This window comes from Mustelus asterias, chromosome 14 (assembly GCF_964213995.1).
Source record: "Mustelus asterias chromosome 14, sMusAst1.hap1.1, whole genome shotgun sequence".
Lineage (NCBI taxonomy): Eukaryota > Metazoa > Chordata > Chondrichthyes > Carcharhiniformes > Triakidae > Mustelus > Mustelus asterias.
Window position 1 is genome coordinate 15867418 of NC_135814.1, and position 71769 is coordinate 15939186.

At 44.0% G+C, this 71769-nt stretch overlaps 3 protein-coding genes across 5 annotated transcripts; 1 reads left to right on the plus strand and 2 right to left on the minus strand.

Moving 5' to 3' along the window:
- The first annotated feature begins 21008 nt into the window (after positions 1-21008).
- On the plus strand, positions 21009-28185 carry tmem177 (transmembrane protein 177). Of its 2 annotated transcripts, none has more exons than XM_078227906.1 (2): positions 21009-21067; positions 25030-28185. In XM_078227906.1, the coding sequence occupies exon 2, from the start codon at positions 25059-25061 to the stop codon at positions 25992-25994; it is 936 nt and encodes a 311-aa protein (XP_078084032.1). In that variant the 5' UTR covers positions 21009-21067; positions 25030-25058; the 3' UTR covers positions 25995-28185. The 2 variants fall into 2 exon arrangements, with proteins under 2 accessions (XP_078084032.1, XP_078084033.1); XM_078227907.1 differs by lacking the exon at positions 21009-21067 and adding an exon at positions 22152-22352 and having other exon boundaries at positions 25030-28172.
- An 8471-nt stretch (positions 28186-36656) lies between these two features.
- LOC144504003 (fibrinogen-like protein 1-like protein) lies at positions 36657-40680 on the minus strand. Its single transcript, XM_078229150.1, has 3 exons — positions 40501-40680; positions 40232-40425; positions 36657-37732 (listed from the first exon to the last, which is right to left on the minus strand). The coding sequence occupies exons 2-3, from the start codon at positions 40413-40415 to the stop codon at positions 37059-37061; spliced, it is 858 nt and encodes a 285-aa protein (XP_078085276.1). The 5' UTR covers positions 40416-40425; positions 40501-40680; the 3' UTR covers positions 36657-37058.
- Positions 40681-55853: 15173 nt separating this feature from the next.
- LOC144503510 (fibrinogen-like protein 1-like protein) lies at positions 55854-66606 on the minus strand. 2 transcript variants are annotated; one of them, XM_078227909.1, is made up of 3 exons: positions 66585-66606; positions 57644-57825; positions 55854-56712 (listed from the first exon to the last, which is right to left on the minus strand). In XM_078227909.1, exons 2-3 carry the CDS (start codon positions 57813-57815, stop codon positions 56072-56074), a joined length of 813 nt encoding a protein of 270 aa, XP_078084035.1. In that variant the 5' UTR covers positions 57816-57825; positions 66585-66606; the 3' UTR covers positions 55854-56071. The 2 variants fall into 2 exon arrangements, with proteins under 2 accessions (XP_078084035.1, XP_078084034.1); XM_078227908.1 differs by lacking the exon at positions 66585-66606 and adding an exon at positions 57906-57935.
- Between the last annotated feature and the right edge of the window lie 5163 nt (positions 66607-71769).

Consider the following 71769-nt stretch of genomic DNA (forward strand, 5'->3'; position numbering starts at 1 on the left):
CAATTTTCTTTGTTCTTTGTTCTTTGACCAGTAACAGGCTCATCATTGAGACTTCTCAAGGTGGAATAGCCTGTTATTACTCATTGGCAATTTGCATGCATAAGTAGTAATCCCTTTGGAAAGTTACCAAAGGATGGCAAGTGCCGATGCAGCCATAGCAAGTTGCTAGTGCCTTCAGGGAAGGAGAGGGGGTTAAGACAATAGGTGGAGGAAAGGGGAAAATCAATGAGTGCAGTGGCTCCCAACCTTTTCAGTAACACGGCAACTTCAACGGGACAAACAATACCATGGAATGCCCACTTCTTTTCAGCTGAATCTAGTAGTGAATGTAGCAGTCGGGTAGGGGTGAATCGACAGTGGCCAATCGCGCATAAGGGGCGGGGCACAGGGTGCGCCACAATTCAGCAATCCGCTACAAATGAAGTGTTTCCTCATTGGGCGTTCCTTTCATCCTGTGTGCTCAGTTTAAATCAGCATTCAGACTGAACTTAAATTTAATTCAAAGCCATTATTTTCAGCGCAGCAATAATTCCAGTTAAAACGCTAATAGGTATTCGACATGAAGATGTAACAATCAATGCCAATCAGAAAACAAGAAAAAATCATACTGATGGCATTGTAATATAACTGGTGCCCACACGATACGAAACCCCTTCTTACGTTTACCAAGTTAAATGTCAAATCTAAACACCAAAGTTGGTTTATTGTAATGCATTGTACATGCTTGTAATTGCGAGACGTGAATTCAATTTCACAGATCTTAACAAGACAAATATAGAACATAGAACAGTACAGCACAGAACAGGCCCTTCGGCCCACGATGTTGTGCCGAGCTTTATCTGAAACCAAGATCAAGCTATCCCACTCCCTATCATCCTGGTGTGCTCCATGTGCCTATCCAATAACCGCTTAAATGTTCCTAAAGTGTCTGACTCCACTATCACTGCAGGCAGTCCATTCCACACCCCAACCACTCTCTGCGTAAAGAACCTACCTCTGATATCCTTCCTGTATCTCCCACCACGAACCCTATAGTTATGCGCCCTTGTAATAGCTCCATCCACCCGAGGAAATAGTCTTTGAACATTCACTCTATCTATCCCCTTCATCATTTTATAAACCTCTATTAAGTCTCCCCTCAGCCTCCTCCGCTCCAGAGAGAACAGCCCTAGCTCCCTCAACCTTTCCTCATAAGACCTACCCTCCAAACCAGGCAGCATCCTGGTAAATCTCCTCTGCACTCTTTCCAGCGCTTCCACATCCTTCTTATAGTGAGGTGACCAGAACTGCACACAATATTCCAAATGTGGTCTCACCAAGGTCCTGTACAGTTGCAGCATAACCCCACGGCTCTTAAACTCCAACCCCCTGTTAATAAAAGCTAACACACTATAGGCCTTCTTCACAGCTCTATCCACTTGAGTGGCAACCTTTAGAGATCTGTGGATATGGACCCCAAGATCTCTCTGTTCCTCCACAGTCTTCAGAACCCTACCTTAGACCCTGTAATCCACATTTAGATTAGTCCTACCAAAATGAATCACCTCACATTTATCAGGGTTAAACTCCATTTGCCATTTTTCAGCCCAGCTTTGCATCCTATCTATGTCTCTTTGCAGCCTACAACAGCCCTCCACCTCATCCACTACTCCACCAATCTTGGTGTCATCAGCAAATTTACTGATCCACCCTTCAGCCCCCTCCTCTAAGTCATTCATAAAAATCACAAAGAGCAGAGGACCAAGCACTGATCCCTGTGGCACTCCGCTAGCAACCTGCCTCCAATCCGAAAATTTTCCATCCACCACCACCCTCTGTCTTCGATCAGACAGCCAGTTACCTATCCAATCGGCCAACTTTCCCTCTATCCCACACCTCCTTACTTTCATCATAAGCCGACCATGGGGGACCTTATCAAACGCCTTACTAAAATCCATGTATATGACATCAACTGCCCTACCTTCATCAACACACTTAGTTACCTCCTCAAAAAATTCTATCAAATTTGTGAGGCACGACTTACCCTTCACGAATCCGTGCTGACTATCCCGGATTAATCCGCATCTTTCTAAATGGTCGTAAATCCCATCTCTAAGGACCTTTTCCATCAATTTACCAACCACCGAAGTACGACTAACCGGTCTATAATTACCAGGGTCATTTCTATTCCCTTTCTTAAACAGAGGAACAACATTCGCCATTCTCCAGTCCTCTGGCACCATCCCCGTGAACAGCGAGGACCCAAAGATCAATGCCAAAGGCTCTGCAATCTCATCCCTTGCCTCCCAAAGAATCCTAGGATACATTTCATCAGGCCCAGGGGACTTATCGACCTTCAGTTTATTCAAAACTGCCAGGACATCCTCCCTCCGAACATCTATTTCCTCCAGCCTATTAGCCTGTAACACCTTCTCTTCCTCAAAAATATGGCCCCTCTCCTTGGTGAACACTGAAGAAAAGTATTCATTCATCACCTCGCCTATCTCTACTGACTCCATACACAAGTTCCCACTACTGTCCTTGACCGGCCCTAACCTCACCCTGGTCATTCTTTTATTCCTCACATAAGAGTAAAAAGCCTTGGGGTTTTCCTTGATCCGACCCGCCAAGGACTTCTCGTGTCCCCTCCTAGCTTTCCTAAGCCCCTTTTTCAGCTCATTCCTTGCTAACTTGTAATCCTCAATCGAGCCATCTGAGCCTTGTTTCCTCAGCCCTACATAAGCTTCCCTCTTTCTTTTCACAAGACATTCCACCTCTTTCATTTATCTGCTCTCCTTTAACGACACATGGTTTGCATTGACATAATTTTGTGCTACACTCTGTTCCGTCGCCCTGCTGAGGGCCAAATGATAGCAATATATTTAATATTAGGTAATGACTCCATACTTTACAAAGATTGCTTTGAGCACTTGAATGGGGGATAGCATCGACATAAAGTTTTACTGTCGTTATTAAATTGAAACATTTCTTTTTGTCATTTTATGATGCCTAAATGCAACATTATACCACACACGATCTTAATCGTGAACTGGGTTCTCCATTGCTTCATGGAGATAGACTGAGACTGCAGTGTTCAGCAGCATAGAATCATAGAAACCCTACAGTGCAGAAAGAGGCCATTTGGCCCATCGAGTCTGCACCGACCACAGTCCCACCCAGGCCCTACCCCCATATCCCTACATATTTTACCCGCTAATCCCTCTAATCTACGCATTTCAGGGGCAATTTTAGCATGGCCAATCAACCTAACCCGCACATCTTGGGACTGTGGGAGGAAACCAGAGCACTCGGAGGAAACCCACGCAGACACGAGGAGAACGTGCAAACTCCACACAGACAATGACCCAAGCCGGGAATCGAGCCCAGGTCCATGGAGCTGTGAAGCAGCAGTGCTAACCACTGTGCTACCGTGCCACCCAAATGCGGTAGATATTTGAAATAAAGTGCTCCACACTTAAAATTAACCTTTTCCATGAGATAACTTGCATCAAGCAGTACAGGACATTAAAACGTATATTGTATTTGATATTATGCAGTGGAGAAATGAGGCTTTGAGAAGGTGCAAACTTATCTTATTGTATAGTTTTTCCTGGTCATATCCTGTTGTAAAAATAACAGACAAAGACTCCCAAGCAGCAGGAGACCAGCTGTAACATCCTGCTGGGTATTTTCTCCTTTGAGGCTTTGGCCGCCTCGCCCGGCATCACTTTCTGATGCCAGCCAGTGATCCAATACGCGGAAAGGCCCAGCTTTTGGCCCTCTCCTAACCCCCCCCCCCCCTCCCCTACTGCGGGGTCGACCACAGAGCAAGCGCACCTCCGAGCTCCACAGGAGCAACCTCAGCCAATCCCATCAACCCACACACCCGCCAGGGCCTGTTACCCCATCCCCCCTCTCCCTCCCCTCCCCCTTCCACCCCAGGTAGAGCCAAAACTAGTGCCTGAAGAAAACCCCAGAGCCTCACAATGCAAATTACAATTTTCAGGTACTCCTTTGGAGAGAGGTTTCTGTGTATGGTGAGAAATAACCAGCATAACTGCGTCCCCGGTTGAAGGGGTCCTACAGTGACGATTGGGGCTTGTCGGGTGGCTTGATGCAAGGGCGCATGCGCGAAAGTGCCGGTGGCAGCTTCGCTCTTGCACCCCTCTCAAGGCACACCAGTGTGCCATGGTACAACGGTTGGGAACCACAACCAATTTAAGATTGTCAATGGGGCTTGCAGTGCGGTGCATTTGTGTGTAGTGTAAGCTACATATATCAGTACACAGGGCCCTGTTATTTGCAAATGGAAAGAACATGTAAATATATTGTGCCTGTTTCAGCTAAACAAAATAAGTGACAACCATTTGCTGGTTTAATCTCCAGGGCAGTGCCTTGACCAATCAGAGTCAAGCTACCTGGTCTAAGTTTCAAACAATTCTTTGCAGTTAACTGTCAGTCACCATCAACTGGTGCATTATCCATGGCAATACCTCTACAAACCAGAGTCCACTTACCAACCAATCAGCTCTCTCTGCTCATACAGTGTATTTCTTTTTATTCATTCATGGGCTGTGTGTTTCTCTGACAAGGCTGGCATTTATTGCCCCTCCCTAATTGCCCCTGAACTGAATGGCTTGCTTGGCCATTTCAGAGGGCATTTAAGAGTCAACCACATTACTGTGGATCTAGAGTCATGTTTAAGCCAGACTGGGTAAGGAAGGCAGATTCCTTCCCTAAAAGACATTACAGAACCAGATGGATGTTTACGACAATCGACAATAGTTTCATGGTCATCATTAAGCCTTTCATTCCAGATTTTTATGGAATTCAAATTTCATCATCTGCCATGGTGGAATTTGAACCCTGGCCTCCAGAGCATTACCCTGGGTCTCTGGGTTGCTAATCCAGTGACAAATTGTTGTTCTATTTATATTTGGTATTCTTGCGAATTATCCTGATAAGTCCAAGATGAAAAACTTTGACAAAAAAGTCTCTTTCTTTCAGTAATACTCATGTTCTGTACTACCAAATGATTATTTATTTATACACAACATTTAAAGTTTGTCTTAACTCTATATTTGGACTGCAAATTATACTATGGTCGAGTAAGTGAATGGGTATCCTGGTATGGAACTGAGCCATGAACCAGACAGTATTGGCCTGTGTTATTAGCCGATCCCAGTCACAGTGGTGGTGGGGGCCCACAGCTTAGCTTAGTATCAATGAGTTAGGAAACAATTGGAACCATCCAAAGTCACTAAGCCCCAGTTGCTACCTCTGACTGTTGCTAGAAAGCTTGTTTGCATGGATGCTGCTGTGACAGGGGGTGCTAAGGTGTCAACTTTAATGTCTTGCACTATATAATAGTACACTGCTGCCTCACAGTGCCAGGGACCCGGGTTCAATTCCAGTCTCAGGTGACAGTCTGCATGGAGTTTGCACATTCTCCCGTGTCTGCGTGGGTTTCCTCTGGGTGGACTGGTTTCCTCCCACAGTCCAAAGATGTGCAGGTTAGGTGGATTGGCCGTGCCATATTGCTCCTTAGTGTCGGGGGGATTGGCAGGGTAAATACGTGGGGTTATGGGGATAGGGCCTGGGTGGGATTGTTGTCAGTGCAGGCTCGATGGGTCAAATGGCCTCCTTCTGTAGGATTCTATGATTCTATGATAATAGCCCAATGGCACTTGTCAAATTGATTCATAGAATGACAGGATAATTCTATGGTGAGAGATTGAGCAGAATGAGTCAACATCTTCTAAAGTTTAGAAGAATGAGAGGTGATCTCATTGAACTATGTAAAATTCTGAAGGAATCTGACAGGCTAGGTACCGAGAGGTTGTTTTTTTCACTGGCGAGGCTAAAATAAGGATGCATAGGGTCAGACTTTCAGAGTCGGGAAGACTCCATGGGCCCATAAAAATGGCAGGGTTTCATGAATTGGAGTTTGTTCACTATCAAGTGTATATGAGTGAGAGCTGTATTAGATTGTTATAAATTTATTTTTTTCATCCCCGTATGGCTCCTGACGTGTGTCCATGGTGCATATTGATGACTGACTATGGAGGCAGCATGTGGGACATTAGTTTCCATGGAGCTTGCATGAGGGTAAGAGGGGCCGTGATAGCAAGAGAAGTGATGCATCTTTGGAGGACTAACAAGTCAAGGGAATAGACAATGGATGGTAAGACGCTAGAAAATACAGAGGACCAGAGGGATCTTGGTGTACAAAGATCCCTGAAGGCAGCAGGATAGGCAGATAAGGTGGTTAAGAAGGCATATCGGATACTTGCCCTTCATTAGCCAAGGAATAGAATAAAAAAGCAAAGAGGAAATGGATAAAATGCTTGTTAGGCTACAGCTGCAGTACTGTGTGCAGTTCTGGTCACCACACTATAGGAAGGATAACATTGCACAAGAAATGGTGCAGAGGAGATTCACCAGCATGTTGACTAGACTGGAGCGATTAGCTATGAAGAGAGGCTGATTAGGCTGGGGTTGTTTTCCTTAAAGCAGAGAGGGTTGGGGGAGGTCCTCGCTGAAGTGTACAAAATTATGAAGAACATAAATAGGGTGGATGGGAAGAAACCTTTCCCCTGAGGGGTCAATAATCAGGGAGCAGAGACTTAAGGTAAGGAGCCGGAGATTTAGAGGGGATTTGTTGAAAAGCTTCACCCTGACGGTGGTGGGAATCTGGGACTCCCTATCTGAAAGGGTGGGAGAGGCAGAAACCCTCACAACATTTAAGAAGCATTTAGATGAGCACTTCAAATGTCATAACGTACAAGGCTACGGACCAAGTGCTGAAAAATGAAATGATAGCCAGCACTGACACAATGGGCCAAAGGGCCTCTTTCAGTGCTGTAAAACTCTATGACTCTATGGGGTGAATTTTCCCGTTCCATCCGCCATGGGAATCGTAGCGGGCGAGGAGCGGACCATAGAAAGGTCCGTTGACCTTGGGCAGGATTTTCCAGCTTCGGGGCGAGTGAGGCCAGAAAATCTCGCCCTATGACTAGGTGAGGACCAGAGGAACTACCAGCATCTAAAGCAACTGGAATGATGTCCCAGAGAACCGAAGTGGGCTGTCTAACCAGCCCACCCCAGCACTCGCCTGTCCCTTTGGTTGCATAGGTTCTGCTTCCTGAGTTGGTGAGCCCAACTCTAATCACATCCAGTACCTGGAATCAAAATTGGGCCTAACAGGGCCCTTTAAACTGAGGCAGGCCTGCCAAGTCGGAAAATTCCTTGATTCGAGCTCTTCATCTCTGTAGTGAATGTTCTGCCTATAGTCTCGGGGTTTGAGGGAACACTGAGAGAATGAGGATATTTTTTCAATCAGAGCATTGTGAATCTTTGGAATTTTCTACTCCAAAGAGCTATGGATGTTCAGTCATTGAAAATACTCAAGGCTGAGTGTTTGATTTGATTTGATTTGATTTATTATTGTCACATGTATTAGTATACAGTGAAAAGTATTGTTTCTTGCGCGCTATACAGACAGAGCATACCGTTCATAGAGAAGGAAACAAGCGAGTACAGAATGTAGTGTTACAGTCATAGCTCGGGTGGAGAGAAAGATCAACTTAATGCGAGGTAGGTCCATTCAAAAGTCTGACAGCAGCAGTGAAGAAGCTGTTCTTGTGTCGGTTGGTCCGTGAACTCAGACTTTTGTATCTTTTTCCTGATGGAAGAAGATGGAAGAGAGAATGTCCGGGGTGCGTGAGGTCCTTAATGATGCTGGCTGCTTTGCCGAGGCAGCGGGAAGTGTAGACCGAGTCAATGGATGGGAGGCTGGTTTGCGTGATGGATTGACCTTTTGTAGTTCTTTGCAGTAGTGTGGTAGCATGGCCCCTTTAAGGGGGCGTTTCCTAAGGGCCACATGATCGGGCCAGATCCGATGGATTGTCAAGATGGGAAGCTGTGCCGACTGAGTGCAAGGGCACATATCCAGGTTAGGAAGTTGGAACCAGGGAGGAGTTGTGTACAGTCGCATAGTTATTCTGACAGACCCTATTTGTATATCTAATTACTTGTTGATTTAGCAGTGCCTTTGTGTTCTGAAGCCTCACCGAGTCACCCTCAATCTATTACATTGAGTTTGATAGATTTTTAGACACAAAGGGATTCAGGGCTTATGGGAATAGTTCAGGGGAAGGTACAGTTCCAGGTCAAAGATCAGCCATGATCTCAGTGAATGCCAAAGCAGGGTCAAAGGGCTCCTATTCCTTATGTTCTTACTTCCAAGATTCACAATTGGTGAATAGACACATGGGTGTGCCATCAAATAACTGGTGGCACTTAAGAAACTGTAACTCTACATGAATCAATGCTCTCAAAAGAGGTTGGTAGAAAGGAGGAGAACTACAGGAGGAGATCTTTATTTGCAAATAAAATCATTAAACTTATCATGAAAACGTGAATATTTTAATAATGAAGGACGTATCTAGGATACTGTCATTGACTGATAACCTTTGATTCAGTGAATTTGATTCATTATTGATTAGAATTTATGGCTATTTCACAGTTACAGTGACCTTCTCACTTTTCCAAGACAACATTAATCCCAATTACCAGCAAACATAGGTCAGCTGGATAATGGCTGCTCTGTAATGATAATATATCTTTTGCCTCAGTGTCCTTATATTCAGGACTAAAGGTATGAATTCCACACAATATTGTAATGTACAACATTGACAAAATGAGCCAGCTGAGTGTCTAAATCCATTACATGGGAGAGTATTGCGCCAAGAATCTCCTGGTTTCAATCCCTGAGTTAGCTGTTATCAGCCAGAGCTATGGTGGAACACTCTAATGTGTGTCCCAGCCTAAGAAACAGTGAGTGGGAGGAGGAGTTGGGGGAAGGGTTTGAATGAATCAGAGTTCCTACACATGATCGATATCCAATTCTCTTTCTGGGAAGCATTACCTCTGCCTGTTATTCTCCTCCCCCTGTCCCCATGGTGACATGGACAAAGGAGCTATTGGTACCTGTGAAACTTTAACCCATTATATGCCAGTGTCTTCTGCAGAAGACGAGGAAGAACAAAGAACAATACAGCACAGGAACAGGCCCTTCGGCCCTCCAAGCCTGCGCCGCTCATGTGCCCAACTAGACCATTCGCCTGTATCCCTCTATTCCCAGTCTGTTCATGTGGCTATCTAGATAAGTCTTAAATGATCCCAGCGTGTCCGCCTCAATCACCTTGCTTGGCAGTGCATTCCAGGCCCCCACCACCCTCTGTGTAAAATACATCCCCCTGACATCTGTGTTGAACCTTGCCCCCCTCACCTTGAACCCGTGACCCCTTGTGTTCGTCACCTCCGACCTGGGAAAAAGCTTCCCACTCTTCACCCTATCTATGCCCTTCATAATTTTATACACCTCTATTAGGTCGCCCCTCATCCTCCGTCTTTCCAGGGAGAACAACCCCAGTTTATCCAATCTCTCCTCATAGCTAAGACCCTCCATACCAGGCAACATCCTGGTAAACCTTTTCTGTGCTCTCTCCAAAGCCTCCACGTCCTTCTGGTAGTGTGGCAACCAGAACTGGATGCAGTATTCCAAATGTGGCCTAACCAATGTTCTATACAGCTGCAACATCATATGCCAACTTTTATATTCTATGCCCCGTCTCCAATAAAGGCAAGCATGCCATATGCCTTCTTCACCACCCTCTCCACCTGTGCTGCCACCTTTAAGGATCTGTGGACTTGTACACCCAGGTCCCTCTGTGTGTCTATACTCCTGATGGTTCTGCTATTTATTGAATAGCTCCCCCTTACATTAGATCTACCGAAATGCATCACTTCGCATTTATCTGGATTAAATTCCATCTGTCATTTCTCCGCCCAATGTTCCAGCCTATCTATATCCTGCTGTATTCTCTGACAATGTTCATCACTATCCGCAACTCCAGCAATCTTCGTGTCATCCGCAAACTTACTCTTCACATCAGCTACATCTTCCTCCAAATCATTTATATATATCACAAACAGCAGAAGTCCCAGTACAGAGCCCTGCGGAACACCACTAGTCACAGACCTCCAACCGGAAAAAGACCCCTCCACTGTTACCCCCTGTCTTCTATGGCTAAGCCAGTTCTCCACCCATCTAGCTAGCTCACCTTTTATCCCGTGAGATTTAACCTTTTGCACTAGCCTGCCATGAGGGACCTTGTCAAACGCTTTACTAAAATCCATATAGACGACATCCACGGCCCTTCCCTCGTCAATCGTTTTAGTCACCTCCTCAAAAAACTCAACCAAATTTGTGAGGCATGACCTCCCTCGTACAAAACCATGCTGTCTGTCACTAATGAGATTATTCAGTTCTAAATGTGCATATATCCTATCTCTAAGAATCTTCTCCAACAATTTCCCTACCACGGACGTCAAGCTCACCGGCCTATAATTACCCGGGTTATCGTTGCTACCCTTCTTAAATAACGGGACCACATTTGCTATCCTCCAATCCTCTGGGACCTCACCTGTGTCCAGTGAAGAGACAAAGATTTCTGTTAGAGGCCCAGCAATTTCATCTCTTGCCTCCCTGAGGAGTCTAGGATAGATACCATCTGGCCCTGGGATGTGGATTTACCCTCGAACAGCCTCTCCCAATCAACAGCCACCAAATCCTGCCTAATCCGGCTGTAGTTAGCCTTCCCCCAATTCAGCACCTTACCCATAGGACAACACTAATCTTTTTCCATTACTATCCTAAAGTTTACAGAATTGTGGTCACTATTTGCCACATGTTCCCCCACTGAAACTTTGATGACCTGACCGGGCTCATTCCCCAGTACTAGGTCCAGTATAGCCCCCTCTCTAGTTGGACTGTCAACATATTGTTCCAAAGAACCTTCCTGTACGCATTTTATAAATTCTTCCCCGTCCAGGCCCCCAGCCCTAAGCGATTTCCAGTCTATACAAGGGAAATTAAAGTCTCCCACGACAACAACCCTATTTTTTCTGCACCTGTCCAGAATCTCCTTACATATCAGTTCCTCAACTTCCTGTGGGCTGTTGCGAGGCCTGTAGTATACCCCCAGCATAGTGACTGCGCCCTTCCTGTTTCTGAGCTCCACCCACAGTGACTTGTTACCTGACTCTTCCAAATTGTCCACCCTCTGTACCGCTGTAATATGCTCCCTAACCAGCATTGCTACTCCCCCACCTCTCCTAGCCCCTTCTCTATCTCGCCTAAAACACTTATACCCCGGAATATTCAGCTGCCAGTCCTGTCCTTCTTTTAACCAAGTCTCCGCCACTGCAACCACATCCAAGTTCCGCACAAGCATTAAGGCTCTAAGCTCGCCTGTCTTGCCCGTGACGCTCCTTGCATTGAAGCAGATGCACTCCAGACCTCCAGGCCCACTGAGGTCATCCTCCCCCAGAATGCTCTTCCTCTTAGATAGCCTTGTCTTGGCCCCAACCTCGTCCCCAGCCTCTATGCTTATTGACCTATTGTTCTGATCCCCACCCCCCTGCCACATTAATTTAAACCACACTAGCAAAACTCCCAGCTAGGATATTCGTGCCCCTCCAGTTTAGGTGTAACCCGTCCTTCTTGTATAGGTGCCATCCTCTCTTGAAGACTTCCCAGTGATCCATGAATTTGAAACCCTCCCTCTGCACCAGTCCTTTAGCCACGCGCTCAACTGTACAATCCCCCCGTTCCTAGCCTCACTAGCACGTGGCAATGGGAGTAGTCCAGAGATCGCTACCCTAGAGGCCCTGCTTTTTAGCCTACTACCCAACTCCCTGAATTGCTCTCGCAGGACCTCCCTGCTCTTTCTGCCTATGTCATTTGCACCAATGTGGACAATGACATCTGTCTGGTTACCCGCCCCTTTTAGGATGCTTCCTACCCACTCAGAGACATCCAGGACCCCGGCACCAGGGAGGCAGACTACCATCCTGGAGTCTCGTTCGCGCCCACAGAACCACCTGTCTGTGCCTCTAACTATTGCATCCCCCACTACTATTGCTCTCCTAGTCCCCCACTTTCCCTTCTGAGCCACAGAGCCCGATTCCATGCCAGTGACCTGGTCACCGTGGCTTACCCCTGGAGGGTCATCCCCCCCCACAGTTAGTTTATTAATTGGTATCACAAGTAGGCTTACATTAACACTGCAATGAAGTAACTGTGAAAATCCCCTAGTCACCACACTCCGGCGCCTGTTCAGGCACACTGAGGGAAAATTTAGCACGGCCAATGCACCTAACCAGCACGTCTTTCAAACTGTGGGAGGAAACCCACGCAGACACGGGGAGAACATGCAGACTCCGCACACACAGTGACCCAAGCTGGAAATCGAACCCGGGTCCCTAGTGCTGTGAGGCAGCAGTGCTGACCACTGTGCCACCGTGCCGCCCATGTTAGAGAGACCAAAGAAATGCTAATAGTCACTGATACCTGAATATCATTGATGGCCATTTCATAGGAAAATACAAAATTCCAGCACATCAATCACTAAAGTCGCATAATTTGGGATAATTCCAGTATCATTTAGTGCCTTAAAATGTTGGATGAAAGAAATAGTGAGCTGACTTGCTCCTTTTTGTCGCTTAAAGAGTTATCAACTTTTGGAATAAGTTTAACAAAAACAGCAAGCACTTAAAGACAGAAATGAACAGTTGTCAGCCATAGCTATGTCATTTCTTTATCCTAGAACAGCTTAATTACTATGAACAGAAAAGACTGACTGTGAGGATGTCCACCCACCAAGGCAGAGAACTCTCTTCAGTTGGCAACATCTGATCTGATTTCTCTGCTGCTGCAACAGAAAAGGATCAGAAGAAGCTGTTGGAAGGGAAGTTTCAAAAATATTTTACCCTCTTTGTATCTGTTGGAAACCTAATAAAGCAGTATTGTAAAGAAAAGATTCTTGGACTTATCTAGAACCATTTTTTAAAATTCATTCGTGGGACATGGGCGTCGCTGGCTGCCAGCATTTGTTGCAGATCCCTAGTTGCCCGAAGGCAGTTGAGAGTCAACCACATTGCTGTGGCTCTGGAGTCACATGTAGGCCAGACCAGGTAAGGACGGCAGATTTCCTTCTCTAAAGAACATGAGTGAACCAGGTGGGTTTTTCTGACAATGGTTTCATGGTCATCGGTAGATTCTTAATTCCAGGCTTTTTTAAATTGAATTTAAGTTCCTCCATCTGCCGTGGTGGGATTTGAACATAGGTCCCCAGAACATTAGCTGAGTTTCTGGTTTAATAGTCCAGCAATAATGCCACTAAGTCATCGCCTACCCTAATTCTCACCCTTGTGCTTCTGAAAGTATTTTACAGCCACTTCTGAAACACATTCCCTCCTGTTTCTGTAAATAAATGGGGCAACCAACTTGTGTGCAAAGTCCCTCAAACAGCAAAGTTGAGTGGAAAATGTCAGTACTTGGAAAAGTACTGTAGGATCTTTTAAATCCATCACAGCAAGCAGGTGTGGCTTCACTTTGCATCTCATCAGAAAGGTGACACTTCTTATGTTACAACTTTCCCCCAGCAGTATAAGCCCAAGTTGAGTGACTAAGATCAAAGGGGGGCTTGAACATACAAATATTGATCCTGGAGGGGAGGGGGGAGGAGATAGATCAAACGAACACAGATTGATTTGATTTGATTTATTATTGGCACATGTATTAACATATATGAAAAGTATTGTTTCTTGCGCGCTATACAGACAAGGCATACCACTCATAGAGAAGGAAACAGTGCAGAATGTAGTGTTACAGTCATAGCTAGGGTGTAGAGAAAGATCAACTTAATGCAAGGTAGGTCCATTCAAAAGTCTGACAGCAGCAGGGAAGAAGCTGTTCTTGAGTCAGTTGGTACATAACCTCAGACTTTTGTATCTTTTTCCCGATGGAAGAAGGTGGAAGAGAGTATGCCCGGAGTGAGTGGGGGTCCTTAATTATGCTGGCTGCTTTTACAAGGCAGCGGGAAGTGTAGACATGGTCAATGGATGGGAGGCTGGTTTGCGTGAGGGACTGGGCTACATTCACGACCTTTTGTAGTTTCTTGCAGTCTTGGGCAGAGCAGGAGCCATACCAAGCTGTGATACAACCAGAAAGAATGCTTTCTATGGTGCATCTGTAAAAGTTGCTGAGAGTCCTAGCTGACATGCCAGGTTTCCTTAGAATATAAAAAGAAAACTCAACCTTTATTCCTGGAGTTGGGACAATTCTGGATTTCATGTAGACTTAGCAATGCTAAACTAATTCAAGGTCGGTTCACACCGGAACCCACCTCCTTCAATGAAGGACCAGGCATGTAGCCCATCTCAGGTTAAGATTACAGCAACACTGTAAGAATGACTAGCATTGATATCAGACAGGGCAATTCATCCTGCAAACACAAGAGGCACTGTGGCAGCATTGCAATCATTCCTAACTCTCTCACCCGCCTGCCAAGTTATGGAAATATTTCACATACTTGGACTTCCTTCCAGGAATTGAAATATGTAAAAAGCTACATTTATAGTTCTCATGGGAATTGCACACATCTAAGAAACTTCCAAACTCGCGAGTAAATTGTAAGCCTTGCCAAGACTGCAGCAATGGCATCCCACTGTAATGGCTCAGTTAAATTTGAAATGTCAGAATAAATGAGCGAGGACGTTTGGTTAAAGACAGAACGTGCTGGAAAAACTCAGCAGGTCTGGCAGCGCCTGTGGAGAGAGAAACGTTTCGAATCGAATGCGACTCTTCTTCGGAAACAAACTGTACCGAACCGATCCAAAGAAAAGACCTAATCAACTCAAAACGTTAACTCTGTTTGTCTCTCCACAGGTGCTGCCAGACCTGCTGGGTTTTTCTAGCACGTGCTGTTTTTATTTTATATTTCCAGCATCCACAGTATTTTGCTTTCATTGTAACAACCATTTGATGTCAGTCTCCAAAACCCGCTCCGTTGGCTGAAATTTGCATCTTGCATGCAATAATTAAGTGTGGCATGAACTGAGGAAAGCATTATCACAAAATTACAGAATGGTTACTGCATAAAAGGAGGCTATTCAGCCCATCATGTCTGCCCTGGCTGTCCGAAGGAAAGATTTACCTCATGTCACTTCCTGGACATCGTCCCATAGCCCTGCACCTTCTTCCTTTTCAGATAATCATCTAATTCTCTTTATTAATGCCTCATTTGAAACCCACCTTCAAGACACTCTCAAGACAATGTAGTCCAGATCTATGGAATCCCTACAGTGCAGAAGGGGGCCATTTGGCCCATTAAGTCTGCACCCAACTCTCTGACAGAGTATCTTACCCAGACCCTATTCCCGTAACCTCATGCATTTACCCTGCTGATCCCCCTAACCTAAACGTCTTTGGACACTATGGGGCAATTTAGCACGGCCAATCCACCTAATCAGCATGTCTTTGGAGTTTGGGAGGAAATCAGAGCACCTGGAGAAAACCCACGCAGTCTTTTTTCCCCAGTTTACATGATTCTCTATACTTTGGTCAAATCTCCTCTCAGCTGTCTCTTCTCCACAGAAAACAGTCCCACCCTTTTCAATCGATCAACGTCATTGAAGTTCCTCATGTCTGGAACCATTTTGGTAAATCATTTCTGCACTCTCTCTAATTCTTTCACATTTTTCTCAAAGCGTGACACTCAGAACAGAACACAATACTCCAGTTGAGGCTGAACCAGTGTTTTGTACAAGTTTAACAAAACCTCCTTGCTTTTGTACTCTATGCCCCTATTAATAAAGCCTAGAATGCTGTGAACTAACACTTTCTCAACCTGTTCTGCTACTTTCAGTGACTTATGCGCATATACATACATGTCCTCTGCTCCTGTGCCCCATTTAATTTAGCATTTGGCTGGCACGGTGGCACAGTGGTTAGCACTGCTGCCTTACAGCGCCAGGGATCCGGGTTTGATTCCTGGGTTGGGTCACTGTCTGTGTGGAATTTGCACATTCTCCCCGTGCCTGCGTGGGTTTCCTCTGAGTGCTCCAGTTTCCTTCCATAGTCCAAAGGCGTGTGGGTTAGGTTGATTGGCCATGCTAAATTGCCCTTTAGTGTCAGGGGGATTAGCAGAATAAATATATGGGGTTATAGGGATAGGGCCTGGGTGGGATTGTTGTCAGTGCAGGCTCGATGGGCCAAATGGCCTCCTTCTGCACTGTAGGGATTTTATAATTTTATGATTCTATGAATTACATAATGGACCTTGTCACTCATGATGTGATGCCTCTAGCAATGTCATGTTGTAAGACCACCTCATTTTTAAAAATTGCTGCTAATGAGTTAAATGGAGAGAGACAGCAGAATGCTGCAATACAGTGGGACCTGGGTATCTTTGTACATGAATCACAAATTGTTACCATGTAGTCTTCTCTGAAAATTTTAACATCATTTCTGCACTCAAATGTGCTCAGAAATGATCAGCAATCATTTGACATTGAATGATCTAATTTGGAATGAGTTGTGCATGCAATCAGCAACATTTTGCCATCTTTTCCGTCAAATGCGAAAGTGCTCAAAGTTAACAAACACAATGATGCTATCAATACGCTCAAAGGCAGCCAATACACCCAGATACCAGCATTGAAAAATACAAAGAAATGAATTATTTAAACAATATGTGAATTTATTCAGTTTATTCATTTCATCCAAAAAATGATTTCCGCGATACAGGACATGCTTGAGAGCACCATCAGATCCCCATCAGTTCTTAATTAATTTTAGTCTCAGAGCCTACAGTTTCCACCAACAGCTGCACCTCGCCTCCAAAATCTCAGGGTCTAGATTTCCTCCCCCACAACACCCCATCCCCCCACCTTGTCTCAGGGTCACGTTCTCCTCGTGTCTGCGTGGGGTTTCCTCCGGGTGCTCCAGTTTCCTCCCACAGTCTGAAAGACGTGCTGGTTAGGTGCATTGGCCATGCTAAATTCTCCCTCAGTGTACCCAAACAGGCGCCGGAGTGTGGCGACTAGGGGATTCTCACAGTAACTTCTTCGCAGTGTTAATGTAAGCCTACTTGTGACTAATAAATAAATTTTAACTTTACATATTTGAAAAAGAAACATTTAAAGGGTATGGATTGAGGGCAAGGAATGGGAGGAAGATGATCACTCTCTCAAACAGATCTTGCAGGCACAATGGACCAAATAGCTCCCTCTAGTGCGGGAAAAGTCTTTGTATTCCCAACGGGAAACGGTAACTCTGCTTCTCTCTCCACAGACGCTGCGAGACCTGTTGGGAATTTCCAGCAATTTTCTGTTTTCCTTTTCAATTTCCACTATCCATCAGTATTTTTCCTTTGGAAAAGAAAATGATCTTGACAACATTCAGCAAAAGGTACAAATGTGGGGGCAGGGGTTTGGCAGAGCAACCAACTCTTACGAAATCAAATGTGGGACACTTCAACTTTTGATGGGGGTGATGCTATATTGGTATTGAGAGGGGGATGGTGGTGGTTGGGTTTTGCTGGTGACCAAGACTTCCCCCTGGTGGCCAATGGCACTATGTGCAGGTTCATGAGAAAAACAGCAAGGCAGAGTCTCACACAAGAGCAAATATTGTGGAAGCTGGAAATACAAAATTAAAACAAAATGTGCTCGGAATACTCAACAATAAGGCTGGCAGCAATTGTGGTGAGAAATGGAGTTAAATGTTTCAGATCGATGGACCTGTCTTCTAAAAATACGAAACATTGGGTGGAATTCACTGTTTCTCGACATATATAGTGCTGCCCTGCTGAGTATTTCCTGCATATTTTGCTTTTATTTGTCTCCCACAGGCTGTCCTAGAAAGAAGGGACATAAGGAATCCCTTGAGGTGACACAGGCCAACGAGTCAAAACAAGGGACAATCCCTTCAAATACTGAACAGCTGGTTACCCTGAGGGGTGGGGAAGGGGATTTTTCTTATTGTTTCCCTGGGTGTGGGCATCACTGGCTAGGCCACCATTTATTGCCATCCCTGATTGCCCTTGAGAAGGTGATGGTGATCTGCCTTCTTAAACCACTGCAGTCCATGTGGGGTGCAGATACATCCACAGTGCTGTTCATAAGTTCATAAGACATAGGAGCAGAATTAGGCCATTCGGCCCATTGGGTCAGCTCAGCCATTCAATCATGGCTGATATGCTCCTCATCCCCATTTTCCTGCCTTCTCCTCATGACCCTTCAACCCATTACCAATTAAAAATCTGTCTCACTCCTAAAATTTACTCACTGATCCAGCATCCGCTGCACTTTGGGATAGCGAATTCCACAGATTCACAACCCTTTGGGAGAAGTAGTTTTTCCCCAACTCTGTTTTAAATTTGCTACGCCTTATCCTAAGACTGTGACCTCTCATTCTAGTATGCCCCATAAGAGGAAGGATCCGCTCCATGTCTACTTTATCCATGATGTGGAGATGCCAGCGTTGGACTGGGGTAAGCACAGTAAGAAGTCTCACAACACCAGGTTAAAGTCCAACAAGTTCATTTGGTGGCACAAGCTCTCGGAGCGTTGCTCCTTCTTCAGGTGAGTGAGGAGTTGTGTTCACAAACAGGACATACATATTCACAGACTCAATGTACAAGATAATGGTTGGAATGCAAGTCTTTACAGGTAATCAAGTCTTTACAGGTGCAGACAATGTGAGTGGAGAGAGGGTTAAGCACAGGTTAAAGAGGTGTGAATTGTCTCCAGCCAGGACAGTTAGTGAGATTTTGCAAGCCCAGGCAAGTCATGGGGGTGACATGAACCCAAGATCCCGGTTGAGGCCATCCTCATGTGTGCGGAACTTGGCTATCAGTTTCTGCTTGGCGATTCTGCGTTGTCGTGTGTCTTGAAGACCGCCTTGGAGAACGCTTCCCCGAAGATCAGAGGCTGAATGCCCTTGACTGCTGAAGTGGGGAACACAATCCCACCCAGGCCCTATCCCATAACCCCATGCATTTACCCTAGCTAGTCCCCCTGACATTAAGGGACAATTTAGCATGGCCAATCCACCTAACCTGCACATCTTTGGACTGTGGGAGGAAACCGGAGCACCCGGAGGAAACCCACGCAGACACGGGGAGAATGCGCAAACTACACACAGTGACCCAGGCCGGGAATCGAACCTGGGTCCCTGGCACTGTGAGGCAGCAGTGCTAACCACTGTGCCACCGTGCTGCTCACCAAATGTGCAATGGTAACCCCCAGAAGAATCTTCTGTGGGCTGCTTACCAAATGTGCATCTTGTAGATCAGGCTTGTCCAATCCACAGCCTGCGAAGACCCTCTCTGCGTCCTGCAAATCAATTGTGGAAAATACTGGTAAGTCAGGGTCAGTGAGTTTGTAGATTTCTACAGAGGATTGTTCCTCCAATCACAGCCTGTTTCTCTCCTGCATTTGCTGCTAATAGGCTCAACAGGACAAGCATGGTGAAGATGGTTCACACTGCTGCCACAATGCATTGGAGTTGGAGAGAGTGAATGTTTAAGGTGGTGGTTAAGGTACCACTCAAGCAGACAGCTTTGTCTTGGATAGTGTAATGTCTCTTGGTTGTTGTTAGAGCCACACAAATCCTGGAGAGTATTCCATCACACTCCTGACTTGAGCATTACAGAAGAAAAAAACAGTAAAACTAGGGAAATACTGATACTGATCCCATCTGGACGAGGAACTCCAGTTTGGACCAGTACCAGTCATTGCCAAATTTTACGGGTTTTTCCTTCAGCTTTGGGTAGTCCGGGAATGATTTTTTTCTTTGCAGAATTCTCAGGCTCTGGCCTACTCTGGTAGCCATGATGTGGAGATGCTGGCGTTGGACTGGGGTAAACACAGTAAGAGTTTTAACAACTCCAGGTTAAAGTCCAACAGGTTTATTTGGTAGCAAATGTCATTAGCTTTCAGAGCGCTGCTCCTTCGTCAGATGGAGTGGATATCTGCTCATAAACAAGGCATACAGAGACACAAACTCAAGTTACAGAATACTGATTAGAATGCGAATCTTTACAGCTAATCAAGTCTTAAAGACACAGACAATGTGAGTGGAGAGAGCATTAGGCACAGGTTAAAGAAATGTGTATTGTCTCCAGAGACAATACACATTTCTTTAACCTGTGCCTAATGCTCTCTCCACTCACATTCTCTATCTTTAAGACTTGATTAGCTGTAAAGATTCTCAGTCTAATCAGTATTCTGTAACTTGAGTTTGTGTCTCTGTATGCCTTGTTTATGGTAGTCATGATGTGTAGATGCCGGCGTTGGACTGGGGTAAACACAGTAAGAGTTTTAACAACACCAGGTTAAAGTCCAACAGGTTTATTTGGTAGCAAATGCCATTAGCTTTCGGAGTGTTGCTCCTTCGTCAGATGGAGTGGATATCTGCTCTCAAACAGGGCATACAGAGACACGTAGAGATTCACATTCTAATCAGTATTCTGTAACTTGACTTTGTGTCTCTGTGTGCTTTGTTTGAGAGCAGATATCCACTCCATCTGACGAAGGAGCAGCGCTCCGAAAGCTAATGGCATTTGCTACCAAATAAACCTGTTGGACTTTAACCTGGTGTTGTTAAAACTCTTACTACTCTGGTAGCCACAGTATTTATATGGCTAGTCCAGTTCAGTTTCTGGTCAAATGGTAACCCCCCTGGGTATTGACAGTGGGGGATTCAGTGATGTTGATTCCATTGAATGTCAAGGGGAGATGGTCAGATTCTCTCTTGTTTGGAGATGGTCATTGCCAGGCATTTGAGTGGTACCAATGCTACTTAATAAAATTAACTCTTAAAACATATTTTACCATGATTATTTATTAACACCTCCCATGAGGGGCACTCCAGCATACAACCATCAACAAATTCAGTCTTACTTTCCAAAGATGGTCATTCCTCAAAAAATGGCTCATCGACTTGACCTTACAAAGATGGCCGCTCATTGATCCGCCCCCAGCCGCGGACCTTACAAAGATGGCCGCTCAGATCCGCCTCCAGCCCCGGACCTTACAAAGATGGCGGCGTCAACGACCTTTATTCCTGTGAGTGGAGGGATCACGTGCTCTGCATCCTGCCGTATTCCGATTCACACGGCTGCCGTAAAGTGGCGTGCGTGCGCCGGTTGTCTGCGGTTTCCTGGAGCCGGAGGTAAAGATGGAGGAGGTTGGCGGTCGCGGGGGGGGAAAGTAGCGGGAGGGTGAGAGCGGGGGGAGCGATCGGTTTGTTCGGTAGGGAATGTGGCGCCTCAGGCCCGGTTGTTGCGGGGTGGGGGGAAGAGAGGATGGGGCTCAGGCTGCAGCTGCTGACTAGGCCCCGGGGCTGCTGCCCCATTCACAATAGTCTGTCACTGTGATCCCCCCACACAGTGGGGCGTTGGAGATGGGCTGGAGCTGCTGCAGTGCAGCTTCACCCAGAGGGACATTGCTGGGGTTTTAGTGACTCCATGAGGACAGGTTACACAGACTGGGATTGAGGTTATCACCAAGCCTCCTTCCATGGTATCCACGACCTCTGCCACCCAGAAAGACGAGGGCAGCACCATCCAGAAGTTTAAAGTTTATTTATTAGTGTCACAAGTAAGGCTTACATTGACACTGCAATGAAGTTACTGTGAAAAATCCCCCAGTCGCCACACTCCGATGCCTGTTCGGGTACGCTGAGCGAGAATTTAGCATGGCCAATGCACCTAACCAGCACGTCTTTGGACTGTGGGAGGAAACCGGAGCACCCAGAGGAAACCCACGCAGACACGGGGAGAGCGTTCAAACTCCACACAGACTGTGACCCAAGCTGGGAATCGAACCCAGGTCCCTGGCGCTGTGAGGCAGCAGTGCTAACCACTGGGCTGCACGTAGGACAAGTGCAGCAGATGTGTGAGAACACCACCAATTGCAAGTTTCCCTCCAAACTCTGATGAATCCATACACCATCCTAGGGTGATTTTAAGAGCTGCTTTGGCTCAAACCTGTACAGGGGTGAGATGTGGGTGTCAAAGCTGTAAGGGGTTTTGGGGGAAGGGAACATGTATCAGTTGTTGGTGCCGAGCTGCTGGGGGGGGGGGGAGATCTGGCTGCATGCTGTGCATGCACAACTTTCAACCGGTGCCCCAGATGGAGGTAACTTGGGACATGATGCAAATAAGGGCTGATCCTGTATTTAAAGAATGGTTAAGTCATCCTGCACTATTCTGACTTGAAACTATGTTGCTGTTCCTTTGCTGTCATTGGGTCAGAATCCTGGAACTGCCTTCTTAACAGGTGAAGGTGTACCTGCACCAGATGGATTGCAGTGGTTCAAATGGCTGCTCACCATCTTCTCAAGGGCAAATAGGGTTGGGCAATAAATGCTGACCTTGTCACTGAACCCAGGCCCCATGAGCCAGTAATGAAAAACATTGAAGGGTGATTTGATTGAGCTGTTTCAAATATTAAAGGTAAATATGGAGAAGCTATTTCCTCTGGTGAAGAAATTAAAAACAATGAGACATAGAGTCATACAGGTTTACAGCATGGAAACAGGCCCTTCGGCCCAACTTGTCCATGCTGCCCTTTTTTTTAAAAAACCCCAAAGCTAATCCCAATTGCCCGCATTTGGCCCATATCCCTCTATACTCATGTAACTATCTAAATGCTTTTTAAAAGATAAAATTATACCCGCCTCTACTACTATCTCTGGCAGCTTGTTCCAGACACTCACCACCCTCTGTGTGAAAAAATTGCCCCTCTGGACACTTGTGTATCTCTCCCCTCTCACCTTAAACCTATGCCCTCTAGTTTTAGACTCCCCTGCCTTTGGGAAAAGATATTGACTATCTACCTTGTCTATGCCCCTCATTATTTTATAGACCTCTATAAGGTCACCCCTCAGCCTCCTACGTTCCAGAGAAAAAAAGTCCCAGTCTATTCAGCCTCTCCTTATAACTCAATCCATCAAGTCCTGGTAGCATCCTAGTAAATCTTTTCTGCACTCTTTCTAATTTAATAATATCCTTTCTATAATAGGGTGACCAAAATTGCACACAGTATTCTAAGTGTGGCCTTACCAATGTCTTGTACAACTTCAACAAGACGTCCCAACTCCGATATTCAATGTTCTGACCGATGAAACCAAGCATGCCGAATGCCTTCTTCACCACTCTGTCCACCTGTGACTCCACTTTCAAGGAGTTATGAACATGTACCCCTAGATCCCTTTGTTCTGTAACTCTCCCCAACCCCCTACCATTAACTGAGTAAGTCCTGCCCTGGTTCAATCTACCAAAATGCATCACCTCGCATTTGTCTAAATTATTAAACTCCATCTGCCATTCGTCAGCCCACTGGCCCAATTGATCAAGATCTTAAATTTGATTGAGGCTATGAAATCCCATTTATTTGGAATATTGTGTGCAGTTCTGGTCACCTCACTATAAGAAGGATGTGGAAGCGCTGGAAAGAGTGCAGAGGAGATTTACCAGGATGCTGCCTGGTTTGGAGGGTAGGTCATATGAGGAAAGGTTGAGGGAGCTAGGGCTGTTCTCTCTGGAGCGGAGGAGGCTGAGGGGAGACTTAATAGAGGTGTATAAAATGATGAAGGGGATAGATAGAGTGAACGTTCAAAGACTATTTCCTCGGGTGGATGGAGCTATTACAAGGGGGCATAACTATAGGGTTCGTGGTGGGAGATACAGGACGGATATCAGAGGTAGGTTCTTTACGCAGAGAGTGGTTGGGGTGTGGAATGGACTGCCTGCAGTGATAGTGGAGTCAGACACTTTAGAAACATTTAAGCGGTTATTGGATAGGCACATGGAGCACACCAGGATGATAGGGAGTGGGATAGCTTGATCTTGGTTTCAGATAAAGCTCGGCACAACATCGTGGGCCGAAGGGCCTGTTCTGTGCTGTACTGTTCTATGTTCTATGTAAAAGTTTAAAAAGGGACACGATGGGCTTAATGGCCTACCTCTGTGCTGTAACACTCTGCATTCCTCTGAAGCACAAGTGGACAATGCCATTTTACAGTGGCTCCTTACAAAGTTTTAATTAGAGAAAGCAAAGCTTTTTATACTGGTGATAACAGTAACTTGTATTTATGTAGTGCCTTCAGTGTAATGATAGATCCCAAAATTTGTCATCAAACCACATAAAGAGATCACTAAATGACAAAAAGCTTTGTCAAAGAGTCATCCCCATCCCCTCATAATTTCCTGGCCCTTTACCCTAAACTACAACCCGTTGTGATTGACCTCCTCAACCAAGGGGAACAGCTGCTCCCTACTCACCCTGTCCATATCCCTCATAATCTTATACACCTCAATCATGTTCCCCCTCAGCCTCGCTGCTCTAAACAAAACAATCCAAGCCTATCTAGTCTCTCTTCTAGCTCAAATACTCCATCCCAGGCAACATCCTGGTCAACCTCTTCTGTGCCCCTTCTAGTGCAATCGCATCCTTCCGGAAGTGCACACAGTATTCTTGCCATAGCCCAACCAATGTACAGCTCCAACATTACCTCATTGCTCTTATATGCTATGCCACGACTGATAAAAGCAAGTGTCCCATGGGCCTTCTTAACTATCCCCTATTCACATGCTCTGCCGACTTCAGGGATCTGTGAATAAGTACCCCAAAATCCATCTGTTCTGAGCTTCCCAGTGTCCTCGCGTTCATTAAATACTCCCTCGTCTTGTTTCTTCCAAAGTGCATTACCTCGCATTTATCAGGGTTAAGAGGTTGGTTTTACGGAATATTTTGAGTGGCAGAGAATGTTAAGGTGGAAATTTCAGAACTGGAGCCATTGAAAGCATAGCCATCAGGGGTGGAGCGATTTAAATCGAGGATACTCAGGCTAGAATTATATAAGCAGTGGAGGTGGTTGTGGGATTGAAGGAGGTGGATGAGGGCATGGTGGGATTTGAAAACAAGGATGAGAATTTTAAAACTGAGACATTACTTAACCATGAGTCGCTGTAGGTAAGAAATGCATGTTTGTAGATGATAGGAAAGTGTTACTTTGGAATTACTTTGTTTCTCTCCCCTACTGGAGTGGCTTAAAAATTTGAAATTTTTATTTTAAAGCATTTGGTTTGTGCGCTAGCCAATGTCTAAATGTGGTATTATCTCTTACAGATAAACAAGTTCCTATATAGAGTTGGGTGATGGCAAATCAGTTTTTTAGGAAACTTACTATATTTGCCAGCAAGCATCGAATAAAGTTGCTGGCTGTTTCCTGTGGAGGGCTGTTTGTTGCCAATGCCTTCTGCCATGTTTTCCCTCAGCGGACATATGGAAAGCTGTACCAAGCTTGGTCGAGAGGGGTCCCCGCTCAACTTTCAGACAAGTTGCAAGACACTTTTCAGGAGGTGCTTAAAGATGCCGGAGTGGGCTCAACTCAGAATTACTCAGCGTTTGCTGCCTTCAGCTTTCAGCCAGTGAGTGCGGGCGTTCCTTGGTTGCCAGCTGGTGCCATCGTTGGCATCCCTGCCAATTTCAATAGCTCCGATGACGAAGGGAAGGGGATAACCAATCGAATTGTCATGATCAACGGCAGAGACGTCAAGTGGGACAGCGAGGTTGGAAAAGCCCTCCGAGAATCCCTCACCTTCTCATCTGATGCACAGAAGTTTGCCATTGCAAGAGAGATTATGTATTTGCAGAGTAACAGCCCTTTCATTCATTCACTGGTGGGATCAGCCTGTTTGGCAGGTACATATCTGACTGGAGTGGCAGCAAAACAAGCCCTTGGTCTTTACTCTGGCCCTTTATTATTACGTGGCTTTTATAATCTGGCTGCAGCAACAGTGGGACTTGTAGGTTATTTTCTTCTTTCTGATGCTGTTAGTCACTGGCTTGACTACAGATCAGACCACCAAACAGCTACAATATCAAAGAACTATGCAGAGGGAGGTATTGAGTTTTATGATAAAGTGCTTGCACGGAATAGAACGTTTCGTTCTTTACTGGGTAAAAAAGGAGTGGAAATGTATGCAACAAATGGAAACCTGTTCCCAAAGCATTGGTTCAGACTAAAACATGCTCCGTACACCTCCCGAAAAGAGATGATTGAAAATACCCTGAGAGATTGCTGGATGTAAATCCGTCAACTTAAACATTCACTTTCTCCATCACCTGTGTACACTGGCAGCAGTGTGTACAAGATGCACTGCAGCAACTCATCAAAGCTCCTTCAACAGCACCTTCCAAACCTGTGACCTCGACCTAGAAGGACAAGGGCAGCAGATGCTTGGGAATATAACCACCTGCTAGTTCCCCTTCAAGCCACACACCATCCTGACTTGGAACTTTGTCGCCGTTTCTTCACTGTCTCTGGGTCAAAACTTTGGGACTCCCTTCCTAAGAACATTTGTGGGTGTACCTGCATCAGATGGACTGCAGCGGTTCAAGAAGTTGGCTCAACACCACTTTCTGCAAAGCAATTGGGTATGGGCAACAGATGCTGACCTTGCCAGTGATGCCCACATCCCATAAAGGAAAAATGATCTGATAGTATTTAATTTTTAAAGTTTATTTATTTATTAGCCAGCTTACATTAACACTGCAATGAAGTTACTGTGAAAATCCCCAGTTGCCATGGTCCGGCGCCTATTCGGGTACACTGAGGGAGAATTTAGCATGGCCAGTTCACCTAACCAGCACATCTTTGGATTGTGGGAGGAAACCAGAGGAAAAACACAGACACGGGGAGAACGTGCAAACTCCACTTAGGCAGTGACTCAAGCCGGGAATCGAACCAAGCTCCCTGGCACTGTGAGGCTGCAGTGCTAACCACTGTGCCATCGTGCTCCTCATATTTGCATATTACCATGTGTCAGTGAATTCTCTTCAATTTCACTTTACCGTCGTCCCTGGTTTCTTGTGCTCATCTGAACCAGTTTTGCTTTCTCCTCCTCGTTTTCCTAACTTTCCTATAGGAGAGGTATCTCCCAACATCCCAAACATTAATTTTGTGTTCAGCAAGTCCTGTCCCTGCACTTTACAATATAAAGTGTGCCAGTACAGTGATTGGACTCGCTGGTGTTTTTGCAACTTGCCACCTACTGCATTCACTTCTAAGCGAAGTGGTGCATTAATCACTAATCTGATTTCATGATCTTAAAGCACATTGCACAGAAAGCAAGAAACTGGCAGGCTGGTATTCTGGAGTGTTTATTTTTTCTTTGCCTTTTGATGATCAAGAAGAAATTTGGGTTTTGTAATTTTTCCCAAGTTGCTAAACCCATGAGTGTGATGATTCTTGCAAGGTCTGTAGGAAGATGTCGTCTTAAATCAGTCAGTATTGTTTTCCATCATGTCGCCTTGCGGTGACTAGTCAGCGTACGTAGTTGTTAGAGGTGTTGCAGATTAGCTGTTCTAATGGAAATTACAGGTTAAGCACTGTGGGCTAAACAAGAGTGAAAACTCTTGAGAACTGAAAGAGCTGAATTTGAATGCCGGTCTTAGTTGATGCTCCATTCTTGTGCTTGCCGAGGAGAGTGAATTTCTACAGTCTGATTGCCGGAACAGGAAAAACTTATCCAAGAAACACCTCCGTCCATGTTGATGAAGTAACTCGGGTTCAGAGAGAGACACGATGTATGTGGCTGGACTACCTCTTTATCAGTGTCAGGAATGCAGCAAGATCATGAATTTGGGTAATTAATGGGGATGGGAACATTATGAAGCGTTAGCTTTCCCAGTTTTCCCTGACATTGAAGACGATTATGAAGTCTAAACAGTGCACATGGATCGGGAATGTAAATGCAGGAAGAGAAAATAAATCTGCTGCAGAGTTAGTTGCCCCCAAGCTTGAGTCTTTCAAAAAATATTGCAAATAATGTGTTCACATTAAATAAGGGCCCAGTGTATAAGTGCCAGGTGATTGTTAGGAAGCTGAATGGACTTTGATTTTTTTGCAGCTGTCACCAAGGCATGTTTCAATACCTCTGCAAGAAGTGCTTCCAACTTGATTTCCTCTACCTTGAGTTCCCATTGTGCTGATTGGTGAATGTTTCACCGGCATGTGCACATATCAGTTACTGAAAGTGCTGCACTCTAAATCATTAACATATTGGTAATGCAATATTTGCATCCTGCCTGAATAATCTGTATCTCCAAAATCTGAATGTTAAGAATTTTGTGATGTTTCTGCGGGACTGGCTCTCTCTCTCTCTTGTTGCACTCTTTATTCATTTGCTTAAATGAAGACAGACTAACTCCCATAACTTATGTGCTGACTGCAATGATTTGTATGAAATAAAGAATTGCTTCTTTTAGCATTCCGGGCTGTATTGGATCCCATGCCTCATTGCCGGTGCATTCAGCCACCAAAACTCGCCCTGTAGAAAATGGATTAGTTGTATTTGCAAGATGAGTAGGGCTTGAATTATAACAGCAGACTGTTTTGAAAAGGGACAAATTGCCAGTGTGTGTATTCATGAAACAATATCTAAAGCATTACAATATGTATTTTTAAAAATTCATTCATGGGATGTGAGTGTCGCTGGCTGGCCAGCATTTATTGCCCATCCCTAGTTGCCCTTGAACTGAGTGACTTGCTAAGCCATTTCAGAGGACAATTGAGAGTCAACCACGTTGCTATGGCTCTGGAGTCACGTGTAGGAAGTCTCACAACACGTCACATGTAGGCCAGATCAGGTAAGGATATTAGATTTCCTTCCCTAAAGGACATTAGTGAACCTGATGAGTTTTTGCATCAATCGGCAATGGTTTCCATGGTCATCAGTAGAATCTTAATTCCAGATTTCTTTTATTGAATTCAAATTCCACCATCTGCCGTGGCAGAATTCGAACCCGGATCCCCAGAACACTAGCTGAATCTCTTAAAGTTAAAAAAAAGTTTATTTGTTAGTCACAAGTTGGCTTACATTAACACTGCAATGAAGTTACTGTGAAAATCCCTGAGTCACCATACTCTGGAGCATGTTCGGGTACACTGAGGGAGAATTTAGCATGACCTAACCAGCACGTCTTTCGGACTGGGAGGAAACCGGGGCACCCGGAGGAAACCCACACCGACAGAGTGAGAACGTGCAAACTCCACACAGGCAGTGACCCAAGCCGGGAATCGAACCCAGGTCCCTGGTGCTGTGAGGCAGCAGTGCTAATCACTGCGCCACCTTCTGGATTAATAATAATGCTGCTAAGCCATTCCCACCCCTTAAATATATACAGTTCTGTTACTTAGTGCACTGAGCCAAGAATGCAGGCCCCAAAATTCCAAACAGTGCGCCGTGGCAAATCTTTGCCTGATATTGCCCTACAGACCTGAATCCTTCAGAATTTTTGTGAGTTAACTCATTCGCTTAACCATTGTAGATGCAGATCTTGTCTTAAAAATGGAGTGTTAACGGTAGAAATTAGAGCCCAGCATTAGGAAGTCTCATTGAAGGGAGCAGCAGTTGAGCAGGCAAGCTGAGTTCACATCCAAATCCAGATACTGGCTGGCTCATGTCATTTTATAACATCTCTCAAGACGTTCTTCCATTGGAGCAACTGACACAAACAAATAAAGGGTTCACAAATTTTCTTCAGTATGATGATGTGAATATCACTGCCAAGGCTGACATTTATTGACCATCTCAGGGATCCTGACAACTGGGTGGTTAGGCCACTTCAGAGGGAAATTTGTGTGGACATGGAGTCCATTAAAGGCCAGATTGAGTGAGAACTGGTAGGATCCCTTCCCCAAGATACATTAATGAAATTCTTGGGCTTTTATGACAATCCAATAACTTCATTGTTCCTGATATTAGCTTATATTTTGTTATGTTATATTTTAATATATTTAGTAACAGTTCAGATTCTCAAACTCCAGTGGTCGGATTTAAATGTGCGGTCTCTGGATTATTAGTTCAGGTTTCTGCCAATTGAGCAAAATTAGAAGAGAAGGCTGCAATGATCTGTTGTGTTCTGATACTATTTTTGATTTGATTTATTATTGTCACATATATTCACATACAGTGAAAAGTATTGTTTCTTGTGCACTATACAGACAAAGCATATCGTTCATTGAGAAGGAAACGAGAGAGTGCAGAATGTAGTGTTACAGTCACAGCTAGGGTGTAGAGAAAGATCAACTTAATGCAAGGTAGGTCCATTCAAAAGTCTGACGGCAGCAGAGAAGAAGCTGTTCTTGAGTCGGTTGGTTCATGACCTCAGACTTTTGTATCCGACGGAAGAAGGTGGAAGAGAGACTGTCCGGGGTGCATGGGGTTCTTAATTATGCTGGCGGCTTTGCCGAGGCAGCAGGAAGTGTAGACAGAGTCAATGGATGGGAGGTTGGTTTGCGTGATGGATTGGGCTATATTCATGACGTTTTGTAGTTTCTTGCGGTCTTGGGCAAAGCAGGAGCCATGCCAAGCTGTGATACAAGCAGGAAGAATGCTTTCTATGGTGCATTTGTAAAAGTTGGTGAGAGTCATAGCTAACACACCAAATTTCCTTAGTCTTTTGAGAAAGTAGAGGCGTTGGTGGGCTTTCTTAACTATAGTGTTGGCATGGGGGGACCAGGACAGGTTGTTGGTGATCCGGACACCTAAAAACTTGAAATTCTCGACCCTTTCCACTTCGTCCCCGTTGATGTAGATGCCAATTACCTAGGCCCAATGCTCTGGAATCCTGTCCGACAAATGTATGTCATTCCCGCTATTGAGGTGCCCCAAGTGTGGATTAGATTTCAAAATTTGAGCAGGGCTTCGCATGTTCACAGGCAGTCAGAACCAAGTCCAAACAGCCCATATTTAGCCCTCCAAAAAACTGTTCGCAAATGCAGTAATTAATCTTGGAACGTTCAGTAATCTTCAAGCTGAAAAGCTCCTCGTTCAGTTGGTCATGGCAACAACTATCCCTTGTATTTCTCACAACATAACCCCATTTGGGTGGAAAACCTATAAATTCATGGCTGCAATGTCACTGCCTTATTGTTAATATACATTAAATATGTGAGTGGAAACTGACAGCTGTATCGAAAAAAAGCTTGTAGAAATTCAGGGATGGATCAGGGGTTGGTGCTAAAGCAGAAAACTGCTTGAATGGCTTTGCCCCATTTTGCAATGTGAAAATTTGCGCTGATGTTTGGGGACGAAAGATATCCTGGTATCGGCGACAGTCCAGAGAAGGTTCACTCTGGTATGGATGGATTTTCTTTTGCAGAGAGGGTGAGTAGGTTGGGCTGTGCTCATTGGAGTTTAGAAGAATGAGAGGTGACATCATTGAGATGTACTGGATTCTCAGGGGCCTGGCAGGGTAGATGCTAAGAGGTTAGAGTCATAGACAGTCAGAGCCCTATAGCACGGAGACAGGCCCTTCGGCCCAAGTTGGTCCATGCCGACCAAAATGTCCATCCATGCTAACCCCATTTCCCTCACTTGGCGCATATCCTTCTAAACCTTTCCTATCCATGTATTTGTCCAAATGCCTTTTGAATGTCAATGTACCTGCCTCAACCACTTCCACTGGCAACTCATTCCATATGTGTACCACCCTCTTTAAAAAAGTTGCCCCCTCAGGTTCCCTCTTACTCTAAACTGATGCCCTCTCGTTCTCGATTACCCAACCCAGGGAAGAAGACTGAGTGCATTCACCCTATCAATGCCTCTCATGATCTTGTACGCATCTATAAGTTTCCTCCTCAGTCTCCTATGCTCTAAAGAAAAAAAGTCCCAGCCTGTCCAATACCTCCCTATAACACAGTCCCTTGAGTCCTGGCAACATCCTTGTAAATTTCTTCTGCACACTTCCCAGTTAAATAACATCCTTCTTATAGCAAGCAACAAAACTGAACACAATATTCCCAAGTACGGTCTCACCAACGTCCTGTACAACTGCAACATTATTGCAATGGAGAGGGATAGGGCCGTACGGCAGGGCAAGGTTTACAATTGGGGGAGAGGTAATTATGATGCGATTAGGCAAGAATTAGGGGGCATAAGTTGGGAACAGAAACTGTCAGGGAAAGGAACTAATGAAAAGTGGAACTTTTTCAAGGAACAAATACTGGATGTCCTTGATAGGTATGTCCCTGTCAGGCAGGGAGGAAATGGCCGAGTGAGGGAACCATGGTTCACGAAAGAGGTGGAATGTCTTGTGAAAAGGAAGAGGGAAGCTTATGTAGGGATGAGGAAACAAGGTTCAGATGGCTCAATTGAGGGTTACAAGTTAGCAAGGAATGAGCTGAAAAAGGGGCTTAGGAGGGGACACGAGAAGTCCTTGGCGGGTCGGATCAAGGAAAACCCCAAGGCTTTTTAGTCTTATGTGAGGAATAAAAGAATGACCAGGGTGAGGTTAGGGCCGGTCAAGGACAGTAGTGGGAACTTGTGTATGGAGTCAGTAGAGATAGGCGAGGTGATGAATGAATACTTTTCTTCAGTGTTCACCAAGGAGAGGGGCCATGTTTTTGAGGAAGAGAAGGTGTTACAGGCTAATAGGCTGGAGGAAATAGATGTTCGGAGGGAGGATGTCCTGGCAGTTTTGAATAAACTGAAGGTCGATATGTCCCCTGGGCCTGATGAAATGTATCCTAGGATTCTTTGGGAGGCAAGGGATGAGATTGCAGAGCCTTTGGCTTTGATCTTTGGGTCCTCGCTGTCCACGGGGATGGTGCCAGAGGACTGGAGAATGGTGAATGTTGTTCCTCTGTTTAAGAAAGGGAATAGAAATGACCCTGGTAATTATAGACCGGTTAGTCTTACTTTGGTGGTTGGTAAATTGATGGAAAAGGTCCTTAGAGATGGGATTTACGACCATTTAGAAAGATGCGGATTAATCCGGGATAGTCAGCATGGATTCGTGAAGGGCAAGTCGTGCCTCACAAATTTGATAGAATTTTTTGAGGAGGTAACTAAGTGTGTTGATGAAGGTAGGGCAGTTGATGTCATATACATGGATTTTAGTAAGGCGTTTGATAAGGTCCCCCATGGTTGGCTTATGATAAAAGTGAGGAGGTGTGGAATAGAGGGAAAGTTGGCCGATTGGATAGGTAACTGGCTGTCTGATCGAAGACGGAGGGTGGTGGTCGATGGAAAATTTTTGGATTGGAGGCAGGTTGCTAGCGGAGTGCCACAGGGATTGAAAGAGTGCAGAGAAGGTTCACAAGGATGTTGCCGGGACTTGAGAAGCTGAGTTACAGAGAGAGATTGAATAGGTTGGGACTTTATTCCCTGGAGCGTAGAAGATTGAGGGGAGATTTGATAGAGGTGTATAAGATTTTGATGGGTATAGATAGAGTGAATGCAAGCAGGCTTTTTCCGCTGAGGCTAGGGGAGAAAAAAACCAGAGGGCATGGGTTAAGGGTGAAAGGAGAAAAGTTTAAAGGGAATATTAGGGGGGGCTTCTTCACGCAGAGAGTGGTGGGAGTGTGGAATGAGCTGCCGGATAAAGTGGTAAATGCGGGGTCACTTTTAACATTTAAGAAAAACTTGGACGGGTTCATGGATGAGAGGGGTGTGGAGGGATATGGTCCAAGTGCAGGTCAGTGGGACTAGGCATAAAATGGTTCGGCACAGACAAGAAGGGCCAAAAGGCCTGTTTCTGAGCTGTAATTTTCTATGGTTCTATGGATCAGTGCTTGGTCCTCTGCTCTTTGTGATTTTTATTAATGACTTAGAGGAGGGGGCTGAAGGGTGGATCAGTAAATTTGCTGATGACACCAAGATTGGTGGAGTAGTGGATGAGGTGGAGGGCTGTTGTAGGCTGCAAAGGGACATAGATAGGATGCAAAGCTGGGCTGAAAAATGGCAAATGGAGTTTAACCCTGATAAATGTGAGGTGATTCATTTTGGTAGGACTAATTTAAATGTGGATTACAGGGTCAAAGGTAGGGTTCTGAAGACTGTGGAGGAACAGAGAGATCTTGGGGTCCATATCCACAGATCTCTGAAGGTTGCCACTCAAGTGGATAGAGCTGTGAAGAAGGCCTATAGTGTGTTAGCTTTTATTAACAGGGGGTTGGAGTTTAAGAGCCGTGGGGTTATGCTGCAACTGTACAGGACCTTGGTGAGACCACATTTGGAGTATTGTGTGCAGTTCTGGTCACCTCACTATAAGAAGGATGTGGAAGCGCTGGAAAGAGTGCAGAGGAGATTTACCAGGATGCTGCCTGGTTTGGAGGGTAGGTCTTATGAGGAAAGGTTGCGGGAGCTAGGGCTGTTCTCTCTGGAGCGGAGGAGGCTGAGGGGAGACTTAATAGAGGTTTATAAAATGATGAAGGGGATAGATAGAGTGAACGTTCAAAGACTATTTCCTCGGGTGGATGGAGCTATTACAAGGGGGCATAACTATAGGGTTCGTGGTGGGAGATACAGGAAGGATATCAGAGGTAGGTTCTTTATGCAGAGAATGGTTGGGCTGTGGAATGGACTGCCTGCAGTGATAGTGGAGTCAGACACTTTAGGAACATTTAAGCGGTTATTGGATAGGCACATGGAGCACACCAGGATGATAGGGAGTGGGATAGCTTGATCTTGGTTTCAGATAAAGCTCGGCACAACATCGTGGGCCGAAGGGCCTGTTCTGTGCTGTACTGTTCTATGTTCCCAACTTCTATATTCAATGCCCTGACTCATGAAGGCTAGCGTGCCAAAAGCTTTTTTCACAACCCTATCTACCTGTGATCTCACCTTTATGGAACCGTGCACCTGAACTCCAAGCTCCCTCTATTCTTAAGGCTCTACCATTCGCCATGAAACTCCTACCTTGATTTGACTTGCCAAAATGCAACACCTCGTACTGATCTATATTTTCTCCTTGTGGGAGAGTCTAGGACCAGAAGGCATAATCTGAAAGTGTCGCCTATTTCCTTTCTTCTGTTGGAGGGTAGTGAGTCTGGAATTCTTTATCGCTGAGAGCTGTAGAGGCTGGGTTGTTAAATATGTTCAAGGCTGAGACAGACAGATTTTTAATTAGTAAGGGAATCGAGGATTATGGGGATAAAGTGGAGTTGAGGCTGATCACATCTAATCAGTCATGATCTCATTGAAAGACAGAACCGACCTGATGGACTGAAAAGCCTACTTCTGCTCCTATGTCTTATGGTCTTATTGGTGTTGTGCATAAACTAATCTTTTTCCTTAACAATTTTATTTTTTTCTACCACCAAATAGCACTGTTGTACTTTTGGTTTACAATTTCCTACTTTGACAGCACCTCCCAAACCCGTAACCTCCATCACCCAGTAGAAGAACAGGGAGCAGTGACATGACAACACCGTTACCTACAAGTTCCTCTCCAAGCCACACACCAACCTGACTTGGAAGTTTATTTTGCTATTCCTTCATTATTGCTGGGTCAAAATCCTACAATCTCAGTCACACTAACTGCAGGAGTTCAAGAAGGTGACTCACTAACCCCTTTCTCAAGGACAAATAGAGGTGGGCAATAAATGCTATCTTTGCCAGCAATACTTGCATCCATGAATATATCAAAAGACAATTTGTGCTAATGGATTAGCATAGCTGCAGCATTTTGTTCAGTGATGCCATTTTTCAGACTGCTCCGTAATTTCCTCAGACTTTTGCCAATTCCCTTGCCGCAACTACACAAAATTAATTATCCTAACTTCATCACCTCCTCCTCAAGTCAATGACGATTGAAAATTTCCTGGATATGTGCCAGTTTTTCCTTTGCTACAGGCTCAGAAGAAATAGCGCAGGTAAGTAGCTAAAATCAATAAATATCACCATTATGTGCTGGATTTAGTATGCACTTTGTTGGGCGCTGAAGTGCCTACCTGTGCTATGATGATATTTGGGAAGAAAATTCATTTTGGGGCCTCAAATGGATGGTGGACTTACAGCAGGTTAGAATCATAGGCCCAAGGAGCATCAGGCCTCATCTGAATAATTATCGTGAGCTCCTTATTTTTTAAAATTCATTCTTGGGGCGTGGGCACCGCTGGCTGGCTAGCATTTATTGTTCATCCCTAGTTGTCGTTGAGATGGTGGTGGTGAGCTGACTTCTTGAATCGCTGCAGTCTAAATGCTTTGGGTTGACTCAGTGCCGTTAGGGAGAGAATTCCTGGATTTTAGCCCAGCGATGGCGAAGGAACAGCGATACGTAGCACAGTGGGTTAGCACTGCTGCTTCACAGCACCAGGGACCTGGTTTGATTCCCGGCTTGGGTCACTGTCTGTGTGGAGTTTCCCTACGTCTGTGTAGGTTTCCTCCGGGTGCTCCGGTTTCCTCCCACGTTCTGAAAGATGTGCTGGTTGGGTGCGTTGACCCGAACAGGTGCCGGACTGTGGCGACTAGGGGAATTTCACAATAAACTTCATTGCAGTGTTAATGTAAGCCTTACTTGTGACTAATAAATAAACTTTAACTTACTTTATATATTTCCAAGTCAGGGTGGTGCGTGACTTGGAGGGGAGCTTGCAGGTGTAGATGTTTCCATGTATCTGCTCTTGTCCTAGATGGATGTGATCGGGGGTTTGGAAAGAGTTGTCTAAGGATCTTTGGTGAATTGCTGCAGTGCACCTTGTAGATAGTACACACTGCTGCGAATGAGCGTCAGTGATGCAGGGAGTGGATGTTTGTGGATTTGGTGCCAATCAAGCTGGTGGTCCAGAGAAATCTGCTTTCCACTGCACTAATTTAGGGCAGCTGCTATACCAGTAGGGACACTTGTAGGCCGTGAAGTGAGGGGCAGTGAATGTTAGGGGCATGGGCTTGCTTTTTCCCAGTGGAACCAGAAGATGCACTCACTCTCTAACTCCCCAAAGGACAAAAAAGAACTGCATCTTTCACAGTCGTGGGATAACATTTTAATTTGGATAACATTTTGGATAATTTGAACATGGCTGCAAGACTGTCAGTAGTGGATCAATCCGTTAGTTATGCGGCACCCTTGATTTTATATCTTTTCATGGTGCGAGACAGGTGATTAAGAGGTCACTGTCAGTTTTTTTCCAATGAAAATTAAAATTGGCCCCGTTATGTTGTGTTTATACAAGAGAAGGATGCAGCCACCTTATTGGTTTATTTACTAAAATGAACTTCAGTAACCAAATAAAATACATGGGTGTTTCAGTGAATTTATTTCTAGATTACAGCAACAGTACCTACATTGAGAATCTTGGGTGTATTGCTCCAGTAACTGATTTTACAAAAGAGCAATTGCATTTTACAGTAAGACTGGTATTTCACCTATTCTTTCATACCTTCACTGCGGCAAAACATGTTGATAGGTTTGACCATGAGAACAACATGCCTACAGTTGTTGCAGAAAGGGGTCCAGTGAATGTTCTCTTTTTGGGTCAACATGGCAAAAGGGTGTCTGGTAGAGCAGGAGTCATACCACCACCCACCACCATACTTTGAAGCACAGTTATCTACATCACCATCTCTATCTTCATCTCTTGAGCTAAATGGCAAATTATCAACCATGTTTTCATTAATAGCCAATGCATCACCAGCACCACCCTTGTAGGCACCAAGATGCAGCCTATAGTGTGTCATGCCATTACCTAACCGGAAGATGTCATACTCTGCATAGCTCTGACCACGTTTCTCATCATCCATAATCACTCTTGCTTTATACCACTTCTGGGTGGTTAAGAAGTGGATGTATTCATTGCCAATATAGTGGTCACCCTGAATGTTCCCAAACCCGTACTTGTATGCAGACCACGTCTCATTCCATGTCATTTCGCTCTGTCTGGTGTTCCGATGCAGAACAGTCCATCCACTGCAGTCATAGCTCATGTTACAGTTGATCACAATTGGGGGCATTTTGGCTACTGGTTCTGGTTTGATCACGTAGAGGCCATTTTCATTGAAACCTTGTTCAAAGAGTTCATTACAATCTCTCGAGAATTTTGCTGTAACAACAAGTATTTTTGCTGCATGTTTCAATGTATATTTTTGCATGAATTGCAGTCTATGATTTACCCTGTGTCTTTAAATACATTCAATAATTTTAAGAAGATGGCACAAATGCATATAAATGCATATAAATATGCAACTCAAGATAAAATAATGTCTCCAAAGCATCTCTACCAAGTATGCTATTTTTTGAATTTTAATCTTTCCCATTATACTGTAAAATTAGAAAAATTGGTTGCCTTTCATTTTATTTAATAATTAGCAGATTTGCTGTGATGTTATTCAGGATAATTTGGAGATTATAGTATTTTCATATCATTAACACTAGTGGTTATTCTGCTACAAGACATAAATGTGTGTAAACTGACAATGCCATTTTAAAGTCACAAGGTCTTTTTGCTGTACATTGATACCACTGGGGGTCAGCGAGCTCTGATCATTCTGGGCCAGTTGAGATCAATCCCCTCTTAGAAGATGTGGATCCAAGCTCTGAACCACAAGCTAGGCTGAGAGACCAATATCAGAAAGTTTTTAAAGTATATTTATCAGTGTCACAAGTAGGCTTACATTAACACTGCAATGAAGTTACTGTGAAAATCCCCTAGTCACCACACTCCGGCACCTGTTTGGGTACACTGAGAGAGAATATAGCATAGCCAATGCAACTACCCAGCACGTCTTTTGGACTGTGGGAGGAAACCAGAGCACCTGGAGGAAACCCACGCAGATGCAGGGAGAACGTGCAAACTCCGCACAGTGAACCCAGGTCCGTGGCGCTGTGAGGCAGCAGTGCTAACTACTGTGCCACCGACTACTGTGTTGTCTTTTTGAAGCAACTTGAATAGGAAGATGGAAACTTAACTAAAAATGCACATAATAATCCCTTGGTTCTATTCCCACTGTTGTCCCTCAATCAACACTACTATCCATTTATCTGATTTCGTGGGTGGGGGAAGGGGAAGGAGGGGGGTGCCTGGCTGTGTACACAACAGCATCACAAAACCGGGTGACTATGCTTAGAGTGTAACTCCAGTGTTTCACAGATTGGGACCATCCTGAGGGCATGGAAATAATTACAGTCTAAGTCACATTGTCAGTTCAATTAGTCACTAACTACTGGGGAAGTATTTTTGCCTATTGTTTGAATCTCAACTTAAAAACCACGTATGGGTTTTCTTTCTCTTGTTTCAAATAATTTTATTTTAATAGGAGACAGAAACTTACATTGGCCGTGCTAAATTCTCCCTCAGTGTACTCAAACAGGTGCCGGAGTGTGGCAACTAGGGAATTTTCACAGTAACTTCATTGCAGTGGTAATGTAAGCTTACTTGTGATACTAATAAATAAACTTAAAAAAAGAAACTTGTTACAAATTGTCACTAACATTTATAGAATCATAGACTCCTACAGTGCAGAAGGAGGCCATTCGGCCCATCGAGTCTGCACCAACCAAAACCCACCCAGGCCCTCTCTTCCTAACCCCATACATTTACCCTAAAATTTAATTCTATGGTAAAATTTTCCAGGATTAACCATGGTGCAATATTCTGCTCCCCATCAGTGAATATCAAAAAATTGTGCCCTTAATTTTCTTACATTCACAATAGCCAAAGACAAATATTTCCATTTGGGAATTGTCTTAAAGAATCAAAACTGATTTGTGGACAGGACAAACTGAAATTCTAGTTTACATTATGCTGTATCCTCCTAAGAACTCTTTATTCATTCACATCATACATTTGTTGAGCGATTAAATGAAAAATATGTTAGCCTTGTTTTCATTTTAAATTGGGGTCATATTGTCATTCAAATCATATATTTAAGTTAAAGCTCATTTATTAGTGTCACAAGTAGGCTTACATTAACACTGCAATGAAGTTACTATGAAAATCCCCCAGTCGCCACACTCCAGCGCCTGTTCGGGAGAATGTAGAATGGCAAATGCACCTAACCAGCACGTCTTTCGGACTGTGGGAGGAAACCAGAGCGCCCGGAGAAAAAACCACGCAGACACAGGAGAACGTGCAGACTCTGCACAGACAGTGAACCAAGCCGGGAATCGAACCCGGGTCCCTGGCATTGTGAGGCACCAGTGCTAACCACTGTGCCAACATTAATACACTATATAAAATTAAAAGGTAAAAAACCAGTTTGTCCTCGATTGTGAAATCTCTAAAAATCAGTACAAATTGAGATAATTAACAAAAGAACTCTAAAATAGCAATTTTTTTAAAAAGACTATATGAATGTTCAAAGTGGAAAATGTATACTGGTGAATGCAATGAGTTCGCTCCTGATCTGATGGGGACAGAATATGGAAATTTCTATTCCATGGCCAGCTGTACCTTATCAGACATAGGAATGCTTGATGATAATTATTGGGAACAGAAGTGTAATGCTGCCCCTAATTGAGCCTGTTTTGTGCAAGTTAAGAAGGAAAACTCAACTACACTCGCACCAAAGTTTTCAGAAAAAATATTATTGAAATGGCCTACCTTTTTTCAGCAGTAGATCTCTCATGTTTATGATCTTGTTCACTTGGTCTGGAGGTACCATATCAGCATTAGCTACTTTAACTTGCAGTTGTTTATATGTCAGTGAACCCTCAGCTGCCAAAGCAAAATTCTGGGCAGACAGCAGGATAACTGTGAAAGCCATGAACTGATTGTGGAAATCCATGATTGCAAACCTGCAAGGGGATGAAGCACATAAGTTAATCTTATAAATTAACTTTTAGATTTACAGCAAATTTCTCCACACTTACTTGAGAGTCTTGCTGGGAGAAAATTAAACAGGAAATAAGTTAGGAGGGCTCACTGATTGCTTTTATACAGAAGATCTGATTTTAAGTTGTCACTAACCATTAAAAATTAACTAGAAGTTCATGAATAATGAAGTTTACATTGAACATGTGGTAAACACCTTAACAGCTGGAATATGCTGTAGGGATCATCGGCTGTTACCTTATCTTTTATCCATAGATATATGCAGGTTTCAGGTAAACCACTCACCTAAAAATTACTAAATTTGTTTGCTGAAGCAAAATTAAAAATATCCTGGGTGCTGTAATTTTAGTTTTTCATTGAATGGTTTTCTGCATTAGCAGACCTTCCCCTCTATATTTGAGAAGGTACTTTTTAAAGTATTTGCCTTGCCCAATTATATAAAATTAGGGTTAACAATTAACCCATACCAGCCCTAACCTGTATATTAATACACGTGCTCTAATGTTACGCTGTTGTATGCACATTTCAGAAAGACAAACTTAACTATAATTAATATAATTATTTGCAATTTTTAAAAAAGGCTAAGCAGACATAAAGTCAGGAAAAAGATTAAACTGGTTTATGTTTTCAGAGATATATTCAAATATAAACATAACCAGTTAAATTAGTTTGATATTTTTCATCTTTCAGTCTTGTAGTCAAGAAAGCACACGGCATGCTTGCCTTCATCGGTTGGGGCATTGAGTATAAAAATTGGCAGGTCATGCTGCAGCTGTACAGAGCCTTAGTTAGGTCTCATTTAGAATATTGTGTACAATTCTGGTCGCCACACTACCAGAAGGATGCGGATGCTTTGGAGAGAGTACAGAAGAGGTTTACCAGGGTGTTGCCTGGTCTGGAGGGTAACAGATATGAGGAGAGATTGGATAAACTCGGTTTGTTCTCACTGGAACAAAGGAAGTTAAGGGGTGACCTGATAGAGGTCCACAAGATTATGAGTGGTATGGACAGAATGGATAGTCAGATGCTGTTTCTTAGGGTAGAAAAGTCAAGTATTAGGGGACATAGGTTTAAGGTGCGTGGGGAAAAGTTTAGAGAAGATGTGCGAGGCATGTTTTTTATGCAGAGAGTGGTGAATGTCTGGAACGCTCTGCCTGGGGAGGTGGTGGGATCAGGTACAATAGCGGTATTTGAGGGGTAACTGGACGAATACACGAAAAGGATGGGAATGGAAGGATACGGACTCCGTAAGTGCATATGGTTTTAGTTTAGGCAGGCATCATGATCAGCGCAGGCTTGGAGGGCCAAAGGGCCTGTTCCTGTGCTTTGTTCTGTGTTCTTTCAAGATCACTGTACCACCATCTTCAGTAAGAAGTTTAACAACACCAGGTTAAAGTCCAACAGGTTTATTTGGTAGCAAATGCCACTAGCTTTTGGAGCGCTGCCCCTTCGTCAGGTGGAGTGGAAAAATGCTCACAAACAGGGCATACAGAGACACAAACTCAATTTACGGAATAATGATTGGAATGCAGTCTTTACAGATAATCGAGTCTTAAAGGTACAAACAATGTGAGTGGAGGGAGCATTAAGCACAGGTTAAAGAGATGTGTATTGTCTCCAGACAGGACAGCCAGTGAAATTCGGAAAGTCCAGACAAGCTGTGGGGGTTACAGATAGTGTGACATGAACCCAATATCCCGGTTGAGGCCGTCCTCATGTGTGCAGAACTTGGCTATCAGTCTCTGCTCAGCGACTCTGCGCTTTCGTGTGTCGTGAAGGCCGCCTTGGAGAACGCTTACATGAAGATCAGAAGCCGAATGCCCATGACCTTGGTTCAAATTCCGTCAGGGCAGATAGTGGACTTTGAATTCAATTGATAAACATAGCATATAAAATTAGTCTGAGTAATGCTGGCCAGTACAGCATTCATCAGTTGTTGTAAAAATCCATCTGGTTCATTAATGTCTTTTAGGGAAGGAAATCTGCTGTCCTTACCTGATCTGTCCCACTCGTTACTCCAGATCCACAGCAATAAAGGTAAAGTTTGTTTATTAGTCACAAGTAGGCTTACATTAATACTGCAATGAAGTTACTGTGAAAATCCCCTAGTTGCCACACTTTGGCACAGGTTTGGGTACACTGAGGAAGAATTTAGCATAGCCAATCCACCTAACCTAAACAGCTTTGGATTGTGGGAGGAAACCGGAGCAAACCCATGCAGGCACGGGAGGAACGTGCAAACTCCACACAGACAATGACCCAAGCAGGGAATCGAACCCAGGTCCCTGGTGCTGTGAGACGTCGATGGTAGTCATGATGTGGAGATACCGGCGTTGGACTGGGGTAAACACAGTAAGAAGTCTCACAACACCAGGTTAAAGTCCAACAGGTTTATTTGGTAGCAAAAGCCACGAGCTTTCGGAGCGCTGCTCCTTCGTCAGGTAAGTGGGAGTTCTGTTCACAAACAGGGCATGAGGCAGCAGTGGTAATCACTGTGCCTTATGGTTGACTCTTAACTGTCACTCAGTTCAAGGGCATTTAAGGATGGAAAACAAATGCTGGTCTTGCTAGTGACCTGCCCCCCCCCCCCACCCCCTGAACATCCCATGAAATAATTTTTCAAAACAGTATTGCACACTGAGTTTACGGTCCTCGTGTCATTCATGACTTTGACCCAAGTTGTCTTGGTGTGCTGTAAAGATCAAAAAGCAAACTGTAAGGATCTGAATAGGGAACCGCAGGGGAGGTGAAAGTATAATCAAGTGATGATGAAGAGTCCTAGATGGGAGAAAGAGTTTAGAAGTGGGGTTTACAATCATGGCAGGATCATGGTTAGCTGGGAGATGATGCAGTTTTAAATGACATGGTATTAGATCTCAGGAATGAGAGCTATTGATGTCCTCAAGTATTGGGTCAAGTGGATAGATAGAAGGAGAAAAAACATTGCAGAGGTATGGGGAAAGAGCAGGGCAGTCTAACTAACCGGATTGCCTTCAAAAGAGCTAGTACAGACCTGATTGGCTGAATGGCCTTTTGTGCTGTTTTATTCCAACCTGGTACTCTGAGAAAGCCACAGCATTGGGTAGTTGATAGTTGAAGGAAAGTTGGATCTTGTCATTGAACTGTAAATTGTTGGCTTGTAGAATGGTGGGCTGGTAGTTGGGGTCCAGAGCCTAGTTAATATTATAGCTCTAGAATCTTTCTGGAGCCTACTGGGCAGATGGTCAGTCTTTGGAATTGGTTCACAGGTGGGATTAGAGCGTGCTTAGTGATCCATATCCAGTCATGGATGACAATTGAAATTACTTGGCTTCATCTTGCTTGTTCAGTTTGTGGTTGGAACCTGAGTGGCCAGTTAAAGATGTCAGTGATACGAACATACGAATTAGGTGCAGGAGTAGGCCATTCAGCCCCTCAAGACTACTTTGCCATTTGATAAGATCATGGCTGATCTGAGTGTGGCCTCTTCTTTCCTGCCTACCCTCTATACTCTTTGGCTTCCTTGTCAGCCAAGAATCCATCTAACTCAGTCTGTGAGATATTCAATGACCCTGCTCCCACTTCTCAAATCTCTCCTCATCTCCATCTTAAATGGAAGACCCTTTATTTTTAGACTATTTTTAGATGTTTCCCCTAGTCCACATGGGAAAACATCCTTTCAGCATCCACATTGTCAAGTCCCTTCAGAATCTTAGAACTTTCAATAAGATCACCTCTCAGTCTTTTAAAGTCCAACCTGTTCTCATAAGATAACCCCTTTATCCCAGGAATCAATTGAGTGATGTTGGGCAGGATTTTCCAGTTGTGCTTGCCCCGAAATTCCACCCGAGGTCAACAGACCTTTCCATGGTTCGCCCCTCACCCACTACAATTCCTATGACAGGTGGAATGGGAACATTCGCCCCGATGTGGCCAGCAAGTGAAAACGTAAGGCTAATCTGTAATCAAAGATGACTCTTTAAGCTCCTCCTCACACCCATCAAGAGATGATTCAGCACAAATTGTCAATGTCAGTGTTTGCAAAGAACAATACAGCACAGGAACAGGCCTTCGGCCCTCCAAGCCTGCGCCACTCATGTGCCCAACTAGACCATTCATTTGTATCCCTCTATTCCCAGTCTGTTCATGTGGCTATCTAGATAAGTCTTAAACGATCCCAGCGTGTCCGCCTCAATCACCTTGCTTGGGAGTGCATTCCAGGCCCCCACCACCCTCTGTGTAAAATACATCCCCCTGACATCTGTGTTGAACCTTGCCCCCCTCACCTTGAACCTGTGACCCCTTGTGTTCGTCACCTCCGACCTGGGAAAAAGCTTCCCACTCTTCACCCTATCTATGCCCTTCATAATCTTATACACCTCCATTAGGTCGCCCCTCATCCTCCGTCTTTCCAGGGAGAACATCCTCAGTTTACCCAATCTCTCCTCATATCTAAGACACTCCATACCAGGCAACATCCTGGTAAACCTTTTCTGTACTCTCTCCAAAGCCTCCACGTCCTTCTGGTAGTGTGGCGACCAGAACTGGACGCAGTATTCCAAATATGGCCTAACCAACGTTCTATACAGCCGCAACATCATATGCCAACTTTTATATTCTATGCCCCGTCTCCAATAAAGGCAAGCATACCATATGCCTTCTTCACCACCCTCTCCACCTGTGCTGCCACCTTTAAGGATCTGTGGACTTGTACACCCAGGTCCCTCTGTGTGTCTATACTCCCGATGGTTCGGCCATTTATTGTATAGCTCCCCCTTACATTAGATCTACCGAAATGCATCACTTCGCATTTATCTGGATTAAATTCCATCTGTCATTTCTCCGCCCAATGTTCCAGCCTATCTATATCCTGCTGTATTCTCTGACAATGTTCATCACTATCCGCAACTCCAGCAATCTTCGTGTCATCCGCAAACTTACTGATCACACCAGCTACATCTTCCTCCAAATAATTTATATATATCACAATCAGCAGAGGTCCCAGTACAGAGCCCTGCGGAACACCACTAGTCACAGACCTCCAACTGGAAAAAGACCCCTCCACTGCTACCCTCTGTCTTCTATGGCTAAGCCAGTTCTCCACCCATCTAGCTAGCTCACCTTTTATCCCGTGAGATTTAACCTTTTGCACTAGCCTGCCATGAGGGACCTTGTCAAATGCTTTACTAAAATCCATATAGACGACATCCACGGCCCTTCCCGCGTCAATCGTTTTTGTCACCTCCTCAAAAAACTCAACCAAATTTGTGAGGCATGACCTCCCTCGTACAAAACCATGCTGTCTATCGCTAATGAGATTATTCAGTTCTAAATGCGCATATATCCTATCTCTAAGAATCTTCTCCAACAATTTCCCTACCACGGACGTCAAGCTCACCGGCCTATAATTACCCGGGTTATCCTTGCTACCCTTCTTAAATAACGGGACCACATTTGCTATCCTCCAATCTTCTGGGACTTCACCTGCGTCCAGTGAAGAGACAAAGATTTCTGTTAGAGGCCCAGCAATTTCATCTCTTGCCTCCCTGAGGAGTCTAGGATAGATGCCATCCGGCCCTGGGGATTTGTCTGTCTTAATGTTTCCTAAAAAACCTAACACTTCCCTTGTAATTGAGATTTTTTCTAACGGGTCAATACATCTCTCTCTGAGACACTACCAGTCAACATGTCCCTCTCCTTTGTGAATACTGATGCAAAGTATTCGTTTAGGATCTCACCTACTTCCTTTGGTTCTAAGCATAATTCCCCTCCTTTGTCCCTGAGAGGTCCGATTCTTTCCCTAACAACCCTCTTGTTCCTAACATATGTATAAAATGCCTTAGGATTCTCCTTAATCCTGTCTGCCAAGGACATTTCGTGACCCCTTTTTGCCCTTCTAACTCCCTGTTTGAGTTCTTTTCTACTTTCTCTGTATTCCTCCAGTGCTCCATCTGTTTTTAGCTGCCTGGACCTCATGTATGCCTCTTTTTTCTTTTTGATTAGACCCACAATTTCACTGGTTATCCATGGCTCTCGAATCCTACCTTTCCTATCCTTCCTTTTTACAGGCACATGCCTGTCCTGCAGTCCTATCAACTGCTCCTTAAAAGACTCCCACATGCCAGATGTGGATTTACCCTCGAACAGCCTCTCCCAATCAACAGCCACCAAATCCTGCCTAATCCGGCTGTAGTTAGCCTTCCCCCAATTCAGCACCTTACCCATAGGACAACACTCATCTTTTTCCATTACTATCCTAAAGTTTACAGAATTGTGGTCACTATTTGCCACATGTTCCCCCACTGAAACTTTGATGACCTGACCGGGCTCATTCCCCAGTACTAGGTCCAGTATAGCCCCCTCTCTAGTTGGACTGTCAACATATTGTTCCAAAGAACCTTCCTGTACGCATTTCATAAATTCTTCCCCGTCCAGGCCCCCAGCCCTAAGCGATTTCCAGTCTATGTGAGGGAAATTAAAATCTCCCACTACAACAACCCTATTTTTTCTGCACCTGTTTTTATGCTCCTCTTCAGTCTGCATGTCCTTCATTATTCATTTCTTTCCCCCATTTGTCCACCTTTCCCTTAAATGGGTGACACGATGGCACAGTAGTTAGCTCTGCTGCCTCACAGTGTCAAGGACCCGGGTTTGATTCCTGGCTTGGGTCACTCTCTGTGTGAAGCTTGCACGTTCTCCCCGTGTCTGCGTGGCTTTCCTGCGGCTGCTCCATTTCCTCCCACAGTCCAAAAGACGTGCTGGTTAGGTGCACTGGTCATGCTAAATTCTCCCTCAATGGACCCGGAGTGTGGCGACTTGGGGACTTTCTCAGTAACTTCATTGCAGTGTTAATGTAAGCCTACTTGAGACACTAATAAATAAACTTTAAAAAATGTACCTATGATATTCACCTGACTCCTCCTATGGCAGTAAGTTTGACATTCTAACCTCTCCTTTGGTAAAGAAACCTTGTCAGAATTCCCAATTGTATTTGTCAGTGATTTCACTATCTTATATTTATGGCCCCTAATTTTGCTCTTGCCACAAGTGGCATATCTCTCCATCTCCCCTATCATATCCTTTTATAACCTTAAATGACATTCATTGGGTGATACCTTCGTGCTGTGTTGCCTAGAGGAAGGAACCTAGCATTTTTTATCTTTCATGTGAGGTATGATCTATCCATTTCGTATCACAGTAATGCAAAGGGATCTTTTATATCCACTTGAGAAGATATACTCGGGCAATGCTGTAATGATTCCGCCAGCAATGGGGCACTGCCTAAGCTGAAGTGTCAGGGCAGCACGGTGGCACAGTGGCTAGCACTGCCGCCTCACAGTGCCAGCGACCTGAGTTCAATTCTGGCTACAGGTCACTGGCTGTGTGGAGCTTGCACATTCTCCCCGTATCTGTGTGGGTTTCCTCCGGGCGCTCCAGTTTCCTCCCACAGTTCAAAGCTGTACAGGTTAGGTGGATTGGCCATGCTAAATTGGCCCTAGTGTCAGGGAGATTTGTAGGGTAAATATGTGGGGATAACAGGGTTTGGGTGGCCGGTGCAGACTCGATGGGCTGAATGGTCTCTTTCTGCACTGCAGGGATTCTATGATTCTATGATCTGGCTTATGTGCTTAAATATATAATGACATGCAAATCCACATAGCTCAGGGTCAAGTGTACAACTAACTGAGTCACAGTGGCATGGTAAGCCCTGAGAGTGAAGTAGTATTATCTCAATTCTGAACTGTGTTAATGCCAGAAAACACCCCCGTTGTGTGGAACCTGTATAGTATGGCGAAATGTAATGATTCTTTCTCAACTTCTCACTGCTGTTTTGGTGTTTGGTCAAAAGTGTTATTAGAATAGAGGGCCAATATCATGCTGCAGCTTGTGTACAATGGAATTTGTCCAGAAACCTATTGGGATTTAATTTCGAGAGAGCTCTATGATAACTGGTATAATATTGTAACATATTAACACAGCAGAATTCACAAAATAAAGAAAGCTTCCACCTGTATCGTGTCTTTCACAAGCTCGGAATGTGCAAAGTGTTTTCGAGTCAAGGAACTATTTTTTGGAAAATAGTAATTTGTAGGCAAAAGAAGTAAAAATATACACATATATTCAATTATTGAGATCTATTATTTCATTTGAAACATAGTTCAAAGATATGAACTGCTGCCAAGCTCTTAATTTGCAAAATGTGTTGTCCTGTACACCTTAGGTTGTGAAAAAGAAATTGTAAAATTAAACAGAAATTAAAGACAAAGCAATAGGATCATAAACCATTTTAATGATTAGATTAAGATAATGATTTCAGCCCTGCATATGTTGCGTGTTGAAATTTGGTGCAAACCATTTATTTTTAACTTGACTAATGCTATCTTCATTTACAATCTAACTAGCAGTATAAACCAACATTTGGTCGATGGCGCCCCTTCGAAATCACTTGTCAATCATTGTCTTTGATTAGGATCTTTGTTTCTGGTAAATATTTGGACACTTTAGCCGCCTTGCGTGCCGTTCAGTGTTTGTCCTTAATAGTTCCTCAGAGTCAACACTTTTATAAACTTTTTATAATGAATAGAATGCATTTATTGTACTCACTTACTGGTAATGACTGGAGGGCATCTTTACCAAGCAAAGTGTTTTACAGTATCATGACCTGAACATTTTCACAAAGAACAAAGAACAGTACAGCACAGGAAACAGGCCCTTCGACCCTCCAAGCCTGCGCCGCTCCTTGGTCCAACTAGACCAATCGTTTGTATCCCTCCATTCCCAGGCTGCTCATGTGACTATCCAGGTAAGTCTTAAACGATGTCAGCGTGCCTGCCTCCACCACCCTACTTGGCAGCGCATTCCAGGCCCCCACCACCCTCTGTGTAAAAAACACCCCTCTGATATCTGAGTTATACTTCGCCCCTCTCACCTTGAGCCCGTGACCCCTCGTGATCGTCACCTCCGACCTGGGAAAAAGCTTCCCACTGTTCACCCTATCTATACCCTTCATAATCTTGTACACCTCTATTAGATCTCCCCTCATTCTCCATCTTTCCAGGGAGAACAACCCCAGTTTACCCAATCTCTCCTCATAGCTAAGACCCTCCATACCAGGCAACATCCTGGTAAACCTTCTCTGCACTCTCTCTAACGCCTCCACGTCCTTCTGGTAGTGCGGCGACCAGAACTGGACGCAGTACTCCAAATGTGGCCTAACCAGCGTTCTATACAGCTGCATCATCAGACTCCAGCTTTTATACTCTATACCCCGTCCTATAAAGGCAAGCATACCATATGCCTTCTTCACCACCTTCTCCACCTGTGTTGCCACCTTCAAGGATTTGTGGACTTGCACACCTAGGTCCCTCTGTGTTTCTATACTCCTGATGACTCTGCCATTTATTGTATAACTCCTCCCTACACAAGACCCAATGACGCCAGTTTTTAGCCCAGAATTAGGATTTGTGCTACCGATAGTACTGTCATTAATGTATGGGATGAGCCCATTTCAATATTCACTGGAAGGCCCATTCTATAAATCCTGTGTCATGTAAAATAAATTTGAATGCAGCTGTTATGGTGCATCCCGCAGTGTGGCTGTGGGACGCAGCAGTGCTGGGATAGGTTACAGAAGTGACTGAGTTAGCATCAGATGGCTGGGATGGATGGCTCATGTGTAATTTAACAATCCCCTTTTCAAGAGTGTTCTCCATTAAACAGTCTGACGGAGGAAGTGAGAAAAAGGTGTTGCGAGAGGCAGGAGAGTAGAGCACACAATTTCAGGACAATGGACTTCCAAATCCTTCCAAATAAGGGTAACTCAGTCGAGGTCTCTAAGCGTTTGATAGATGAGCCATAGAGGTGTTTCCACTTGAGGAGACGTCTATAACCAAGGCTCCAAAATAGTACACTATTAAGAGGAAACAACTTTACACAGAGAGTGGTTAGAATGCAGAACTCACTACTGAATGAAGTAGTTGAGGCAAATCATAGAATCCCCTACGATGCAGAAGAGGCTATTTAGCCCATCAAGTCTGCACCAACTCTCTGACAGAGTATCTTACCCAGGCCTTGCCCCCCACCCTAGACCTGTAACTCCACACATTTCTCATGGTTAGTCCATCTGATTTGTTGGGCCAATCCACCCGGAGAAAACCTACTCGGACATGGGGAGAATGTGCAAATTCCACACAGACAAGTACCCAAGGCCAGAATTAAACACAGGTTCCTAGCACTGTGAGGCAGCAGTGCTAACCACTGTATCGCCGTGCCATCCCAAACAGCTTAGCTGGAAGCTGGACAAACATATAAAGGAGAAAATAACAGAAGGATACAATGGAGTTAGATGAAGTAGGATGGGATGAGGGTGCAGAGCATGAAAGAGCAGCCAAGACCAGTGGGACCGAATAGCCTACACAGTAATTTCTATGTAATTCCATGTATTCCAACTGCCATTATTCCATTTGGTCTGGGATCTTTGTTCCCATGGATGAACACGATGACAAGTATGATGGTCTAATCAGATCATCAAAACCAATTGAGAAAGCAACATGCATCGAGCTGCCCCATGGTCTGGGTTGTAGTTTGCAGGGTAAAGTGTAACCCTTACTGGCAGTGAAGCTGCAGTCTGTGTTATTGTGGAGGAGGAGGAAACAGCTACTGGTCCGAGGCCACTTCCTAGGTGGGGATCCACTACAGATTTTAATGAAGACGGCACACTCTCGATCGATGTCTGCAACAAGATGTCTCTCCGATCTTGGCACAAACGTTGGCAGCATCCTAGCTATCGCTTGGCTGACCTTAGAGAGGTGTAAGGTTTCTCAACATCCTGCTTGAAACAAGTATCAAGATGACCTGGACTCCAAGGCCATGGACGGTCTGCCCCCCAGTTGGTTTGGCCACACATGCTCACCGCAATTTCCATTTGGCGTTTAAGTCACCCGGTTCCACATCCTCACTAAGATTACCCAATTCCCTTTTGGTGAAAGTATCTGAAGCAATGCAGAGAAGTGAAAAGAATATAGGGATACCTTGGGATGAGATTGAAGTGGCCGTCACAGAGGAAAATAGGGCAGGATCTAGCTCTTCAGACTCATGAATGGGTGTGACCTTCACACCTTCTCCCTCGTCATCATTGTCACCAATATGTAAGAAGATGATTTGTCTGGTCGCTTGCTCCTCTTCCCCCTCTTCCACTTTATTATCTTCCTGGTTCAGCCTCTCTCCCAATTCCTATTACTGTGATAGTTTGTAGCAAAGGAGAAACTGAGCAAAGACTAGCTCAGCGTACCATAAAAACATAGGAAACAGAAGCAGGAGAAACACTCGAGCTTGCTCCGCCACTCAACTAGATGATGGGCTGATCTTCCATCTCAATGCCATTTTCCCGTACTATCCCCATAGCTTTCATAAGAGGCAGCACAGTGGCACAGTGGTTAGCACTGCTGCCTCATAGCTCCAGGGACCCGGGTTCGATTCCTAGCTTGGGTCGCTGTCTGTGCAGAGTCTACACGTTCTCCCCGGGTCTGCGTGGGTTTTCACCGGGTGCTCCCACAGTCCGAAAGACATACTGGTCAGGTGCATTGGCCATGCTAAATTCTCCCTCAGTGTACCCGAACAGGCGCCGGAGTGTGGCGACTAGGGGATTTTCACAATAACTTCATTACAGTGTGACACTATTAAATAAACTTAAATATCAGAAAAATCTATCAATTTCTCTCTTAAATATACTCAATGATGAACGGCCATGGTCCTCCCAAAGATTCACCACCTTCTGAATAAAGAAATTACTCATCTAAATCCTAAATTTCTTATTCTGAGACTGTTTCCTTGGCTTCTAGACCCACTCCCTCCAGTCAGTGTTCAACCACCCTGCATCTACCCTGTCGAGCCCTCTAAGATTTTATATGTTTCAATTCGTTCACCTTTCATTCCTCTAAATATAGGCCCAATGTCCTCAAACTTTCCTCATAGACAATCCCACCTACCCAGGAATCAGTCTGGTGAACCTTTGTTGCACTCCCCTCAATGGCAAGTTCTTCCTTAGGTAGAGACATCAAAATTGTACACATACCCATGTGATTAAGAAGATAGCAAGGGGATAGGAAGATTGTGCTCTGGCACTTCTCTACAGGAACTCCTAAGAAATTGTGTCGCTATATAGCCACTAGCTTGATGTCAGTGCGAAGCTATTAATATCATCATCTTTCTCATCAGTTTCATAGCCCTTCCACAACATCTGGAGTAAGTTCATAATGTTAGGGATACTTCTTTCAGTACCCCGCCTCTCATAGGAATTGTGTACAAGCTTTGTGCATGACACGATTGAGAAAATTAATTGAAGGTGGCATCCCATAGCTCATGTGAAGGAATTGGTGCAGATGGCATATTTATTTCTACTTACAAGTAGTGGTGTTAAGCCCTAATCATAGGACCTCTGACTCAGTGTGGTGTGAAGGGTTATTTCATAGAATCCATAAAATCCCTACAGTGCAGAAGGAGGCCATTCGGCCCATCGAGTCTGCAGCGACCAGCTGCCCCCCCACTCCCCTCCCCCCTCCCCCAGACCCTATCCCTATAACCTCATGTATTTATCCTACTAGTCCCCCTGACACTAGGCGGCAATTTAGCATAGGCAATACACCTAACCAGCACATCTTTGAACTGTGGGAGGAAACCGGAGCACCCAGAGGAAACCCACACAGAGAAGGGGAGAATGTGCAAACTCCACACAGACAATGACCCAAACCGGGAATTGAACCCAAGTCCTTGGTGCTGTGAGGCAGCAGTGCTAACCACTGTGCCACCATGCTGCCCTATTGGAAGGGTTATTTGTACAGCCATTAATATTAAGGATTGAAGAATCTATCTGAACCAAAGGAAGGAAAAAGGAGGGTAGCTGTGTGCTACCTTACCTGCCCTGGTCAAGTCATTGAATATTTTTCTGGCACTGGTTCTTGGGCAATGTCACATTGTTTTAATGGCTCAATCCTGCCTTTGATCAAAGGGCTAAGTGGCCCTCTGTTGCTCTTAATTCATATGTTTGTATGTGTGCCCACCCCTCCCTCTACCACACCTTCAGACCACAGGCATCTGCCCAAATATGTCCCCACCTGCTGCTGGTTAAATGCCAGACTTGATTAGCTGTAAAGACTCACATTCCAATCATTATTCATGTAAATTGAGTTTGTGTCTTTGTGCCCTGTTTGTGATCAGAATTCCCACCCACCTGACGAAGGAACAGCCTGTTCCGAAAGCTAGTGGCTTTTGCTACCAAATAAACCTGTTGGACTTTAAACTGGTGTTGTTAGACTTCTTATTGTGTTTACCCCAGTCCAACGCCGGCATCTCCACATCATAAATACCAGTGTGCCAGGACAAGGCCGTTATTAGCCACTGAAGAGTCTCAATTGTCCTCCAGGCATGCCAACCATCCCAGACTCCGCACGGACAGTGACCCAAGCCAGAAGTCGAACCCAGATTCCTGGCGCTGTGAGGCAGCAGTGCGAATCATTGTGTTACTATGCCGCCCTTATAAACTTGTAGAGTATCCATTTACTTAAAGAGCAAGTGCTGCATCAGAAATGTTTTGGTATGAGTATTGATTCTAAAGTCTACAGTAATGCAGTAACAGGCTGGGGGTGGGGGTGGTTAATACTGTGGAGGACTACAAGAGAACATTAACAAACTTGCAGAATGGGCAAATGACGTTCAACATAGATAAACTATATTTGGTAGGAATAATGTACTCTTATTACTTGGAAGGTGCAAGTCAAAGAGGAAGAGATCTCAGAATATAAATATATGAATCATTAAATGTTGTGCCGCAGGTTAGCAAGGTCATAAAAAAAAACCATGCATTTGGTTTTATTTTCAGAGGGATATAATTCAAAGCAAGAAAACTATACTAAACGTGTGTCAGACCTTTCTTAGGCAACACTGCATACAGTTTTGGTCACCAAATTTGTCCAGTCCAAAGGTGTGCGGGTTAGGTGCGAAGAATTGTCCCTTAGAGTCCTGAGCTACGTAGGTTAGAGGGATTAGCGGGTAAATATGTAGGGATATGGGGGTAGGGCCTGGGTGGGATTGTGGTCGGTGCAGACTCGATGGGCCGAATGGCCTCCTTCTGCACTGTAGGGTTTCTATGATTTCTATGAATTATAAAAGCGATATAGAATCGCTGGAGAGGGTGCAGAAAAGATTTACATGGATGGTACCAGAAATGGTATCAGGAAAGGTTCAGAGCCTGAATCTCGATTCTCTTGAGAAAAGAAGGTTGAGGCATAACCTAATCAAGGTCTTTAAAACTAGGTTTAGGTAAAAACCTTAAAAAAGGGTTTGATCGAGTAGAAACAGCGAAAGTGATTCCCCTTCTGGGAAAGAGCATAACTGGAGGTCATCTATAGTCACCAAGAAATCTAATTGAGAATTCCAAAAGACCTCCGCCCAAAGAGTGGTGAGAAAGTGTAGCTCGCTGTCACAGAAAGTGGTCAAAGAAAATAGTACCAACACATTTAAGGGGAAACTGGGAGGGGACAAGCATCCGAGAGATAAAAACAGAAAAATGCTAGAAATATTCAGCAGGTCTGGCAGCATCTGTGGAGAGAGAAACAGAGTTAATGTTTCAGGCCATAATCTTTTATCAGAATGTCCTGATGACCTGAAACATCAAGTCTGGTTCTCTCTCCACAGATGCAGCCAGACCTGCTGAATATTTCCAGCATTTTCTCTTTTATTTCAAATTTCCAGATTTTTGCTTTGAGAGGCATTTGGGGCAGGAGGGAATAGATGGTTACATTGGTAGGTCTTATGAGGAAAGGTTGAGGGAGCTAGGGCTGTTCTCTCTGGAGCGGAGGAGGCTGAAGGGAGACTTAATAGAGGTTTATAAAATGATGAAGGGGATAGATAGAGTGAACGTTCAAAGACTATTTCCTCGGGTGGATGGAGCTATTACAAGGGGGCATAACTATAGGGTTCGTGGTGGGAGATACAGGACGGATATCAGAGGTAGGTTCTTTACGCAGAGAGTGGTTGGGGTGTGGAATGGACTGCCTGCAGTGATAGTGGAGTCAGACACTTCAGGAACATTTAAGCGGTTATTGGATAGGCACATGGAGCACACCAGGATGATAGGGAGTGGGATAGCTTGATCTTGGTTTCAGATAAAGCTCGGCACAACATCGTGGGCCGAAGGGCCTGTTCTGTGCTGTACTGTTCTATGTTCTATGTTCTATGTAAGATGAGGAAAGGTGAGAAGTGGCTTGGGTAGAACGTAAACACCAGCAGGGGCTGGTTGGGCTGAATGACAGATCCTGTTTCCCATGTGCTCTTAAGTTAAGGAGAATAATGTACCCATATTCATGTAGGATTCTATTTCAAAAATTTTTTTTTTTAAATCCATGTTTTTCAGAGCAGCTTCTTTATTAGAAAACTGTTTACAACATGCAATCAGATTATTTTTTCCATCAATTATTTCAGTCATTCAAACAAGAAACAGGGGGTGGTTATCTTGTTGATACATTTATTGATTTACTAAGCATCAAGCAATACAAGGTTTGTTACAGTTGCCAAAAAAAATTAAGTATCATGTATTTTACCACTCAGCAACATACTACCTTTTTGGTAGCTAGATTACTTGCAATTTTCAAAGGTAGGTCTGATTAAAATGGTACCAGATTTACACTCATCACAAATACTTGGCCAACGGATTTGACGATCATTGAAATATACAGAGGAGCACTGATTGAACCACCAACCCCCTCCAACTATATCTGCACAATGCCTTGAATCTCTATCGTTATCCTGATCTCTGGTAGAAAACATCATATTGTCACTATTGTCATTTTTATTAACATTAGTCAAATAATCATAAGACTCAGATGCATTGCTGGGAGCACCCAGCCTCAATTTGTACCTATGTCCTTCATCTTCAACATTAAAGCTGGCATAATCAACCTCTACTTTCCCAGAATTGCTCTCAATGACAAATTTCACTTCAAAATGGCCTTTCTGTGTGATAAGATGAATGTATTCATTGCCCAGCCAGTGGTCTTTTTCCAAATTGCCAAAAGAATGCTTGTAAGTTTCCCAACGTCTTGCGAAGGGAGTGATGCTCTTCCTCGAGACACGTTGCAGTACCACCCATCCACCACCTTGAGTTTCCATGTCACAGTAGACCACTAAAGGGTAACTTCCTTTGGGTTGGATAGCATAGATACCACTGGGCATGACTTTAAAACGGTTCAATGCCTTGCAGTCCTTTTGGAGGTGCACTGTAAAAACAATGATGGTGATGGAAAGTCATGTCTATTTGCAATTTGCGATATTATCACCAGCTTATCACAATTCAAAAGCATCCAAAATTGCTCCATAGGCTTGCACTTCCATGTTAATCTTGTGTCACTGAATGTTTGACATTAAAATACAACACATCAACATGTATGGATAGTGGTTATGTTTTACATGTCTGAAAGGCTGCTTTATTACCTTTTTGGTAGCTAGATTACAGCAATGCGTCTGAAAGGCTGTGCTGTAATGTTCTATGTTCTATGTTCTATTAATGGCAGGGTATTTTCAAACTCTCTGATCACTTTTCCCAATGGTCAGAAATAGGTGCATAGATAATGCCAGTCTATCAAATAAAAAAGCTAACTTTCAAAAGGAGATGATTGTGAATGAGTTGAAGAAATATTCCTTCAGATCTTCCCTGAGTTCAGGCCAGAAATATGAGCCGTGGTTTGATTGTGTGGCAGTATAACACAGAAGAGGCAAACAAATATCAGCTCTATTACTGAAATGTCCACGTAATATGTATACTGCCTCCTGTACGATTCTTTATTAGTGTCAAAACGATTCTGCTAAATTGGCCATCATGTATCATTAACAAGACAAGCAACATGCCCTAGATATCATCTCATAGCTCTTCAATAAAATAAACCATGATCATTCTAATTGTCAGCATCTTAAACTGGAATTAGATTCCGCTCCATGTAGTGTCCAGGTTCTGTGAGACAGCATCTAACTACCTGGTTTGAAATCAGGATCTGACCTGTTGTTTCACATTATTGCATTTCGACTCAGTGCCCAACAATGCTTGGAAGTGAGACAGATCTGAGCTCAACATCAGTCTATCTAATAAGGCAAATGATCAGTTAAGATATAAAAACACGTGCATTATAACCAAAGCCATTTGTAATCACTAACCTTTTTCTGTTTGATCTGGAGGTAAATTCAAAATTTTAGTCCTTTGCTCAGGAGTCAGCACATCGATGTTGTGAATTCTGTTGGTTAGGTTAGAAAAGACTGTGAACGCAGAGGACTTCTCAACTGCAAAGACTGCAAGGACCAGAATGCTCAAGGTCCTGAGGGGAATCATGCTTCAAATTCTGAAAAAGACAAAAATACTTTTGATTAAGCGATTCAATGCTTTCATTCTTATGCCAACTTAAAATAAGCTACAACTTACAGCAGGCAATTCCTTTGTGAAGTGCTTGGTGGAAAAGAAATGAAACACTGGGCATAATATATCCTACATTTTATACCTGTATCATATTAGATCTAAGATCATTAACACCATGAATATTGACACAAGTCATATTGAACATCTGCAATTTTTATTGTCAAGAGCACACTTTAACAGCTTGAAAATAGTGACAGATAATTTGTGCCTATCTGCTGTCATATAAAATATAACAAGTTCCTTGAGTTCAAAAATTGCCAGGTTTACGAGATTAAGTAATTTTAAAACTAAGGTCGTAAAACCAAGAGTCATGTCAAGACAAGAGTTGGTATGCTGCTGGGTGTGGACCAGATAGAGAGCACTAAATAATGGGAAGGAGTTGGATGAACAAATTTACAGACAAAGTTCAGGAAGATCAAAAGTCAGAAGACACACAATAATTGCGGGAGACGGGATGGGGGGATAGACTGAAATAAGAACAGTGTAAGGGGCAAGGAGAGGAAATGGAGTAAATGGAATATGGATGACACAGAACTTGAAAGTATTGTAAACTGTGAAGAGGACAGTGTAAAACTTCAAAAGAACATAGGCAAGTTGGTGGAGTGTGCAGATACGCGGCAGATGACGTTCAATGCAGAGAAGTGTGGGGCGATGCATTTTGGTAGGAAGAACATGGAGAGACACTCCATAAAATAGGGGGTAAAATTCTTAAAGGAGCAGGGGGACCTGGGTGTATATGTGCACAGATGATTGAAGGTGGCAGGACAAGTAGAGAGTGCATTTAATAAAGCATAGAGTATTCTGGGCTTTATTAATAGGGACACAGGGTACAAGAGAAAGGAGGTTATGCTGAACTGATACAAGACACTAGTAATAATTCAGCTGGAATATTGGGGCCGATGATACGGGTTCATATGGATGTGAGGTTGGTTGAGGGGTTTGAAGCACAGACTAGTGGCTGCTTTTCAGACTGGAGGAAACAATGGAATAGTGTCCCAGAGAGTCGGCATTGGGATTGCTGTACTTTTTCATGTGCATTCATATCCTGGACTTGAGTATACAGGACACAATTTCAAAGTTTGCAGATGACATGGAGCTCAGAAATGTAGTAAGAGGTGAGGAGGATAGTAGAAATCTTCAGGAAGATTCAGCCATCAGAGCTGCCTCTGAAAGATCCTACGTATCACCTGGATGAGTTCCTGTATGAACACGAGCATCGGATGGACTACACCCCAGGATTCGAAATGAGATAGCTGAGGAAATTGTGGAGGCATTGGTGGTGATCGTTCAGGAATCACTGGATGCAGGGAGAGTACCAGAGGACTGGAAAGTAGCGAATGTATCACCGCTGTTTAGGAAGGGAAGGAGGCAGTAGACGGGAAATTATAGGCCGGTTAGCCTGACTTCAATCATTGGCAAGATTTTAGATTCCATTATTAAAGATGAGATTGCAGAGTATTTGGAAGTACATAATAAAATAGAACTGAGTCAGCACGGCTTAGTCAATGGGAGGTCATATCTGACAAATCTGTTCGAGTTCTTTGAGGAGGTAACAAGGAAGTTAGATAAAGGAGAACCAGTGGATGTGATCTATTTAGATTTCCAGAAGACATTTGACAAGGTGTCGCATAGGAGACTGTTAAATAACTTCAGTGCCCATGGTGTTAAGGGTAAGATCCTGGCATGGATAGAGGATTTGCTGACTGGCAGAAGGTAGAGAGTGGGGATAAATGGGTCTTTTTGAGGATGGCAGCCGGTGACTAGTGGTGTGCCTCAGGGGTCGGTGCTGGGACCACAACTTTTCACAATATACATTAACGATTTGGAGGAAGGAACTGAATGCCCTGTTGCTAAGTTTGCAGATGATTCAAAGATATGTAGAGGGACAGGTAGCATTGAGGAAGCAGGGGGGCTGCAGAAGGAGTTGAATAGGTTAGGAGAGTGGGCAAAGAAGTGGCAGATGGAATACAACATGAAAAAGTGTGAGGTTATGCATATTGGAAGGAGGAATGGCGGCACGAACTATTTTCTAAATGGGAAAATGCTTAGAAAATCAGAAACTCAAAGGGACTTGGGAGTCATTGTTCAAGATTCTCTTAAGGTTAATGTGCAGGTTTAGCTGGCAGTTCGGAAGGCAAATACAATGTTAGCATTCATGTCGAGAGGGCTAGAATACAAGAGCAGGGTTGTACTTCTGAGGCTGTATAATGCTCCGGTCAGACCCCATTTTAAGTATTGTGAGCAGTTTTGGGCCCCATATCTAAGGAAGGATGTACTGGCCTTGGAAAGAGTCCAGAGGAGGTTCACAAGAATGATCCCTGGAATGAAGAGCTTGTTGTATGAGGAACGGTTGAGGACTCTGGATCTATATTCGTTGGAGTTTAGAAGGAAGAGGGAGGAGCTTATTGAAACTTACAGGATACTGTGAGGCCTGGATAGAGTGGAAGTGGAGACGATATTTCCACTAGTAAGAAAAACTAGAACCAGAGGGCACAACATCAGGCTGAAGGGATGATCCTTTAAAACAGAGATAAAGAGGAATTTCTTCAGCCAAAGAGTGGTGACTCTTTGCCGCAGAAGGCTGTGGAGGCCAGGTCATTGAGTGTCTTTAAGACAGAGATAAGAGTTCTTGATTAATAAGGGGATCAGGGATTATGGGGAAAAGGCAGGAGAATGGGATGAGAAAAATATCAGCCATGATTGATTGACAGAGCAGACTCGATGGGCCAAGTGGCCTAATTCTGCTCCTATGTCTTATGTCTTATGCTCTTATCTTCCAGGACACAAGCATCCTGAGCATAGAGGTGACCGCTCTTGCACAGCAACTGTATGAGACAGTCCATTGCATCAGAATGCCAAACACTCGCCATCTAAAGTATGCTCTCCACTGGTCAAAGATCACAAGGTGGCCAGCGAAAATGCTTCAAAGATATTGTGAAAGCCTCCTTGAAGATTTGCTTTCAGAATGTGGATGCCACTGGCAGGGCGGAATTTATTGCTCATTAAGAGTTGTCCTGAAGGCGTTAAATGTCAACCTGTCAAGTGGGACTGGAAATGGGTGCAATCCAACCCAGGCTATCTCCCTTCTCTGCTGGATCTTAGTGAGTTAGACAATTGGAATGTCACAGAGGTATATATTAAACCACTATAAGTATGACAATGGGAGAAAGTATTACCTCTACTGACTCTGAATAGAAAGAAAGATATTGGTCAACAGCATGCAACCTTCACTTTGCTTTAGAAAACCCATATAATTGAACAATAAGAAATCTATGGTTCTTAGCAATGAATGATTCAGTGTGACTGCTGATTAAGTCAAGTGTTTGATTCTGCTTTCATGCACAAATACCCTTCTCAGAACATAAGGATATAAGAAATAGGTGCAGGAGCAGGCCACTCAGCCCCTCGGTCTGCTCTGCCATTCTGTAAGATCATGGCTGATCTGATCTCCATTTCTTTTCTGCTTCCTATAACCCTTGACTCCCTTGTAGATCAAAAATCTAACACAGCCTTGAATATATTCAATGATCCAACCGTCTGGGCTAGACTCCAAAGATCTACAATCATCTAAGAGAAGAAAGTCTTTCTCATTTTTAACTTAAATGTGAAACAATATTTCGAAATTGTGACCCCTAGACCTAGACTCCCCATAAGGGGGAACATCCTCTCAGCATCTACCCTAACAAGTCCTCTCAGAGCCTGATATGTTTCAGTAAGATTGACTCTCACTCTTCTAAACTCTAGTGAGTTACACGCTCAACCTTTCCTCATAAGACAACTCCTTCATCTCTAGAATCAACCTAGTGAACCTTCCCTGAACTCTCTCCAATGCAAGTACATCCCTCCTTCAGCAAGAAGAGCAAAACTGTAAGCATAATCCAGGTGTGGTCTCACCAATACCCTGCACAGTTGTAGCAAGCCATCCATACCTTAATGCTTCAACTCCCTTGCAAAGGCTAACATTCCACTTGCCTTCCTAAGTGCTTGCTGTACCTGCATGCCGACTTTTTGTATTCATGTACCAGGACACCCAGATTCCCTCTGTACTGCAGCACACTGCAGTCTTGCCCCGTTTTTAATCTCTAGGCATGACTGCCTCTTACTCACTTTCAGTCTCCCTTTTACCTTTCTGTGTGGAGTTTGCACATTCTCCCCATGTCTGCATGGGTTTCCTCCAGGTGCTCCGGTTTCTTCCCACAATCTGAAAGACATGCTGGTTAGGTGCATTGACCCAAACAGGCGCCAGAGTGTGGCGACTAGGGGAATTTCACTGTAACTTCATTGCAATGTTAATGTAAACCTTACTTCTGACTTTACTTTACTTTTACTTGTACCTTTCTCTTTCCCTGGATCTTTTCTGTTTATTTTTCTCATCTCTTTGCTGCCCTTTCTCTCCAGTTATTAGTTTTTAGAAATTACAGCATACATGGTTTCCATGTAGCTGGAATTCATGGCTTGGATCTGACTAAGACATGTATGCACATTTGAAATGTTAGGCCTGGTACTCAGCAGCATAAGCACCCTTATAATGACAAGATTTATGTCCCAGTAATGCCAGTCAACTTCTCCATCCACAGAGGAGAAATTGAAGCTGTAGAGTATCATACCTGCAGTCAATAACTTATTGTTGGAGAATTATAAATTGTAAAATGTTTCACAGATTTGTGAAAAATCAATATCTCGACCTAAAATGGCATAGCACAAATAACTCACAATAATGCTGGGGTAGGGACAGGAAGTGATAGACACTTTCCCAGGTTAAAGTTGCATTTTCTGCATGGTTCAATATGAAATTTTGATGAAATAAAAATCCTTTAGAAACCTGTGAAATTTTTTTTCATTTTTTTCTTGCTTTTAATTTCAGTCTGTTGTCTCTCTGTGTTAATCCAATCTTTCCTTCCCTTTCTTTATTCCTCTTTCTGCACCTGATTTAATTCTAATTCACCCAATTTCCTTCTCTGTTAATCCACCATTTATTTCTAAATCCACAGATCTCATTGATTAAGGAGATAGATTGTTCCCCAATGTCCTTGATGTCCCATTGCCCTCACACATTGAGTTCCTTACAGGGCAAAAAATATTCAATCTGAAGTGTAAGGGGGAAGTTCTAACCATTGGGTTATGCCCTGAGATGTTGGGCTCAAGCAAGTTATCTGTGGAACAGATAATGTCTGAACGTAAAGTTCAGTCTAACATTAACATTAAAGTATAACATTAAATTCGTACCCTTGGTCTTGAAACTAGACCATGAGGCAGTACTCCAAAACAATACCAAAAGGATAATAAAGGGAAAGTAAGAAAGGATGCTGTCAGAGAATCACACAGCATGATTTCCCATAATTAACTGCAGTGAAATGTATGCCAAAAGCTCTTACTATTGAGGAGCCTAGACTTAAAGCAGGCATCAAGAGTAGGAGAGAAGGCAAGAAAGGGTGGTATTTCAGAGGATATAAGAATGAGAGAATGGGGAGCGATGTGGAGGAGAGGGGCTGCATAACAAGGGATTTGGCTCCCACCAAAGTCTTGCAGCATTTTTAAGTTTTAGCAGAATTCTGGTCCACAAAAGGGCAAAATTGGTGAATGCTAGTTGCACATTTAGTAAATTACAAAGAAGAATATACCAAAAGCTCAACGGGACTGAAGAAGAGCAAAATAAACAGAAAGCTTTGTTAATGAAATGTTGTGACAGAATGTGAAGTTTGCTTTACTTTTATAGTTAAGCTCTGTAGCATTCCTAAGCACAAAACATGATCAATTCCATAAAAAGTAATTCAACATCATCCTGCTGATAAATGTGTTGACTTATGATAGAGTGCCTTGACTATTTTTGGGAAATTGGTATTTAGTGATGATCTGGCTTACATGATCTACACAACAACTATTGAGCAATGCAGAAGGGTTGGTTGTAAAAACTGCAAATATTGGAGTCATAGAGTCAGATCATTTGTGTAATGACTGAACAGAAAATATTGAACCATTGACTCTGTCTACACTTCCCGCTGCCCCGGGAAAGCAGCCAGCATAAATAAGGACCTCACGCACCCCGGACATTCTCACTTCCACCTTCCTCCATCGGGAAAAAAATACAAAAGTCTGAGGTCACGTATCAACTGACTAAAGAACAGCTTCTTCCCTGCTGCCATCAGACTTTTGAATGGACCTACCTCGCATTAAGTTAATCTTTTTCTACACCCTAGCTATGACTGTAACACTACATTCTGCACTCTCTCCTTTCCTTCTCTATGCACGGTATGTTTTGGCTGTATAGCGCGCAAGAAACAATACTTTTCACTGTATATTAGTACATGTGACAATAATAAATCAAATCAAATCAAATTAAAAATCTACTTTTTTACTTCAGGGGGTTGGCATCTCTTAGCAGACAACCAACTCTTCATGAGCTCTCTGCAAGAATACAGCATTTATCATTTTCTTCTGATGAAAGAATGACAACACAACTTGCAACACAAGATGCACATTATCATGGAATAATGCCCCAAGGCATTTCACAGAAGCACTGACACTGAGCCACATAAGGAGATACTTGTACCACTTAGGCAATGAAGTAGGTTTTAAAGTACACCTCAGAAGAGGAGAGAGAGGCAGCAAGCCGGAATGGCTGAGGGAGAGGCTTCCAGAGCTTGGGGCCAATGCAGCTGAGGGCACAGCCGCCAATGGTGGAGCAATGAAAATGCGGAATACACAAAAGGGCAGAATCTGATGAGCATGGTGAATTTGGAGGTTGTGGGGTGGGAGGAGGTCACAGAAATAGGGAGAGGTGAGGCCGCGGAAAGGTTTAAAAACAAGGATGAGAATTTTAAAATTGAGGTACTGCCAGGCCAGGAGCCAATTTGGTCAGCACGCACCAATGATGGGTGAGCAGAGCTTGTCAAGAGTTAGGATATAGGCAGTAGATGTTTGCATAAGCTAAGCAACATCCAGGTTATGGTATGATGGTTCATACATTACCTATTTTAATGGTAATAAAACCTGTTCTTCTTCCATTACCCACATATAACACCTAGAATCTTTTCAAATATTGTAGCCATTAAATTCCTCAATTATATATCTCATAGCTTTGTGGACTTTGATTATTTTGTGAAAGTTTTCTTTCTTTTTGACTGGAATCTGATGGCAAATATAGCATGGAAAATCGTGACTCATAAACGGCAAATGCTATCATCACCTATTTAGTCACAGAAATGGGGAGCTTTCCTCTGCTATTTGTAGAAAATCATAATCCTGTGTTCTGCAATATTGCTACAGAGTTAATGCTTCTTGTAGAAACATCAATTTTATTTTATGAGCCATGTGTCATCACACCGCAATCGTTTCTTTTTTCAAAGACTACAGACAAGAATTTATCATAGAGATATTTTAAGAAAAGCCGATGCATTGCTTCGTGAATCCTTGGATTTTCTTCCATACTGACTTTTTGTTGGCTGTTACAGATACCGATCCCCAATGCCACCAATTTAGCATCTGTGATCTTCCGAGTTCTTGGCTAAACTGTCCCTGTCTCAAAGATAATTCTATTCATTAAAAAAATGAGGAAATTGAAGGTAAATTTTGTCGGACCATAGTGAAAGAATAGAGAACTGAATGCCCAAAGGTAACTCTTCCAGAGAGCTGGTACAGGCATGACGGATCAAATGGCCTCCTTCTATGTTGTAGGATTCTATGAAAATGTGGTCTGCTATTTTTTTTTCTCAAAGGAGCAGAGCTAACTACCCACCCTCACCCTGGCCCCAACAACTGCTATTTGATTATACTGCACCTTTATATCAGGCACCATGCCAAAGCCTTCCATCGTTAGACTGACCGGGCATATAGGAATCTGAGGATGTAACTCCCCAGGATTTGCACTGTAGTAACGATGCATTAACAACAATGTTATTCCAGCACAGAAGTACCAAGAATTATGTTATGAGCTGTGCCATTAATTACGATGCGCCACAATCAGTTGAGATTTCTGCACCACTCCATTGATACCCTCAGCAAAACTGAGAAAAGTTTGTTCATTTGTTTGTTACCAAAGTATCACCCACCATTGCAGTCAGTGTGGATCCCAAATTCCTCAGATTTTCGTCCCCTTCATCTCTGCAGCCACTTAGATTGAAATGTGTTAGTGTTGGTCGGATTTGATGTGATTTACAGCCGTCACATTACAATCACCACAGGAATATCAACGTCTAGATAATTAAAGCCATCGAGCTTATACCTGCAGGCTGGAAATTATTCTCACATTCTCTTTAGCTGGTTCTTTAAATTTGGTGGTCTTATCAGTTTTGCGTTCAGATATCTACGACTATGTGAAGGCAACTGCTCTCTACACATTCAGAAGGCTTAAGGGTTGCAATGTACAATCCGCTGGGCAGTCCCATGATATCATGGATGGCCTGAAGGATGAGCAAATGCAGGGGTAATGCATTTGAGGCACCATGGCATCAAACCTTTTTCTTTAAGAAAACGATAAGGTGAAAATTTGAAAAGTCCAAAGACGCACCTTGCCTGGTCTGGTCTGGTCATTGTACATTTTCTGGTGCTGGGTTTACCAAACATGGAATCACTCAGGGCCCTGGCTACCTCACTCCACACCACCTCACTCACTTGGAGGGGAGCCCTGTGTCTGCAGTAGCCAGTTTCATCCCCTCTTCATCAATAAGAGCACTCAGGCTGTCATACCTGAAGTTTTGTGGTCCTTTCCTTGGCTTCACTCTCAAGCTGCAATATACCTGCAAAGAGAACATGCAAAGATCCGAAATGATGGAGGATTTTGAAACTATATTCAATTAATATTAACTTTTAAAATTTTCAGGTGATTTGAAAATAGATAGTTTAGCTACCTCCCAATACCAATTTATGTCATCTTTTCTGAGGTTTCGTAGCTAGTGTGTAGAGAAAGATCAATTTAATATGTGTTAGGTCCCTTCAAAAGTCTGAAAGCAGCAGGGAAGAAGCTGTTCTTCAGTCGGTTGCTACGTGTCTTCAAACTTTTGTATCTTTTTCCCGATGGAAAAAGATGGAAGAGAGTATGTCCAGGGTGCGTGGGGACCTTGATTATGCTGGCTGTTTTCCGAGGCAGCGGAAAGTGTATATAGAGTCAGTGGATGGGAGGCTGGTTTGCGTGATGGACTGAGCTTCATTCATGATCCTTTGTAGTTCCTTGCGGTCTTGGGCAGAGCAGGAGCCATACCAAGCTGTGGTACAACCAGAAAGAATGTTTCTATGGTGCATCTGTAAAGGTTGGTGAAAGTCGTAGCTGACATGTCAAATTTCCTTCGCCTGCTGAGAAAGTAGAGGCATTGGTGGGCTTTCTTAACTATAGCGTCGGCATGAAGAGACCAGAATAAGTTGTTGGTGATCTGAACACCTAGAACCTGAAGCTCTCGACCATTTCCACTTCGCCCCCAATGATGTAGACAGGGGCATGTTCTCTCCTATGCTTCCTGAAGTTGATGACTATCTCCTTTGTTTTGTTGACATTATAGGAGAGATTATTGTCATTGCACCAGTTCATTAGATTCTCTATCTCTTTCCTGTACTCCTCTCATCATTGTTTGAGATATGACCCACTACGGTGGTGTCATCAGCAAACTTGAAAATCGAGTTGGAGGAGAATTTGGCCACATACTCAATGGTGTAAAAGGAGTATAGTAAGGGGCTGAGGGCACAGCCTTGTGGGGCACTGGTGTTGAGGATGATCGTGGAGGAGGTGTTGTCGCCTATCTTTACTGATTGCGGTCTATGGGCTAGGAAGTCTAGTATCGAGTCCCACTTGAACCTGTAACTTCTGGCTCAGAGGTAAGGACGCTAGCAATGCACCACAAGACCCATAATGTATTGGTAGATTCTAAATTAATGGCACCATATAGATTGAAGCTTTTTTTGCAGTGGGATCTTCCAGTGAAATTGACCCCTAAGCTGATATGTTCAGATGGATCTTATCACATGGAAAATCTCTAACCATCTGCACCCTTTATCCTAGGATTCTTGCAGTGTTCCACCCATCACTTTCTCTTCTAGATGCTTTTCCTGGGTAGCTTCATCCACAGACAAGGAGTCAATTTCCAAATGTTTACTGATGACATTGAGGTCTGCCTCTCCAAAACCATTATGATTGCTTGTCCAAAAAAAGGGGTTGAATTTTCTAGTTGTCATGGGCAGGATGGATAATTTGACAGACAATTGAAAGGTCCATTGGCCTCAGCGGTATTTCCAGTCCTGAGGCTGGTGGGACTGGAAGATCCCATCCATAATCGTGGTAAGGTTCAATTTCCTCCAGCTCAACATTGAAAGCAATCATCTTCAACCGTTGCTGCAAAAACTGTTACTAGACTAGTAATCCAGAGGAGCAGGTTAATACTCTGGGAATGTGCAGTGCAGCTGGTGGAATTTAAATCCAACTAATAAATCTGGAATGATGAGCCAGTCTCAGGAATGGTGACCATGAAACTATCACTGATTGTTCTAAAAACTAATGTTGTTCAATTATGAGGGAAGGAAATCAGGCCTTCCTTCCGGGCTTGCACCCATAACAGTGTGGTTCACTCTTAGTTGTTCTCTTAAATGGCCCTAGTAAGCCACTCAACTCAAGGCACATTTAGGGGTAGGCAACAAATGCTGGCCTTGCTGGTGATGCCACATCCCATGTAGGAAACAAAAATGGAGAAAAACCCGACCAACTCAATCTTCCTCCATAGCCGCCATCTTAGAATAATAGAAATCCTGCAGTGCAGAAGGAGGCCATTCGGCCCATCGAGTCTGCACAAACAACAATCCCACCTAGTCCCTATCCCTGTAACACTACATATTTACCCCGCTAATCCCTCTAACCTACACATCCCGGGACACTAAGGAGCAATTTAGCATGGCCAATGCACCTAACCTGCACATCTTTGGGACTGTGGGGGGAAACCAGAGCACCCTGAGGAAACCCATGCAGACACAGGGAGAATGTGCAAACTCCACACAGACAGTGAAGCTGTGAATTGAACCCAGGTCCCTGGAGTTGTGAGGCAGCAGTGCTAACCACTGTGCCACCTCTAATCTGAACCAGAATGTTCATTATGGCAACAGGCCCAAGCTGAACTTCTGCCTTTAAATCTTGTCCATTCCAAACGCTGTCTACCTTGACCACAATAAATTATCATATCCTTGGAGTGTGAATTTTAATTAAACAATTCAGCAGCAAGCTTTGATGAGTTTAAAAATAAAGACAGTTATTTATCTTCACACACTTATTCCAAATTAAAACATTGTACACTCAGTCACATGCACATGTATACATACACACACATACACACATAATTATGGTATACAAATAAAAACCTCACTTCTTCTTTAAGCAGGCAGGCTTGTTGTTTCTTGAATCAGTGTTCATCCAGAGCGAGGCAAAGAGGTGTGTTTTTGTTTCAGAAGTTTTTGGGCTAAGAGATTAACTTTTAAGCTATTTTTCGCGGGATTTATTTATTTCTTTAAAACGCGAAACCGGAAGTGGCCGCGGGGTGTCTGGGAAGGGTTTTTGATTTCCTGTTCAGCGCGGGAGGTTTAAAAGCAGGCCCCACTATCTAGCGGGCAGCGTCGTTAGCGGGCAGCGGAGTGAGAGGGAGCTGAGTGAGAACTGAAGGACTTTGGCTTATCGGGCTTAGAGGGAGCTGAGTGAGAACTGAAGGACTTTGGCTCATCGGGCTTAGGCGGTAAGGGCAGGGCAAGGTAGGTTAAATTCGTAGTTCGTGCCAACGTGTACTAGGTAATTGGAATGGAGGGACATGTAATGTGCTGTTTCTGCATGATGTGGGAACTGGTGGACCCCAAGGTGATTCCCAGTGAACATGTCTGCAGTAAGTGCTGGCTGCTTGAGGAGCTCCAGCTCAAAGTAGATGAACTGGACTCAGAGCTTCAGACATTGCGACATATCAAGGAAGGGGAGTGTTACCTGGATAATGTGTTTAAACATAGAGTCACACCCCTTAGACTAACTAACTCTGCCGGGGTTCAGGGACAAGTGGGGGTGGCTGCAGGTGAGGCAGGGAGTGGGGGGAAGAAGGCAGGGAGTGGGGGGAAGAAGGCAGGGAGTGGGTTACAGGAGGTAGAGTCCCAAGAGCCTCAGCCCCTGAATCTGTACAGCAGGTTTGAGATTCTTGCTACCAGTAGGGACGGGAACGGGGACTGCAAGGAGGACGAGCAAACTGCCCACGGTACCATGGTGCAGGGAGCCGTTGAGGCAGAGGAAGTAAAGAGAAATGTAGTGGTAATTGGGGATAGTGCAGTTAAGGGCATAGACACTGTTCTTTGTGACCAGGATAGAGAATGCCGTAGGTTGTGTTGCCTGCCTGGTGCTCGGGTCCAAGGTGTATCATCTGGGCTGCATAGGAACTTGGAGTGGGAGGGTAAGAATCCAGCTGTCGTGGTCCATGTAGGTGCCAATGACATAGGCATAACAGGAACAAAGGATGTGCAGAGGGAGTATAAAAAGCCAGGAACCAAATTAAAAAGCAGAACCAACAAGGTGGTAATATCTGGATTATTACCTGAACGACACGTGAATTGGCACAGGGTCAATAGGATTAAGGAGACGAATGCGTGGCTCAAGGATTGGTGTGGGAGGAATGGGTTCGAATTCATGGGACATTGGCACCAATATTGGGGCAGATGGGACCTATTCGAATGGGATGGTCTCCGTCTGAATCGTGCTGGGACCAGAGTCCTGGCAAATCGTATAACTAGGGTCGTTGATAGGGCTTTAATCTATTAAATGGGGGGGCAGGGTGCAGGGGTATGGGGAATTACAAAATCGAAGGTAAAGGAGAGAGTACAAGTGCAGGTTAATGTTGAGGACATTCAACTAGTTAAAGGAGTAGAGGGCTCGGGAGATGTTAGTAGCGTTTCAACAAATCGGGTCCAGATAAAGGCTGGCATAAAGACACTTTGCCTGAATGCACGAAGCATTCGAAACAAAGTAAATGAGTTGATGGCACAAATCCATACAAATGAGTATGATCTAGTGGCCATCACAGAAACGTGGTTGCAGGGTGACCGGGACTGGGAACTGAATATCCAGGGGTATCAGACATTTAGGAAGGATAGACAGGTAGAAAAAGGAGGTGGGGTAGCTCTGTTAATAAAGGATAATATCAGGACAGTAGTGAGAGACGACATAGGCTCTAAGGAGCAAAATGTGGAATCGTTGTGGGTGGAGATAAGGAATAGTAGGGGGAAAAAGACGCTGGTAGGCGTGGTCTATAGGCCCCCAAATAATAACTTAGAGGTGGGGAGGGCTATAAACAAGCAAATAATGGATGCGTGCAAAAACGGAACGGTAATAATCATGGGTGATTTTAACCTGCATATTGATTGGTCGACTCAAATTGGACATGGAGGGCTTGAGGAAGAGTTCTTAGAATGCTGTCGGGATAGTTTCATTTAACAGTATGTTACAGAACCTACGAGAGAGCGAGTTATCTTAGATCTGGTACTGTGTAATGAGACAGGTAGAATTAAGGATCTTCTTGTGAGGGATCCTCTTGGGTTGAATGATCACAATATGGTTGAATTTCTGATACAGATGGAGGATGAGAAAGTAGGGTCCCAAACCAGTGTCCTCTGTTTGAACAGAGGGGAGTACGATAGGATGAGGGCGGAATTGGCTAATGTAGACTGGGCGAGCAGACTGGTAGGTAGGAGAGCTGAGGAACAGCTCTTTTTTAAGGAGATTTTTTTAAGTACTCAGCAAAAATATATTCCGGTGATAAAGAAGGACTGTAAGAAAAGGGATAACCAGACGTGGATAACGAAGGAAATAAAGGAGAATATTAAGATAAAAACAGATGCGTACAGAGTGGCCAAAAAAAGTGGAGAATTAGTGGAT

What these genes read in the sequence shown, in the direction of transcription:
- tmem177 (XM_078227906.1), top strand. Translation starts at nt 25,059, where the DNA reads ATGGCAAATCAGTTTTTTAGGAAACTTACTATATTTGCCAGCAAGCAT.
- LOC144504003 (XM_078229150.1), bottom strand. Translation starts at nt 40,415, where the DNA reads ATGGATTTCCACAATCAGTTCATGGCTTTCACAGTTATCCTGCTGTCT. An exon ending in AGATCTACTGCTGAAAAAAG is followed by an intron (nt 37,733 to 40,231) that starts GTAGGCCATTTC and finishes TTGTTGTTACAG; the next exon opens with CAAAATTCTCGAGAGATTGT.
- LOC144503510 (XM_078227909.1), bottom strand. Translation starts at nt 57,815, where the DNA reads ATGATTCCCCTCAGGACCTTGAGCATTCTGGTCCTTGCAGTCTTTGCA. An exon ending in TCCAGATCAAACAGAAAAAG is followed by an intron (nt 56,713 to 57,643) that starts GTTAGTGATTAC and finishes TTGTTTTTACAG; the next exon opens with TGCACCTCCAAAAGGACTGC.